The sequence below is a fragment of the Myxine glutinosa genome, chromosome 1, assembly GCF_964187855.1.
Source record: "Myxine glutinosa chromosome 1, kmMyxGlut1.1, whole genome shotgun sequence".
NCBI lineage: Eukaryota > Metazoa > Chordata > Myxini > Myxiniformes > Myxinidae > Myxine > Myxine glutinosa.
The window spans coordinates 393,132,814-393,204,902 of NC_136261.1; the positions used below are offsets into that span (position 1 = coordinate 393,132,814).

The 72,089-nt window shown below is 42.5% G+C and overlaps 1 protein-coding gene and 1 long non-coding RNA gene across 5 annotated transcripts; both read left to right on the forward strand.

Moving 5' to 3' along the window:
- Window positions 1-6,204: 6,204 nt before the first annotated feature.
- LOC137419595 (uncharacterized) lies at window positions 6,205-53,473 on the forward strand. 4 transcript variants are annotated; one of them, XM_078770317.1, is made up of 4 exons: window positions 9,310-10,947; window positions 42,228-42,727; window positions 50,215-50,405; window positions 50,538-53,473. In XM_078770317.1, the coding sequence occupies exons 3-4, from the start codon at window positions 50,348-50,350 to the stop codon at window positions 52,178-52,180; spliced, it is 1,701 nt and encodes a 566-aa protein (XP_078626443.1). In that variant the 5' UTR covers window positions 9,310-10,947; window positions 42,228-42,727; window positions 50,215-50,347; the 3' UTR covers window positions 52,181-53,473. The 4 variants fall into 4 exon arrangements, with proteins under 4 accessions (XP_078626445.1, XP_078626443.1, XP_078626442.1 ...); XM_078770319.1 differs by lacking the exons at window positions 9,310-10,947; window positions 42,228-42,727 and adding an exon at window positions 6,205-6,303 and having other exon boundaries at window positions 50,265-50,405; XM_078770316.1 differs by lacking the exon at window positions 42,228-42,727 and having other exon boundaries at window positions 50,265-50,405.
- Window positions 53,474-55,978: 2,505 nt separating this feature from the next.
- On the forward strand, window positions 55,979-56,524 carry LOC144889577 (uncharacterized). Its single transcript, XR_013621886.1, has 2 exons — window positions 55,979-56,246; window positions 56,481-56,524. It is a non-coding gene; the product is annotated as an uncharacterized LOC144889577 (long non-coding RNA).
- The last annotated feature ends 15,565 nt before the right edge of the window (window positions 56,525-72,089 follow it).

Sequence of the window (72,089 nt, forward strand, 5' to 3'; positions counted from 1 at the left end):
AACCAATTCCCATTGACCAAACTGTGGTGCTTCTCAATTTGGGGTCTCACTCCCCCGATTCATCTCCCGGTGCCCTTGCACAATTTCTGGGCTGGGGCGTGTAGCTCTCCCAGCAGGTCTACCCACCTGCACACCTCCACCACTGTAGTTGCCACCCGAGCTTACCTGCTTCTTAACCTAACCTATCTAATTGGGGAAGGCCCCTCCTGGCTCTGTCACCCCTCGGTGCCCTCTGGCACTGGGCTACCCGGGTCCGTCCTCCGGGTCCTCGGGCCCCATTCACAACAACTCTACCGGCTCCCAGAGCCCACCTGCGGCCTCACCTGGCCGACATCCTCACAGTGGTGGAGTGCCCAAACCAACTACACACACTAACAGGCTACACGCCCAGCCATTTCCACAACACTAATGCACCCATCCAAACATCATTCTTTCACCCGCACCACAGATGCCAATATCCAACCACAATTTACCTGTACCCTCTACCTAACACTTACACTACCCTCCCCGGGTATTCGTGATGGGGGTCCACTCTTCCCCCATCCACACCTTCGCACCATCAACTCCACTCCATAGTTTCCACCATACTCACTCCACGACCATCCATTCCAATACTCCATACACTCCAGACCATTTATTCCATACACCTGTTCTCCATTCACCTGTCGTTGCACACCTGTGCAATCTCACCTGGTGCCACCTGCACCCTCCTTCCTTCCTGGACCATTTGGTCAGCACAACTCATCACTATCACTCACTCAAACACTGCTCCATCCACCTGTCCAGTTGCACACCTGTGCAATCACACCACTACTCACAATCACAATCAGTTACTCATACCCTGCTCAATACACTTTCGATCCTCACACACACGGCATCATCGGAACTACCTGTTGCCCTGCTAACTTAGTGCTCCCCGTCTTCCCTTTAAACTAAGCACATACCACGTCATTATCATCCACACTAATCTACCTGCGTCCCCACTACCGGTATCATTGTCACTAACTAATCTTACCGTTACCTAAGGTCATCTTCTAGGTCCCTACACATTATCCAAACCCTCCCAGGCTAGTTTTCACTGCCATAAACCCCATAAAACTAGTGCTCCTTTGCCCCCTCTGTGAGGGATGACAGAGTTGCCATCCCACCACATCGGGCATCTCCCACTACCAATTTTGCTCACCAAATTCTAGCCAATCAAAAATTTGCCAATCACTACCAATCATCTGCCAATCATCACCCTGCCAATCCTTTGCCAATAATCAAATTTTGTTTTTCTAATTTCGGGGCCAAAACACTATCCTCGTCATCACAGTCTACTTACTAGTGCCTCTCGGTGCGCCAATTCACTTCCAAAGCTCGGCTTCGTAAAGCCGAGCAATGAATGCGGGTTGTTTGGTGCCAGCGGCTGGATTTATCCGGCATTCGGTGCAGGGAAGGACGCTTACCCGGGCCGAGATCCCACGCACCACCTCGGCACGGAGCCATCCAATGGCCCGATCTCGATCTGCCGGAACGCCTCAACAAAAGGGGGTCGCCATGATGACCCTTCCTATCGGGCTGCCCGCTCCGCCTAGTGGAGCACGGACGCGGCCGTTCAAAGCGCGGCCCGGCGTGGATCGCGTACGGTGGTTCTTTCGAAAACGCCGTGGTTCGGATCCCCGCTGGTCCTCGCGGCATGCGAAGCTGCTCGGTGCGCACCGAGGGCCCGATTCGGCTAAATGTCGTTCTAACCGCTAACCCGGTTACCGTCGATGCTTCACCTGCATGCTCACACGCATACGCTACCCCTTTCACCCTCACCGAGCTCGGTGCTCCAACGCCGTCCATACATTCCACCAACGTACTCCCTGTTACACACCACACCTCTCGCGCACACTCGCCGTTCGCACACTTCACCAACACACCTCTTCGCGCCCCCTTCTCGGTCACCTCCTCCGTGACAATCACAGGTGTGCTCTCACTCGCACACCCAACCACGTGCCTCACTACCAACTCAAGTGTGCATTCCCACACACGCTCTACCATTCCAGGTGTGCTTCCTTCCATTCCAGGTGTACATCCTCTCTCACCTGTCACAACCAACTCACGCTCCGTGTCACTCTCACTACTTTCACAACCACTCTTGACAGCGCACTCCCCCTTACTCTCGACAGCGCACTCTTTCCTCATGCACCTGTCTGTTACACACCTTTCTCGCGCACCCTCTTGCGCACACTCTCCCGTTACATCCTCTGTAACACTCACCACAGGCGTGCATTCTCCCTTACTCTTGACAGCGCACTGTTTCCCCATGCACCTGTCCGTTACACACCTTTCTCGCGCATCCTCTTGCGCACACTCTCCCGTTACTTCCTCCGTAACACTCACCACAGGTGTACACTCTCTCGTTACATCCTCTGTAACACTCACCACACCGCGCTTCCATGTGCCCCCTCGCACACGCGCTTCGACCAACTCACTCTCGACAGCACACTCACTCCTCGGCGCGCACTTTTTCCTCACACACCCCAGAGTCGGACATTCTCGCACACCTCCTCCTTCGCACACCGTACCTGTCGCACACTTCACGAACGGCCTCTCACGAACACCCGGATCCAAATCAACCCCCAAGCCGACTGAAGCTCCCCTCACATCATGTACATTTCCTCGTATATCGCCACTCACCTTGGCACCTCGTCTCCGCACCTCCTTCACCACCTGCAAATCTTTATTTGGTTAATGAGCAAACCCATTATGAGTTGAGCACCGACCTTGTACATATTCCATCACCTCCTCCTGTATTTCTCTCTTAGTTTCTGTCCGTCTCTTCTTAATTTCACTCACCCCCTCTTCCACCTCCTTTATCTTTTGCTTCACCTCTTTTATTTCCCGGTGCGTCTCCTCTATCTCGTTCTCTAAGGCTACCTTGACCGTCTCTATGTGCGTCCTCACCTCCCGGTCCTTCGTCTCCATTACTTCTGTCACCTCGTCCAACCTCGTTGTCAGTCCCTCACGTACCATTTGACATTGCCTCTGTGTCGCTATTAAGTCATTTTTAATGTCGTTTTGTGTCGCTTTTAACCCTCCTAGTACCGCAGTGTTCCTTTGAACCTGCTCCCTTAGTTCTTTTTGTCCCTCCGTCAGCTGTTCCACCTCCTCCGTCAGGTCCTCTATTCCCCCTTGTAACCTCGCCGTATTATTCCTCACCTCTTTCTCCATATGCTTTTCACCTCGCTTTACCTCCTCGCATACCCCCGAGACCTCCTCACTTACACCTCGTCGTATCTCCTCCTTCATCTCCTCCCTCTCTTTTGTAGATGCCAGCCTCATCTGTCCCAATTCATCCCTCTGAGCATCCAGTTTGGTTTCTACCCCGATTTTCACCTCCTCTATCTGCTCTCCCATTTGTTTAATTTCTCGGGTGGATTGCTCCCCTATTTCCCGCAATTTGTCTTCCATCCTATCTTCTAGCCCCCTCAACCCATTTTTCACCCCCTCTATCTGATTCTCCTGGGCAGCCATTCTATTTTCCACCCCCGTTAACCCATGTTTCACCCCTTCTATCCCATTGTCTAACCACTCAAATTTCTTGTCTAACCCCTCAAATTTCTTGTCTAACCCCTCAACGGTACCCCTCATTGCCCCCATTTGGCCCCCCATTTCTCCCATTTTTGCTTCTAGCCTCTCCCCCATTTCTCCCATTTTGCCCCCCATTTCGCCCCCCATCCTATCCATTTTTGCATTCACTTGGGTCAAGAATAATCTGATGTCAAACCCGGTTTGCCCAGCGTCCCCAGCCGCCACCGCGGGCTCGCCCTCCGCGGCGCCGCTATTTTGGGACCCTTCAACCACGTGCGCGAGCGCGCCATTTTGTGCACCTGATACCCCCTCAACCACATTGCCAATGTTCTACTCCTCTCTTTCCTCCACATACATTTCCCTGAGGTCCTGGGTCGATTCTACCCCGTCTATCTCTCCCACCGGCATCCCGTCGCCTTGACCAGCCATGGCGCGATTTCAAAATTCGGGTTTTTCTTTAAAACAAACCAAATTTCGGCCGCTCCAAATTTTGACCAAGTTTTTTTTTTAGATGTTTTAAAATTTTGGTTCGGGCCTCGTATCTCACTCCCAGACACCAATTGTTACGCCAATAGTACAATTGGTGTTCCAAAATTTGGGCTAAATAAATTTAGTCCCAAGTCCGAATCCGACATTCCTGACACCAATTGTCACGGTTCGCGGTTAAGGATGTTATGTTTGACGAGCGGAGGCACCGCGACCTAACAGTTTCCCCGATTCACCCGAACGTTGGCCGTATCGCGCCACAGATAATCAATATGGAAAACTCTAAAGCGACCGAATGTAAAGAGGAAGAAGAAGACGTACAGAAGAGTAACGGGATTTATTATTTACACACAGGAGCAAAAGGAGCAGTCACGGTTATGTACAGGGAACATTGAAAAAGCAAGTGACACAGTGAAAATTACTAGCTTATACAAACGTAATTAAATACCCAGGACAGAACAAACAGAAACGGACTCACACGGGGAATTGCAGAGTGGATTGGCTGGAAGGAGGTGTGTGGCTGGAGGGGGAGGACGGCACGGAGCTGGCTGGAGCTTGATCCCGCACGGGACATCGGGCTGGACCTCGACGGCCGCTGATGCCACCGATCCTGTCATGTGCGCGGGATCACGGGACGGAGCTGCTTGGTGGAGCCGACGCGCTGGTGGGGGGTCTGGCGTGACGGGTTCTCTCCTCTCTCTTTCTTGGTCCAACCACTCTTTCTCCACTGACAACTCAACGCAACCAACGCAACCAACGCAACCAACGCAACCACTCAACGCAACCATTGACGACCAACTCTGACCAAAACCACACAACTCAGCTCTTGTCATGGGCCTCTCAGCTCAGCTTCTTGCGCGAGCGCCTTTATAGCGCCTTCGGCGATTAAGCCGCCGGCTTTTTGGACACGCCCATCGGTGTGCTCACCTCGGCCCTGGTTGGTCGTGCGACCCTCTGGCTCCGCCCTTGATAACGACGGGCGGGCACGCCTTTCTTCCCCAACCCGAGCACATGTTCAATTTGAGCACATGCAAAGTGAACCTTTCACTCACTTACTGCAGGCAGGTAGGTGGTCTTTCTGTCTTCTACCGACTCCTCTCCGGCCTTGCACCCCAAGCTCTCTCTGTGCTCTGTCCCCCAAATATTCCTACAGGTCGCACAAGATCTGCCAGCAACCCTCTGATGATTAAACTGCTGAAATCTCGGCTCTCTGCTCACCTTCACTCTTTCATTCCTCTTTTCTCCCGCCTCTGGAACAAACTCCCTCACTCCCTTCAATCCCACCCCTCCCTCCAGGTCTTTAAAACAGCTGTTCACCACCATCTCTTATCTTCCCCCATCCAAAACCTTGATCTTTTCTACCCCCGCTAATTCACCCCAGATCCACCTTGTTTGAAATTCCAACTTCTTTCCTGGAAGTCCTGGCAGTGTCCATATGTTTTATACCTCTCCCACCGCCCCCTTCCCATGCCCCCCCCCCCAAAGCCCTCGCCCTCTCTCAGATCTCTCGATGTCTCCATGTCTCTCGGTCCCTGCTCTCAAATGTTGTGTTTGTGTCCTTCCCCCTCTCTCCCCATCTTGTCTACCGCTCCCGATGTTATATGTTTTATGTGTCGGTTTGTCTTTCTGTGTGATTAATGTTCGCTCTTTCTCGATCTTGTATACAAAAAAAAAAAAAAAAAAAAAAAAAATGGCGGCTTTGGGGCGAAAACAACCCACAGCTGTAACAAACTGGCAAACTGCCCAGTGCAGTTGGCAATGGAGACTTGGAGGGGATGGAGTTGGCAAATTGAGGCTTGGCCATGACGAAAGGGGAATGTGAAAGGTTTTTGGGAATGGGAATGAAGAATGAAGGGAAACTATCTTTTTCACTTGGTGCAATGGAGTGTCATTTTAATGGAAGACAACGCCTTAACCTGATACACAGAATAAGGAAATAAACTACTGAACAGGGATATTATAGTGTCCTTCAATGTATGCTTTATGGAATTAACTACTGGAACGCCCTTTGACCTTTACACATACTGGAGCAAGGAGGGCTCAGAATAAAGCAATAATAATAATACACACAATAAAAAAACACAATCCTCATTTCCGCAACAATATAAACATCCGTTAAATCTCGATCACGTCGATCTCGATCTCGATTGTGATCGATGTTTCTATACGTGAACGTACCAGTTTGTTTGCGAACGGGTACGTTTTTCATGGAAGTCCTTCACGAACTTGCTGTCCATGTCTGACGTGCGACTGAAGGTGCGACAGGAATGTGGAATTTATTTGTTTCATGCTTTAGTATTCACCGTATCTGCATTGCCTGTTTGCTTCTGGCCTCCCACCCGTGCGTAGCACGGGTATTTCTCCAGTTCACATAATCAATCAATCACTCACTCACTGATCCACTCACTCTTACTCACTCACCGACTCACTCTTACTCACTCACCGACTCTGACTGACTAACTCACTCACTGACTCACTCAATGACTCACTCACTGACTCACTCAATGACTCACTCACTGACTCACTCAATGACTCACTCACTGACTCACTCAATGACTGACTCACTCACGGACTCACTAACTCCCTCACACTTTGACTGACTGACTGGCTCACTGACTCACGCTCAATGACTGACCCACTGACTCACACTCACTGACCGACTCATTCTGACTGTCTGACTTGCACCCACACACTCACAGAATCACTCACATGCACACTCACTCACTGACTGACTCACTCACTCAGTCACATACACAATCCCTGACTCATTGACTGTCTCAATGACTGGCTGACTCACTCATACAATGCACTCACTATATGACTTACAGACTCACTGACTGACTGACTCACACTCACTCATTGACTCACTCACTGACACTCTCTGACTGTCTCACCTACACCCACTCACTTAATGATTCACTCAACTCACCGACACACACACACACACACACACACACACACACACACCTACACATACGGACACTGCTCGATCGATAAGTTTGCCGGACTAAAGTCCAGGTGAGCTAAAAACGAGTTTGTTACCTGGTAAAAAGTCAGACAAGTTTTAGGAATCCATTTTAGCAGAACACGAATGTAAGTACACGTGGGCAACGTGGGGAGTGACACATTTATTGTATATCAATTAATTATAAAAAATCAGGGGATATCAATTAATTGTTTTAATTTTAAAAGGGTGAAATATCAATGAATTATCTCATCATTTCCACCTCAAATCGAGTGCTTCGTCACATAATGTCGGACATGATTTTACATTGATGATTTCACAGGTATTCACTGGATTATTGGATTCGATGAAATCTGTATTATAATACAAATACAAAATGTGTTATGCAAATGTACAATACACAATGCAAGTATACTTGATGCATGTACACGCATCACGGGATGTCGTTACGGTTGTTAACCTGTTGGACCGTAACACATATACCGCCGAGTGCGTGATTATAGCGTGTATGGCAATACGGTGGGGATGTACTTCCGGAGTCACCTCCGGGCTGGACGTGGAACATGCACGACTCCGTCACTGTTTGTGGCTAGCCATGGGCGATGTGAAGGGTCATTAGCCCGCTGTGATGGACCTACATCAGCTTTCAAGATAATCAACCCTGTTGCAGACTTGATATGATGTACCGTCTGCACGAAGCCAGCAGTGAAGTACCGAAGGGCCTCCAGTGACTTATAATAAGCATATTGCTGTAAGCCATAAGTTGTTGCTGTATATAAGTTGTATAGACTATAGCTGTTGCTATAAGCTGCCCGCCCACTGCACTTGCATGGCTGGGTAAGTTTAAATATAAACTACGAGCAGAAGTGCCCGGCATTGCCGGGCGGGGGAGGGGAGAGGGAGGGGGAAGGGGAGGGGAGGGGAACGGGGGGGAGGGGAGGAGAGGGGGGGAAGGGATAAGAGGGGGCGGGAGAGGGGGGGAGTAGAGGGGGAGAGGGAAGGGGAGGGGGAAGGGGAGGGGGAGGGGGAGGGGGAAGGGGAGGGGAGGGGGAGGGGGAAGGGGAGGGGGAGGGGAGGGAAGGGGAGGGGAGGGGGAGGGGGGGAGGGGAAGGGGGAGGGGAGGGGGAAGGGGAGGGGGAGGGGGAAGGGGAGGGGGAGGGGGGAGGGGAAGGGGAGGGGGAGGGGGAGGGGGAAGGGGAGGGGGAGGGGGAGGGGGAAGGGGAGGGGGAGGGGGAGGGGAGGGGAGGGGGAGGGGAAGGGGAGGGGGAGGGGAGGGAGGGGGAGGGAGGGGAGGGGGAGGGGGAAGGGAGGGGGAGGGGGAGGGGAGGGGGAGGGGGAGGGGAAGGGGAGGGGAGGGGGAGGGGGAAGGGGAGGGGAGGGGGAGGTGGAAGGGGAGGGGGAGGGGGAAGGGAGGGGGAGGGGGGAGGGGGAGGGGGAGGGGGAGGGGGGAGGGGGAGGGGGAGGGGGAGGGGGGAGGGGGAAGGGGAGGGGGAGGGGGAAGGGGAGGGGAGAGGCAAGGGGAGGGGGGAGGGGGAGAGGGAAGGGGAGGGGGAGAGGGAAGGGGAGGGGGAGAGGGAAGGGGAGGGGGAAGGGAGGGGAGGGGGAAAGGGAGGGGAAAGGGAGGGGGAAGGGAGGGGGAGGGGGGAAATGGAGGGGTAGGGGGAAAGGGAGGGGAGAGGGTAGGGTGTAGGGGGAAGGGAGGGGAAGGGGAGGGGGGTAGGGGGAAGGGGAGGGGGGTAGGGGGAAGGGGAGGGGGGTAGGAGGGAAGGGGAGGGGGGTAGGGGGAAGGGGAGGGGGGAAGGGTAGGGGGGAAGGGGAGGGGGGTAGGGGGGAAGGGGAGGGGGGAAGGGTAGGGGGGAAGGGGAGGGGGGTAGGGGGGAAGGGGAGGGGGGAAGGGTAGGGGGGAAGGGGGGGAGGGGGGTAGGGGGAAGGGGAGGGGGGAAGGGTAGGGGGGAAGGGGGGGAGGGGGGAAGGGGGGGAGGGGGGAAGGGGGGAAGGGGGGGAGGGGGGAAGGGGAGGGGAGGGATATAGATGATTACTGGCAATTGATCACATCACAAATGATGAAATCCACACAATTTATGTACTTTACATAACGTTAATAGGAATACATGGCCGTGTCGATGGGAAATACAGTTTGTTTGAAATAAATCACAAATATCAGATGAAAGTTTTAAAATATAGAACTATTCTCACTCAGAGTGAAACATCACCGCAATATTACGCGGTTGCTTCAACGTTTTCTGTGAATTATATGTCATCATTGTGAGATTTTTTGGATTTTTTTTTTTAATGAGATTTTTATATTTAAAAAAACGGCAAAAAAGCATCAGAACGGCTGTGAAAAAGCATCAAAACAGCAGTGAAAAAGCATCAGAACAGCAGTGAATAAACATCAAACAGCAATGTAAAAGCATCAAAACAGCAGTAAAAAGCATCAAAACAGCATTCGATATATTTTCACTTTTACGTTTTGGCTAACTCGCTCACGAACCTGATGAAGATCCTGAGCGAGGATCGCTACGCTATGCTACGTTATGCTAACGCTACGTTAGCTACGCTACATTACGCTATGTTCGCTACATTATGGCTAAAAATATGGATCTAAAGATGAAAGAAAAAAAAGCCTATGTGGTGTGAATGGCAATGTTCCTCGCTGAAATGTGAAAAAACGCAATCGCTTTTCGCTCTGAATTACGTGCGAACGCGTAACTGTGAGATTATGTCGGCAAGGATGGAACATCACATGATCGCTCTGAGCGAATCAGCGCACTGCTCTGCCACCGGCTCAGATTCCGTGTCTCATATTCCTCGCTACGTTCGCTACGTTATGGCTAAAAATATGGATCTAAAGATTAAAGAAAAAAAAACCTATGTGGTGTGAATGGCAATGTTCCTCGCTGAAATGTGAAAAAACGCAATCGCTTTTCACTCTGAATTATGTGCGAACGCGTAACTGTGAGATTATGGCGGCAAGGCTGGAACATCACATGATCGTTCTGAGTGAATCAGCGCGATGCTCTGCCATCGGCTCAGATTCCGTGTATAATATTCCTCACTGAAATGCGCTGAGGTAAATATGAATAAAAAATATGGATCTCATCAAATATTTTTAGGGAGGCCATGTCCTTCCCAGGCTCAATGGCCATGTCTATGCCAAATATCAAGCACGTGAGCCTCTCCGTTTAGGAGTCTATCGGTAACATTACACACACACAAACTGTGTTATATATATATAGATTACTTTTAACTTCAGTTAGTATTTTCATTACATCACAGCTACTGAAAATATAAGTGAGTAACTGTTGTGTGTATCGCGCATGTATACACATGTACGCACGCATTGCTACGCGTGTTTGCTTTCATCGGCCGTTCGGTTGTCAGGTGTCAGAGGGTGAAAGTACCCGGATGTACTTTCGTACCTGGTGTGCTCGTGAGGTACATGTACACATCCGCGAACTGAACATCCGGCCAGGTCGTCGGGTCGTTGATCCACCCACTTGCCGGTAACCGGTACGGACAAATTGCAAGGCCAATTGCCGATAATTTGGTCTCGTATCTCTCTTTACCTTCGCTTGGAACATTGTCAAACAGTTGGAAGACATGCTGATATAAGTGGCCAGTAGTATGTGATGAAGGTCGGAAGTTAAACCGTTGCAACAACACAAAATCTAGCACTTTCCTGCGCAAGTCTGCAAACACAAAGCACACACCGTGCAAGCGCGCGGTGTGATTGTTTTCATCGCTCTAGGGCACGTGACGCCGTTACGAGGCAGAAGTGACGTCACTCCACCCCCACCCATACGGTGGGAATGTACTTCCGGAGTCATTTCCGGGCTGGACGTGGAACATGACTTGCCTGAACTAACATCGGCTCCGTGTCCTTTTCCACAGGCGTCTGAAACAGAGATCGGGTCGGATCTTCTGAGGAAAAGGTTTGTTCAGAGTTTCTCATTTTATTATCAACACTGAGAAAGATATTCTGAAAAACGATCATTTGAAGTGATTCTTTATCATATTCATAGATTATAGCATAATAATAATATAATAGGCCTTTTCTATAGTTTACCACATGCCATGGCACATCCCATATAAAGGGCCTTTTCTATTGTTTGCCACATGGCACACACCATATAAAAGGCACACCATATAAAAGGGTCTTTTCTATTGTTTGCCACATGGCACACACCATATAAAGGGGTCTTTTCTATTGTTTGCCACATGGCACATCCCATATAAAAGGGTCTTTTCTATAGTTTACCACATGCCATGGCACATCCCATATAAAGGGCCTTTTCTATTGTTTGCCACATGGCACATCCCAAAAAAGGGGTCTTTTCTATTGTTTGCCACATGACACATCCCATATAAAGGGGTCTTTTCTATTGTTTGCCACATGGCACACACCATATAAAGGGGTCTTTTCTATTGTTTGCCACATGGCACACACCATATAAAGGGGTCTTTTCTATTGTTTGCCACATGGCACACACCATATAAAGGGGCCTTTTCTATTGTTTGCCACATGGCACACACCATACATAGGGGCCTTTTCTATTGTTTACCACATTGCACGCACCATATAAAGGGGCCTTTTCTATTGTTTGCCACATGGCACACACCATATAAAGGGGTCTTTTCTATTGTTTGCCACAAATGGCCTACACCATATAAAGGGGCCTTTTCTATTGTTTGCAACATGGCACACACCATATAAAGAGGTCTTTTCTATTGTTTGCCACATGTGACACACCTTATAAAGGGGCCTTTTCTATTGTTTGCCACATGGCACACACCATATAAAGGGGTCTTTTCTATTGTTTGCCACATGGCACACACCATATAAAGGGGCCTTTTCTATTGTTTGCCACATGGCACACACCATACATAGGGGCCTTTTCTATTGTTTACCACATTGCACACACCATACAAAGGGGTATTTTCGATAGTTTGTCACATGGCCCACACCATGCAATGGGGCCTTTTGTGTAGTTTGCCACACACCATATGAAGGGGCCTTTTCTATCGTTTGACACATTGCACACACCATATAAAGGGGTCTTTTCTATACCTTGTCACATGGCCCACACCATATAAAGGGTCTTTTCTATAGTTTGCCACATGGCACACACCATATAAAGAGGTCTTTTAGATAGTTTGCCACATGGCACACACCATATAAAGGGGTCTTTTCGAATAGTTTGCCGCATGGCACACACCATATAAAGGGTTATTTTCTCTAGTTTGCCACATGGCACACACCATAAAAAGGGGCGTTTTCTATTGTATGCCCAATAGCACATACCATATAAAGGGGTCTTTTCTGTAGTTTGCCACATGGCACACACCATATAAAGGGGCCTATTCTATCGTTTGACACAGGGCACACACCATATAAAGGGGCCTTTTCTATCGTTTGCCACACACCACATGGAGGGGTCTTTTCTAAAGTTTGCCACATGGCACACACCATGTAAAGGGGCCTTTTCTGTAGTTTGCCACACACCATATAAAGGGGCCTTTTCTGTCATTTGACACATGGCGCACACCATATAAAGGGGCCTATTCTATTGTTTGCCACACTCTATATGAAGGGGCCTTTTCTATTGTTTACTACATGGCACACACCATATAAAGGGGTCTTTTCTGTCATTTGCCACATGGCACACACCATATAAAGGGGCCTATTCTATTGTTTGCCAGATGGCCCACACCATACAAAGGGGCCTTTAGTGTAGTTTGCCACAAACCATATAAAGGGGCCTTTTCTGTCATATGACACATGGCACACACCATATAAAGGGGTCTTTTCTATTGTTTGCCACATGGCACACACCATATAAAGGGGTCTTTTCGAATAGTTTGCCGCATGGCACACAGCATATAAAGGGTTATTTTCTCTAGTTTGCCACATGGCACACACCATAAAAAGGGGCGTTTTCTATTGTATGCCCAATAGCACATACCATATAAAGGGGTCTTTTCTGTAGTTTGCCACATGGCACACACCATATAAAGGGGCCTATTCTATCATTTGACACAGGGCACACACCATATAAAGGGGCCTTTTCTATCGTTTGCCACACACCACATGAAGGGGTCTTTTCTAAAGTTTGCCACATGGCACACCCCATGTAAAGGGGCCTTTTCTGTAGTTTGCCACACACCATATAAAGGGGCCTTTTCTGTCATTTGACACATGGCGCACACCATATAAAGGGGCCTATTCTATTGTTTGCCACACACTATATGAAGGGGCCTTTTCTATTGTTTACTACATGGCACACACCATATAAAGGGGTCTTTTCTGTCATTTGCCACATGGCACACACCATATAAAGGGGCCTATTCTATTGTTTGCCAGATGGCCCACACCATACAAAGGGGCCTTTTGTGTAGTTTGCCACACACCATATAAAGGGGCCTTTTCTGTCATATGACACATGGCACACACCATATAAAGGGGTCTTTTCTATTGTTTGCCACATGCGCACACCATATAAAGGGGCCTTTTCTACAGTTTGCCACATGGCACACACCATATAAAGAGGTCTTTTCTATAGTTTGCCACATGGCACACACCATATAAAGAGGTCTTTTCAATAGTTTTCCACATTGCACACACCATATAAAGGGGTCTTTTCTATAGATTGGCACAAGGCACACACCATACAAAGGGGTCTTTTCTATAGTTTGCCGCATGGCACACACCATACAAAGGGGCCTTTTCTGTAGTTTGCCAGATGGCACACACCATAGAACGGGGGCTTTTCGATAGTTTGTCACATGGACCACACCATATAAAGGGGCCTTTTCTATTGTTTGACAAATGGCACACCATATCAAGGGGTCTTTTCTATTGTTTGTCACATGGCACACACCACATAAAGGGGTCTTTTCTATACCTTGTCACATGGCCCACACCATAAAAATGGGCATTTTCTGTAGTTTGCCACATGGGACACACCATATAAAGGGGTCTTTTCTATAGTTTGCCACATGGCACACACCGTATAAAGAGGTCTTTTCGATAGTTTGCCACATGGCACACACCATATAAAGAGGTCTTTTCTATAGTTTGGCACATGGCACACACCATATAAAGGGGTCTTTTCTGTTGTTTGCCGCATGGCACACACCATATAAGGGGCCTTTTCTGGAGTTTGCTTCATGGCACACACCATATAAAGTGGTCTTTTCTATTGCTTGCTACATGGCACACACCATATAAAGGTGTCTTTTCTGGAGTTTGCTTCATGGCACACACCATATAAAGGGGTCTTTTCTATTGCTTGCTACATGGCACACACCATATAAAGGGGTCTTTTCTGTTGTTTGCCGCATGGCACACACCATATAAAGGGCCCTTTTCTATTGTATGCCAGATGGCACACACCATATAAAGAGGTCTTTTCAATAGTTTGCCACATGGCACACACCATATAAAGGGGTCTTTTCTATAGATTGGCACAAGGCACACACCATACAAAGGGGTCTTTTCTATAGTTTGCCACATGGCACACACCATACAAAGGTGTCTTTTCTGGAGTTTGCTTCATGGCACACACCATATAAAGGGGCCTTTTCTACAGTTTGCCACATGACACACACCATATAAAGAGGTCTTTTCTATAGTTTGCCACATGGCACACACCATATAAGGAGGTCTTTTCAATAGTTTGCCACATGGCACACACCATATAAAGGGGTCTTTTGTATAGATTGGCACAAGGCACACACCATACAAAGAGGTCTTTTCTATAGTTTGCCGCATGGCACACACCATACAAAGGGGTCTTTTCGCTAGTTTGCCACATGGCACACACCATATAAAGGGGCCTTTTCGACAGTTTGCCACATGGCACACACCAAAAAAGGGGGTGTTTTCTATAGTTTGCCACGTGGCCCACACCATATAAAGGGGTCTTTTCTATTGTTTGCCACATGGCACACACCATATAAAGGGGTCTTTTCTATTGTTTGCTTCATGGCACACACCATATAAAGGGGTCTTTTCTGGAGTTTGCTTCATGGCACAAACCATATAAAGGAGTCTTTTCTGTTGTTTGCCACATGGCACACACCATATAAAGGGGCCTTTTCTATTTTATGCCATATGGCACACACCATATAAAGGGGCCTTTTGTATAGTTTGCCACACACCATATAAAGGGGCCTTTTCTATAGTTTGGCTAATGGCACACACCATATCAAGGGGTCTTTTCTAATGTTTGTCACATGGCACACACCATATAAAGGGGCATTTTCTATTGTATGCCAGATGGAACACACCGTATAAAGGGGCCTATTGCATAGTTTGCCGCACACCATATAAAGGGGCCTTTTCTCTAGTTTGGCAAATGGCACACACCATATAAAGGGGCCTTTTCTGTCATTTGACACATGGCGCACACCATATAAAGGGGCCTATTCTATTGTTTGCCACACTCTATATGAAGGGGCCTTTTCTATTGTTTACTACATGGCACACACCATATAAAGGGGTCTTTTCTGTCATTTGCCACATGGCACACACCATATAAAGGGGCCTATTCTATTGTTTGCCAGATGGCCCACACCATACAAAGGGGCCTTTAGTGTAGTTTGCCACACACCATATAAAGGGGCCTTTTCTGTCATATGACACATGGCACACACCATATAAAGGGGTCTTTTCTATTGTTTGCCACATGGCACACACCATATAAAGGGGTCTTTTCGAATAGTTTGCCGCATGGCACACAGCATATAAAGGGTTATTTTCTATAGTTTGCCACATGGCACACACCAAAAAAGGGGGTGTTTTCTATAGTTTGCCACATGGTACACACCATGTAAAGAGGTCTTTTCTATAGTTTGCCACACACCACTTAAAGGGGCCTTTTTAGTCGTTAGACACATGGCACACACCATATAAAGGGGTCTTTTCTATTGTTCGCCACATGGCACACGCCATATAAAGGGGCCTTTTCTATTGTTTGCTTCATGGCACACCCCATACAAAGCGGGCTTTTCTATTGTTTGTTACATGGCACACACCATATAAAGGGGTCTTTTCTGGAGTTTGCTTCATGGTACACACCATATAAAGGGGTCTTTTCTATTGCTTGCTACATGGCACACACCATATAAAGGGGTCTTTTCTGTTGTTTGCCACATGGCACACACCATATAAAGGGGCCTTTTCTATTGTATGCCAGATGGCACACACCATATAAAGGGGCCTTTTGTATAGTTTGCCACACTCCAAAAAGGGGCCTTTTCAAGTTAGAAAAATGGCACACACCATATCAAGGGGTCTTTTCTAATGTTTGTCACATGGCACACACCATATCAAGGGGTCTTTTCTAATGTTTGTCACATGGCACACACCATATAAAGGGGCATTTTCTATTGTATGCCAGATGGCACACACCATATAAAGGGGCTTTTGTATAGTTTGCCACACCATATAAAGGGGCCTTTTCCATAGTTTGACAAATGGCACACACCATATAAAGGTGTCTTTTCTGGAGTTTGCTACATGGCACACACCATATAAAGGGGCCCTTTCTATAGTTTGCCACATGGCGCACACCATATAAAGAGGGCTTTTCTATTGTTTGCTGCATGGCACACGCCATATAAAGGGGCCTTTTCTAAAGTTTGCCACATGGCACACACCATATAAAGGGGTCTTTTCTGTACCTTGTCACATGGCACACACCATGTAAAGTGGGCTTTTCTATTGTTTGCTACATGGCGCACACCATATAAAGGGGTCTTTTCTATACCTTGTCACATGGCGCACACCATATAAAGGGGCATTTTCTCTAGTTTGCCAAATGGCACACACCATACAAGGGGGCCTTTTCTATCGTTTGACACATGGCACACACCTTATAAAGGGGTCTTTCCTCTTGTTTGCCACATGGCACACACCATATAAAGGGGCCTTTTCTATAGTTTGCCACATGGCACACATCATGTAAAGGGGTCTTTTCTATAGTTTGCCACATGGCACACACCATTTAAAGAGGTCTTTTCGATAGTTTGCCATGTGGCACACACCATATAAAGGGGCCTTTTCTATTGTTTGCCACATGGCACACAACATATAAAGGGGTCTTTTCCATAGCTTGTCACATGACACACACCATATAAAGGGCCATTTTCTATAATTTGCCACATGGCACACATCATGTAAAGGGGTCTTTTCTATAGTTTGCCACATGGCACACACCATTTAAAGAGGTCTTTTCGATAGTTTGCCATGTGGCACACACCATATAATGGGGCCTTTTCTATTGTTTGCCACGTGGCACACACATATATAAAGGGGTCTTTTCCTTTTTTTTCGACATGGTGCACACCATATAAAGGGGCCTTTTCTATTGTTTGCCACATGGCACACACCATATAAAGGGGTCTTTTCTGGAGTTTGCTACATGGCACACACCATATGAAGAGGCCTTTTCTATTGTTTGCCACATGGCACACACCATATAAAGGGGTCTTTCCTTGAGTTTGCTACATGGCAAACACCATATAAAGTGGGCTTTTCTTTTGTTTGCTGCATGGCACACACAATATAAAGGGGTCTTTTCTATTGTGTGCTGCATGGCACACACCATATAAAGGGGTCTTTTCTTTTGTTTCCTGCATGGCACTCGCCATATAAAGGGGCTTTTTCAAAAGTTTGCCACATGGCACACACCATATAAAGGGGCCTTTTCTGTAGTTTGCCCCATGGCACACACCATCGAATGGGGCCTTCTCTATTGATTGCTGCATGGCACACACCATATAAAGGGGTCTTTTCTTTTGTTTGCTGCATAGGCACACCATATAAAGGGTCCTTTACTGTCGTTTACCACATGGCACACACCATATAAAGAGGCCTATTCTATTGTTTGCCACACACCATATGAAGGGGCCTATTCTATTGTTTGCCAGATGGCCCACACCACACAAAGGGGCCTTTTGTGTAGTTTGCCACACACCATATAAAGGCACCTTTTCTCCAGTTTGCCACATGGCACACACCATATAAAGAGGTCTTTTCAATAGTTTGCCACATGGCACACACCATATGAAGGGGTGTTTTCTATAGTTTGGCACATGGCACACACCATGCAAGGGGTCTTTTCTATAGTTTGCCACATGGCACACACCATATAAAGATGTCTTTTCTATAGTTTGCCACATGGCACACACCATATAAAGGGGCCTTTTCTATAGTTTGTCACATGGCACACACCAAAAAAGGGGGTGTTTTCTATAGTTTGCCACATGGCACACCCCATATAAAGAGGTCTTTTCTATAGTTTGCCACACACCACTTAAAGGGGCCTTTTCTGTCGTTAGACACATGGCACACACCTTATAAAGGGGTCTTTTCTCTTGTTTGCCACATGGCACACACCATATAAAGGGGCCTTTTCTATTGTTTGCCTCATGGCACACACCATACAAAGCGGGCTTTTCTATTGTTTGTTACATGGCGCACACCATATAAAGGGGTCTTTTCTGGAGTTTGCTTCATGGTACACACTATATAAAGGGGTCTTTTCTATTGCTTGCTACATGGCACACACCATATAAAGGGGTATTTTCTGTTGTTTGCCACATGGCACACAACATATAAAGGGGCCTTTTATATTGTATGCCAGATGGCACACACCATATAAAGGGGCCTTTTATATAGTTTGCCACACACCATATAAAGGGGCCTTTTCCATAGTTTGACAAATGGCATACACCATATCAAGGGGTCTTTTCTAATGTTTGTCACATGGTACACACCATATAAAGGGGAATTTTCTATTGTATGCCAGATGGCACACACCATATAAAGAGGCCTTTTGTATAGTTTGCCACACACCATACAAAGGGGCCTTTTCCATAGTTTGACAAATGGCACACACCATATAAAGGGGTCTTTTCTGGAGTTTGCTACATGGCACACACCATATAAAGAGGTCTTTTCAATAGTTTGCCACATGGCACACACCATATAAAGGGGCCTTTTCTATTGTTTGCCACATGGCACACACCATATAAAGGGGTCTTTTCTATTGTTTGCCACATGGCACACACCATATGAAGGGGCCTTTTCTATTGTTTGCTTCATGGCACACCCCATACAAAGCGGGCTTTTCTATTGTTTGTTACATGGCGCACACCATATAAAGGGGTCTTTTCTGGAGTTTGCTTCATGGTACACACCATATAAAGGGGTCTTTTCTATTGCTTGCTACATGGCACACACCATATAAAGGGGTCTTTTCTGTTGTTTGCCACATGGCACACACCATATAAAGGGGCCTTTTCTATTGTATGCCAGATGGCACACACCATATAAAGGGGCCTTTTGTATAGTTTGCCACACTCCAAAAAGGGGCCTTTTCTAGTTCGAAAAATGGCACACACCATTTCAAGGGGTCTTTTCTAATGTTTGTCACATGGCACACACCATATCAAGGGGTCTTTTCTAATGTTTGTCACATGGCACACACCATATAAAGGGGCATTTTCTATAGTATGCCAGATGGCACACACCATATAAAGGGGCCTTTTGTATAGTTTGCCACACCATATAAAGGGGCCTTTTCCATAGTTTGACAAATGGCACACACCATATAAAGGGGTCTTTTCTGGAGTTTGCTACATGGCACACACCATATAAAGGGGCCCTTTCTATAGTTTGCCACATGGCGCACACCATATAAAGCGGGCTTTTCTGTTGTTTGCTGCATGGCACACACCATATAAAAGGGCCTCTTCTATTGTTTGTCACATGCCACACACCATATAAAAGGGCCTCTTCTATTGTTTGCCACATGGCACACACCATATAAAAGGGCCTTTTATATAGTTCGTCACATGGCACACACCATATAAAGAGGTCTTTTCTATAGTTTGCCACATGGCACACACCATATAAAGGGGCCTTTTCTATAGTTTGCCACATGGCACACACCAAAAAAGGGGGTGTTTTCTATAGTTTGCCACATGGCACACCCCATATAAAGAGGTCTTTTCTATAGTTTGCCACACACCACTTAAAGGGGCCTTTTCTGTCGTTAGACACATGGCACACACCATATAAAGGGGTCTTTTCTCTTGTTTGCCACATGGCACACACCATATAAAGGGGCCTTTTCCATTGTTTGCCTCATGGCACACACCATACAAAGCGGGCTTTTCTATTGTTTGTTACATGGCGCACACCATATAAAGGGGTCTTTTCTGGAGTTTGCTTCATGGTACACACCATATAAAGGGGTCTTTTCTATTGCTTGCTACATGGCACACACCATATAAATTGGTATTTTCTGTTGTATGCCACATGGCACACGACATATAAAGGGGCCTTTTATATTGTATGCCAGATGGCACACACTATACAAAGGGGCCTTTTGTATAGTTTGCCACACACCATATAAAGGGGCCTTTTCCATAGTTTGACAAATGGCATACACCATATCAATGGGTCTTTTCTAATGTTTGTCACATGGTACACACCATATAAAGGGGAATTTTCTATTGTACGCCAGATGGCACACACCATATAAAGGGGCCTTTTGTATAGTTTGCCACACACCATATAAAGGGGCCTTTTCCATAGTTTGACAAATGGCACACACCATATCAAGGGGTCTTTTATATTGTTTGTCACATGGCACACACCATATAAAGGGGTCTTTTCTGGAGTTTGCTACATGGCACACACCATATAAAGGGGCCCTTTCTATAGTTTGCCACATGGCGCACACCATATAAAGCGGGCTTTTCTGTTGTTTGCTGCATGGCACACGCCATATAAAGGGGCCTTTTCTAAAGTTTGCCACATGGCACACACCATATAAAGGGGTCTTTTCTGTACCTTGTCACATGGCACACACCATGTAAAGTGGGCTTTTCTATTGTTTGCTACATGGCGCACACCATATAAAGGGGTCTTTTTTATACCTTGTCACATGGCGCACACATATATAAAGGGGTCTTTTACTTTTTTTTCTACATGGTGCACACCATATAAAGGGGCCTTTTCTATTGTTTGCCACATGGCACACACCATATAAAGGGGTCTTTTCTGGAGTTTGCTACATGGCACACACCATATGAAGAGGCCTTTTCTATTGTTTGCCACATGGCACACACCATATAAAGGGGTCTTTTCTGGAGTTTGCTACATGGCACACACCATATAAAGGGGTCTTTTCTGGAGTTTGCTACATGGCACACACCATATAAAGTGGGCTTTTCTTTTGTTTGCTGCATGGCACACACAATATAAAGGGGTCTTTTCTATTGTGTGCTGCATGGCACACACCATATAAAGGGGTCTTTTCTTTTGTTTCCTGCATGGCACTCGCCATATAAAGGGGCTTTTTCAAAAGTTTGCCACATGGCACACACCATATAAAGGGGCCTTTCCTGTAGTTTGCCACATGGCACACACCATATAAAGGGGCCTTTTCTGTAGTTTGCCCCATGGCACACACCATCGAATGGGGCCTTCTCTATTGATTGCTGCATGGCACACACCATATAAAGGGGTCTTTTCTTTTGTTTGCTGCATAGGCACACCATATAAGGGGTCCTTTACTGTCGTTTACGACATGGCACACACCATATAAAGAGGCCTATTCTATTGTTTGCCACACACCATATGAAGGGGCCTATTCTATTGTTTGCCAGATGGCCCACACCACACAAAGGGGCCTTTTGTGTAGTTTTCCACACACCATATAAAGGCACCTTTTCTCCAGTTTGCCACATGGCACACACCATATAAAGAGGTCTTTTCAATAGTTTGCCACATGGCACACACCATATGAAGGGGTGTTTTCTATAGTTTGGCACATGGCACACACCATGCAAAGGGGTCTTTTCTATAGTTTGCCACATGGCACACACCATATAAAGATGTCTTTTCTATAGTTTGCCACATGGCACACACCATATAAAGGGGCCTTTTCTATAGTTTGCCACATGGCACACACCAAAAAAGGGGGTGTTTTCTATAGTTTGCCACATGGCACACCCCATATAAAGAGGTCTTTTCTATAGTTTGCCACACACCACTTAAAGGGGCCTTTTCTGTCGTTAGACACATGGCACACACCATATAAAGGGGTCTTTTCTGGAGTTTGCTTCATGGTACACACTATATAAAGGGGTCTTTTCTATTGCTTGCTACATGGCACACACCATATAAAGGGGTATTTTCTGTTGTTTGCCACATGGCACACAACATATAAAGGGGCCTTTTATATTGTATGCCAGATGTCACACACCATATAAAGGGGCCTTTTGTATAGTTTGCCACACACCATATAAAGGGGCCTTTTCCATAGTTTGACAAATGGCATACACCATATCAAGGGGTCTTTTCTAATGTTTGTCACATGGTACACACCATATAAAGGGGAATTTTCTATTGTATGCCAGATGGCACACACCATATAAAGGGGCCTTTTGTATAGTTTGCCACACACCATACAAAGGGGCCTTTTCCATAGTTTGACAAATGGCACACACCATATCAAGGGGTCTTTTATATTGTTTGTCACATGGCACACACCATATAAAGGGGTCTTTTCTGGAGTTTGCTACATGGCACACACCATATAAAGAGGTCTTTTCAATAGTTTGCCACATGGCACACACCATATAAAGGGGCCTTTTCTATTGTTTGCCACATGGCACACACCATATAAAGGGGTCTTTTCTATTGTTTGCCACATGGCACACACCATATGAAGGGGCCTTTTCTATTGTTTGCTTCATGGCACACCCCACACAAAGCGGGCTTTTCTATTGTTTGTTACATGGCGCACACCATATAAAGGGGTCTTTTCTGGAGTTTGCTTCATGGTACACACCATATAAAGGGGTCTTTTCTATTGCTTGCTACATGGCACACACCATATAAAGGGGTCTTTTCTGTTGTTTGCCACATGGCACACACCATATAAAGGGGCCTTTTCTATTGTATGCCAGATGGCACACACCATATAAAGGGGTCTTTTCCTTTTTTTTCTACATGGTGCACACCATATAAAGGGACCTTTTCTATTGTTTGCCACATGGCACACACCATATAAAGGGGTCTTTTCTGGAGTTTGCTACATGGCACACACCATATAAAGGGTCCTTTACTATCGTTTACCACATGGCGCACACCATATAAAGAGGCCGATTCTATTGTTTGCCACACACCATATGAAGGGGCCTATTCTATTGTTTGCCAGATGGCCCACACCACACAAAGGGGCCTTTTGTGTAGTTTGCCACACACCATATAAAGGCACCTTTTCTCCAGTTTGCCACATGGCACACACCATATAAAGAGGTCTTTTCAATAGTTTGCCACATGGCACACACCATATGAAGGGGTGTTTTCTATAGTTTGGCACATGGCACACACCATGCAAAGGGGTCTTTTCTATAGTTTGCCACATGGCACACACCATATAAAGAGGTCTTTTCTATAGTTTGCCACATGGCACACACCATATAAAGGGGCCTTTTCTATAGTTTGCCACATGGCACACACCAAAAAAGGGGGTGTTTTCTATAGTTTGCCACATGGCACACCCCATATAAAGAGGTCTTTTCTATAGTTTGCCACACACCACTTAAAGGGGCCTTTTCTGTCGTTAGACACATGGCACACACCATATAAAGGGGTCTTTTCTCTTGTTTGCCACATGGCACACACCATATAAAGGGGCCTTTTCCATTGTTTGCCTCATGGCACACACCATACAAAGCGGGCTTTTCTATTGTTTGTTACATGGCGCACACCATATAAAGGGGTCTTTTCTGGAGTTTGCTTCATGGTACACACCATATAAAGGGGTCTTTTCTATTGCTTGCTACATGGCACACACCATATAAAGGGGTATTTTCTGTTGTATGCCACATGGCACACGACATATAAAGGGGCCTTTTATATTGTATGCCAGATGGCACACACTATACAAAGGGGCCTTTTGTATAGTTTGCCACACACCATATAAAGGGGCCTTTTCCATAGTTTGACAAATGGCATACACCATATCAAGGGGTCTTTTCTAATGTTTGTCACATGGTACACACCATATAAAGGGGAATTTTCTATTGTACGCCAGATGGCACACACCATATAAAGGGGCCTTTTGTATAGTTTGCCACACACCATATAAAGGGGCCTTTTCCATAGTTTGACAAATGGCACACACCATATCAAGGGGTCTTTTATATTGTTTGTCACATGGCACACACCATATAAAGGGGTCTTTTCTGGAGTTTGCTACATGGCACACACCATATAAAGGGGCCCTTTCTATAGTTTGCCACATGGCGCACACCATATAAAGCGGGCTTTTCTGTTGTTTGCTGCATGGCACACGCCATATAAAGGGGCCTTTTCTAAAGTTTGCCACATGGCACACACCATATAAAGGGGTCTTTTCTGTACCTTGTCACATGGCACACACCATGTAAAGTGGGCTTTTCTATTGTTTGCTACATGGCGCACACCATATAAAGGGGTCTTTTTTATACCTTGTCACATGGCGCACACCATATAAAGGGCCATTTTCTATTGTTTGCCACGTGGCACACACATATATAAAGGGGTCTTTTACTTTTTTTTCTACATGGTGCACACCATATAAAGGGGCCTTTTCTATTGTTTGCCACATGGCACACACCATATAAAGGGGTCTTTTCTGGAGTTTGCTACATGGCACACACCATATGAAGAGGCCTTTTCTATTGTTTGCCACATGGCACACACCATATAAAGGGGTCTTTTCTGGAGTTTGCTACATGGCACACACCATATAAAGGGGTCTTTTCTGTAGTTTGCTACATGGCACACACCATATAAAGTGGGCTTTTCTTTTGTTTGCTGCATGGCACACACAATATAAAGGGGTCTTTTCTATTGTGTGCTGCATGGCACACACCATATAAAGGGGTCTTTTCTTTTGTTTCCTGCATGGCACTCGCCATATAAAGGGGCTTTTTCAAAAGTTTGCCACATGGCACACACCATATAAAGGGGCCTTTCCTGTAGTTTGCCACATGGCACACACCATATAAAGGGGCCTTTTCTGTAGTTTGCCCCATGGCACACACCATCGAATGGGGCCTTCTCTATTGATTGCTGCATGGCACACACCATATAAAGGGGTCTTTTCTTTTGTTTGCTGCATAGGCACACCATATAAGGGGTCCTTTACTGTCGTTTACCACATGGCACACACCATATAAAGAGGCCTATTCTATTGTTTGCCACACACCATATGAAGGGGCCTATTCTATTGTTTGCCAGATGGCCCACACCACACAAAGGGGCCTTTTGTGTAGTTTTCCACACACCATATAAAGGCACCTTTTCTCCAGTTTGCCACATGGCACACACCATATAAAGAGGTCTTTTCAATAGTTTGCCACATGGCACACACCATATGAAGGGGTGTTTTCTATAGTTTGGCACATGGCACACACCATGCAAAGGGGTCTTTTCTATAGTTTGCCACATGGCACACACCATATAAAGATGTCTTTTCTATAGTTTGCCACATGGCACACACCATATAAAGGGGCCTTTTCTATAGTTTGCCACATGGCACACACCAAAAAAGGGGGTGTTTTCTATAGTTTGCCACATGGCACACCCCATATAAAGAGGTCTTTTCTATAGTTTGCCACACACCACTTAAAGGGGCCTTTTCTGTCGTTAGACACATGGCACACACCATATAAAGGGGTCTTTTCTGGAGTTTGCTTCATGGTACACACTATATAAAGGGGTCTTTTCTATTGCTTGCTACATGGCACACACCATATAAAGGGGTATTTTCTGTTGTTTGCCACATGGCACACAACATATAAAGGGGCCTTTTATATTGTATGCCAGATGTCACACACCATATAAAGGGGCCTTTTGTATAGTTTGCCACACACCATATAAAGGGGCCTTTTCCATAGTTTGACAAATGGCATACACCATATCAAGGGGTCTTTTCTAATGTTTGTCACATGGTACACACCATATAAAGGGGAATTTTCTATTGTATGCCAGATGGCACACACCATATAAAGGGGCCTTTTGTATAGTTTGCCACACACCATACAAAGGGGCCTTTTCCATAGTTTGACAAATGGCACACACCATATCAAGGGGTCTTTTATATTGTTTGTCACATGGCACACACCATATAAATGGGTCTTTTCTGGAGTTTGCTACATGGCACACACCATAAAAAGAGGTCTTTTCAATAGTTTGCCACATGGCACACACCATATAAAGGGGCCTTTTCTATTGTTTGCCACATGGCACACACCATATAAAGGGGTCTTTTCTATTGTTTGCCACATGGCACACACCATATGAAGGGGCCTTTTCTATTGTTTGCTTCATGGCACACCCCACACAAAGCGGGCTTTTCTATTGTTTGTTACATGGCGCACACCATATAAAGGGGTCTTTTCTGGAGTTTGCTTCATGGTACACACCATATAAAGGGGTCTTTTCTATTGCTTGCTACATGGCACACACCATATAAAGGGGTCTTTTCTGTTGTTTGCCACATGGCACACACCATATAAAGGGGCCTTTTCTATTGTATGCCAGATGGCACACACCATATAAAGGGGCCTTTTGTATAGTTTGCCACACTCCAAAAAGGGGCCTTTTCTAGTTCGAAAAATGGCACACACCATTTCAAGGGGTCTTTTCTAATGTTTGTCACATGGCACACACCATATCAAGGGGTCTTTTCTAATGTTTGTCACATGGCACACACCATATAAAGGGGCATTTTCTATTGTATGCCAGATGGCACACACCATATAAAGGGGCCTTTTGTATAGTTTGCCACACCATATAAAGGGGCCTTTTCCATAGTTTGACAAATGGCACACACCATATAAAGGGGTCTTTTCTGGAGTTTGCTACATGGCACACACCATATAAAGGGGCCCTTTCTATAGTTTGCCACATGGCGCACACCATATAAAGCGGGCTTTTCTGTTGTTTGCTGCATGGCACACGCCATATAAAGGGGCCTTTTCTAAAGTTTGCCACATGGCACACACCATATAAAGGGGTCTTTTCTGTACCTTGTCACATGGCACACACCATGTAAAGTGGGCTTTTCTCTTGTTTGCTACATGGCGCACACCATATAAAGGGGTCTTTTTATACCTTGTCACATGGCGCACACCATATAAAGGGGCATTTTCTCTAGTTTGCCAAATGGCACATACCATACAAGGGGGCCTTTTCTATCGTTTGACACATGGCACACACCTTATAAAGGGGTCTTTCCTATTGTTTGCCACATGGCACACACCATATAAAGCGGCCTTTTCTATAGTTTGCCACATGGCACACATCATGCATAGGGGTCTTTTCTATAGTTTGCCACATGGCACACACCATATAAAGAGGTCTTTTCGATAGTTTGCCATGTGGCACACACCATATAAAGGGGCCTTTTGTATTGTTTGCCACATGGCACACAACATATAAAGGGGTCTTTTCTTTTGTTTGCTACATGGCGCACACCATATAAAGGGGCCTTTTCTATAGCTTGTCACATGGCACACACCATATAAAGGGCCATTTTCTATTGTTTGCCACGTGGCACACACCATATAAAGGGGTCTTTTCCTTTTTTTTCTACATGGCGCACACCATATAAAGGGACCTTTTCTATTGTTTGCCACATGGCACACACCATATAAAGGGGTCTTTTCTGGAGTTTGCTACATGGCACACACCATATAAAGGGTCCTTTACTATCGTTTACCACATGGCGCACACCATATAAAGAGGCCGATTCTATTGTTTGCCACACACCATATGAAGGGGCCTATTCTATTGTTTGCCAGATGGCCCACACCACACAAAGGGGCCTTTTGTGTAGTTTGCCACACACCATATAAAGGCACCTTTTCTCCAGTTTGCCACATGGCACACACCATATAAAGAGGTCTTTTCAATAGTTTGCCACATGGCACACACCATATGAAGGGGTGTTTTCTATAGTTTGGCACATGGCACACACCATGCAAAGGGGTCTTTTCTATAGTTTGCCACATGGCACACACCATATAAAGAGGTCTTTTCTATAGTTTGCCACATGGCACACACCATATAAAGGGGCCTTTTCTATAGTTTGCCACATGGCACACACCAAAAAAGGGTGTGTTTTCTATAGTTTGCCACATGGCACACCCCATATAAAGAGGTCTTTTCTGTAGTTTGCCACACACCACTTAAAGGGGCCTTTTCTGTCGTTAGACACATGGCACACACCATATAAAGGGGTCTTTTCTCTTGTTTGCCACATGGCACACACCATATAAAGGGGCCTTTTCTATTGTTTGCCTCATGGCACACACCATACAAAGCGGGCTTTTCTATTGTTTGTTACATGGCGCACACCATATAAAGGGGTCTTTTCTGGAGATTGCTTCATGGTACACACCATATAAAGGGGTCTTTTCTATTGCTTGCTACATGGCACACACCATATAAAGGGGTATTTTCTGTTGTATGTCACACGACATATAAAGGGGCCTTTTATATTGTATGCCAGATGGCACACACCATACAAAGGGGCCTTTTGTATAGTTTGCCACACACCATATAAAGGGGCCTTTTCCATAGTTTGACAACTGGCATACACCATATCATCGGATCTTTTCTAATGTTTGTCACATGGTACACACCATATAAAGGGGAATTTTCTATTGTACGCCAGATGGCACACACCATATAAAGGGGCCTTTTGTATAGTTTGCCACACACCATATAAAGGGGCCTTTTCCATAGTTTGACAAATGGCACACACCATATCAAGGGGTCTTTTATATTGTTTGTCACATGGCACACACCATATAAAGGGGTCTTTTCTGGAGTTTGCTACATGGCACACACCATATAAAGGGGCCCTTTCTATAGTTTGCCACATGGCGCACACCATATAAAGCGGGCTTTTCTGTTGTTTGCTGCATGGCACACGCCATATAAAGGGGCCTTTTCTAAAGTTTGCCACATGGCACACACCATATAAAGGGGTCTTTTCTGTACCTTGTCACATGGCACACACCATGTAAAGTGGGCTTTTCTATTGTTTGCTACATGGCGCACACCATATAAAGGGGTCTTTTTTATACCTTGTAACATGGCGCACACCATATAAAGGGGCATTTTCTCTAGTTTGCCAAATGGCACATACCATACAAGGGGGCCTTTTCTATCGTTTGACACATGGCACACACCTTATAAAGGGGTCTTTCCTATTGTTTGCCACATGGCACACACCATATAAAGGGGCCTTTTCTATAGTTTGCCACATGGCACACATCATGCAAAGGGGTCTTTTCTATAGTTTGCCACATGGCACACACCATATAAAGAGGTCTTTTCGATAGTTTGCCATGTGGCACACACCATATAAAGGGGCCTTTTCTATTGTTTGCCACATGGCACACAACATATAAAGGGGTCTTTTCTTTTGTTTGCTACATGGCGCACACCATATAAAGGGGCCTTTTCTATAGCTTGTCACATGGCACACACCATATAAAGGGCCATTTTCTATTGTTTGCCACGTGGCACACACCATATAAAGGGGTCTTTTCCTTTTTTTTCTACATGGCGCACACCATATAAAGGGACCTTTTCTATTGTTTGCCACATGGCACACACCATATAAAGGGGTCTTTTCTGGAGTTTGCTACATGGCACACACCATATGAAGGGGCCTTTTCTTTTGTTTGCCACATGGCACACACCATATAAAGGGTCTTTTCTGGAGTTTGCTACATGGCAAACACCATATAAAGTGGGCTTTTCTTTTGTTTGCTGCATGGCACATACAATATAAAGGGGTCTTTTCTATTGTGTGCTGCATGGCACACACCATATAAAGGTGTCTTTTCTTTTGTTTCCTGCATGGCACTCACCATATAAAGGGGCTTTTTCAAAAGTTTGCCACATGGCACACACCATATAAAGGGGCCTTTTCTGTCGTTTGCCACATGGCACACACCATATAAAGGGGCCTTTTCTGTAGTTTGCCCCATGGCACACACCATCGAATGGGGCCTTCTCTATTGATTGCTGCATGGCACACACCATATAAAGGGGTCTTTTCTTTGTTTGCTGCATAGGCACACCATATAAAGGGTCCTTTACTGTCGTTTACCACATGGCGCACACCATATAAAGAGACCGATTCTATTGTTTGCCACACACCATATGAAGGGGCCTATTCTATTGTTTGCCAGATGGCCCACACCACACAAAGGGGCCTTTTGTGTAGTTTGCCACACACCATATAAAGGCACCTTTTCTCCAGTTTGCCACATGGCACACACCATATAAAGAGGTCTTTTCAATAGTTTGCCACATGGCACACACCATATGAAGGGGTGTTTTCTATAGTTTGGCACATGGCACACACCATGCAAAGGGGTCTTTTCTATAGTTTGCCACATGGCACACACCATATAAAGAGGTCTTTTCTATAGTTTGCCACATGGCACACACCATATAAAGGGGCCTTTTCTATAGTTTGCCACATGGCACACACCAAAAAAGGGGGTGTTTTCTATAGTTTGCCACATGGCACACCCCATATAAAGAGGTCTTTTCTATAGTTTGCCACACACCACTTAAAGGGGCCTTTTCTGTCGTTAGACACATGGCACACACCATATAAAGGGGTCTTTTCTCTTGTTTGCCACATGGCACACACCATATAAAGGGGCCTTTTCTATTGTTTGCCTCATGGCACACACCATACAAAGCGGGCTTTTCTATTGTTTGTTACATGGCGCACACCATATAAAGGGGTCTTTTCTGGAGTTTGCTTCATGGTACACACCATATAAAGGGGTCTTTTCTATTGCTTGCTACATGGCACACACCATATAAAGGGGTATTTTCTGTTGTATGCCACATGGCACACGACATATAAAAGGGCCTTTTATATTGTATGCCAGATGGCACACACCATACAAAGGGGCCTTTTGTATAGTTTGCCACACACCATATAAAGGGGCCTTTTCCATAGTTTGACAAATGGCATACACCATATCAAGGGGTCTTTTCTAATGTTTGTCACATGGTACACACCATATAAAGGGGAATTTTCTATTGTACGCCATTTGGCACACACCATATAAAGGGGCCTTTTGTATAGTTTGCCACACACCATATAAAGGGGCCTTTTCCATAGTTTGACAAATGGCACACACCATATCAAGGGGTCTTTTATATTGTTTGTCACATGGCACACACCATATAAAGGGGTCTTTTCTGGAGTTTGCCACATGGCACACACCATATAAAGGGGCCTTTTCTATTGTTTGCCACATGGCACACACCATATAAAGGGGTCTTTTCTGGAGTTTGGTACATGGCACACACCAAAAAAAGGGGCCTTTTCTATTGTTTGCTATGTGGCACACACCATACAAAGGGGTATTTTCTTTTGTTTGCTACATGGTGCACACCATATAAAGGGGCCTTTTCTATTGTTTGCCACATGGCACACACCATATAAAGGGGTCTTTTCTGGAGTTTGCTACATGGCACACACCACATAAAGGGGCCTTTTCTATTGTTTGCCACATGGCACACACCATATAAAGGGGTCTTTTCTTTTGTTTGCTACATGGCACACACCATATAAAGGGGCCTTTTCTATTGTTTGCCACATGGCACACACCATATAAAGGGGTCTTTTCTGGAGTTTGCTACATGGCACACACCATATAAAGGGGCCTTTTCTATTGTTTCCCACATGGCACACACCATAAAAGGGGTCTTTTCTGGAGTTTGCTACATGGCACACACCATATAAAGGGGTCTTTTCTATTGTTTGCTGTATGGCACATACCATATAAAGTGGGCTTTTATTTTGTTTGCTGCATGGCACACACCATGTAAAGGGGTCTTTTCTCTTGTTTCCTGCGTGGCACTCGCCATATAATGGGGCCTTTTCTAAAGTTTGCCACATGGCACACACCATATAAAGCGACCTTTTCTGTAGTTTGCCCCATGGCACACACCATCGAATGGGGCCTTTTCTATTGTTTGCTGCATGGCACACACCATATAAAGGGGTCTTTTCTTTTCTTTGCTGCATGGGGCACACCATATAAAGAGGCCTATTCTATTGTTTGCCACACACCATATGAAGGGGCCTATTCTATTGTTTGCCAGATGGCCCACACCATGCAAAGGGGCCTTTTGTGTAGTTTGCCACACACCATATAAAGGGGCCTTTTCTGTCATTTGCCACATGGCACACACCATATAAAGGGGTCTTTTCTATTGTTTGCCTCATGCACACACCATATAAAGGCGCCTTTTCTACAGTTTGCCACATGGCACACACCATATAAAGGGGTCTTTTCTATAGTTTGGCACATGGCACACACCATACAAAGCGGTCTTTTCTATAGTTTGCCACATGGCACACACCATATAAAGAGGTCTTTTCTATAGTTTGCCACATGGCACACACCATATAAAGGGGCCTTTTCTATAGTTTGCCACATGGCACACACCAAAAAAGGGGGTGTTTTCCATAGTTTGCCACATGGCACACACCATATAAAGAGGTCTTTTCTATAGTTTGCCACACACCACTTAAAGGGGCCTTTTCTGTCGTTAGACACATGGCACACACCATATAAAGGGGTCTTTTCAATTGTTTGCCACATGGCACACACCATACAAAGCGGGCTTTTCTATTGTTTGTTACATGGCGCACACCATATAAAGGGGTCTTTTCTGGAATTTGGTTCATGGTACACACCATATATATCGGTCTTTTCTATTGCTTCCTACATGGCACACACCATATAAAGGGGTCTTTTCTGTTGTTTGCCACATGGCACACACCATATAAAGGGGCCTTTTCTATTGTATGCCAGATGGCACACACCATATAAAGGGGCCTTTGTATAGTTTGCCACACTCCATATAAAGGGGCCTTTTCTAGTTTGAAAAATGGCACACACCATATCAAGGGGTCTTTTCTATTGTTTGTCACATGGCACACACCATATAAAGGGGTCTTTTCTGGAGTTTGCTACATGGCACACACCATATAAAGAGGTCTTTTCAATAGTTTGCCACATGGCACACACCATATAATGGGGCCTTTTCTATTGTTTGCCACATGGCACACACCATATAAAGGGGTCTTTTCTGGAGTTTGCTACATGGCACACACCAAAAAAGGGGCCTTTTCTATTGTTTGCTACGTGGCACACACCATACAAAGGGGTCTTTTCTTTTGTTTGCTACATGGCGCACACCATATAAAGGGGCCTTTTCTATTGTTTGCCACATGGCACACACCATATAAAGGGGTCTTTTCTGGAGTTTGCTACATGGCACACACCACATAAAGAGGCCTTTTCTATTGTTTGCCACATGGCACACACCATATAAAGGGGTCTTTTCTTTTGTTTGCTACATGGCACACACCATATAAAGGGGCCTTTTCTATTGTTTGCCACATGGCACACACCATATAAAGGGGTCTTTTCTGGAGTTTGCTACATGGCACACACCATATAAAGGGGCCTTTTCTATTGTTTGCCACATGGCACACACCATATAAAGGGGTCTTTTCTGGAGTTTGCTACATGGCACACACCATATAAAGGGATCTTTTCAATTGTTTGCTGCATGGCACATACCATATAAAGTGGGCTTTTCTTTTGTTTGCTGCATTGCACACACCATGTAAAGGGGTCTTTTCTCTTGTTTCCTGCGTGGCACTCGCCATATAATGGGGCCTTTTCTAAAGTTTGCCACATGGCACACACCATGTAAAGGGGCCTTTTCTGTAGTTTGCCACATGGCACACACCATATAAAGGGACCTTTTCTGTAGTTTGCCCCATGGCACACACCATCGAATGGGGCCTTTTCTATTGTTTGCTGCATGGCACACACCATATAAAGGGGTCTTTTCTTTTCTTTGCTGCATGGGGCACACCATATAAAGAGGCCTATTCTATTGTTTGCCACACACCATATGAAGGGGCCTATTCTATTGTTTGCCAGATGGCCCACACCATGCAAAGGGGCCTTTTGTGTAGTTTGCCACATACCATATAAAGGGGCCTTTTCTGTCATTTGCCACATGGCACACACCATATAAAGGGGTCTTTTCTATAGTTTGGCACATGGCACACACCATACAAAGGGGTCTTTTCTATAGTTTGCCACATGGCACACACCATATAAAGAGGTCTTTTCTATAGTTTGCCACATGGCACACACCATATAAAGGGGCCTTTTCTATAGTTTGCCACATGGCACACACCAAAAAAGGGGGTGTTTTCCATAGTTTGCCACATGGCACACACCATATAAAGAGGTCTTTTCTATAGTTTACCACACACCACTTAAAGGGGCCTTTTCTGTCGTTAGACACATGGCACACACCATATAAAGGGGTCTTTTCAATTGTTTGCCACATGGCACACACCATACAAAGCGGGCTTTTCTATTGTTTGTTACATGGCGCACACCATATAAAGGGGTCTTTTCTGTAATTTGGTTCATGGTACACACCATATATATCGGTCTTTTCTATTGCTTCCTACATGGCACACACCATATAAAGGGGTCTTTTCTGTTGTTTGCCACATGGCACACACCATATAAAGGGGCCTTTTCTATTGTATGCCAGATGGCACACACCATATAAAGGGGCCTTTGTATAGTTTGCCACACTCCATATAAAGGGGCCTTTTCTAGTTTTAAAAATGGCACACACCATATCAAGGGGTCTTTTCTAATGTTTGTCACATGGCACACACCATATCAAGGGGTCTTTTATAATGTTTGTCACATGGCACACACCATATAAAGGGGCATTTTCTATTGTATGCCAGATGGCACACACCATATAAAGGGGCCTTTTGCATAGTTTGCCACACACCATATGAAGGGGCCTTTTCCATAGTTTGACAAATGGCACACACCATATCAAGGGGTCTTTTCTATTGTTTGTCACATGGCACACACCATATAAAGGGGCCTTTTCTGGAGTTTGCTACGTGGCACACACCATATAAAGGGGCCCTTTCTATAGTTTGCCACATGGGGCACACCATATAAAGCGGGCTTTTCTATTGTTTGCTGCATGGCACACACCATATAAAGGGGCCTTTTCTAATGTTTGCCACATGGCACACACCATATAAAGGGGTCTTTTCTATACCTTGTCACATGGCACACACCATACAAGGGGGCATTTTTCTATCGTTTGACACACGGCACACACCTTATAAAGGGGTCTTTTCTATTGTTTGCCACATGGCACACACCATATAAAGGGGTCTTTTCTATAGTTTGCCATATGGCACACACCACATAAAGAGGTCTTTTCGATAGTTTGCTACATGGCACACACAATATAAACGTGTCTTTTCTATAGTTTGCCACATCGGAGAGGAGTGTGAGGGATCGGTGAGGAGTGTGAGGGATCGGAGAGGTGTGTGAGGGATCAGAGAGGAGTGTGAGGGATCGGAGAGGAGTGAGGGATCGGAGAGGAGTGTGAGGGATCAGAGAGGAGTGTGAGGATTCGGAGAGGAGTGTGAGGGATCGGAGATTTGTGTGAGGGATCGGAGAGGTGTGTGAGGGATCAGAGAGGTGTGTGAGGGATCGGAGAGGAGTGTGAGGGATCGGAAAGGAGTGGGAGGGATCGGAGAGGAGTGTGAGGGATCGCAGAGGAGTGTGAGGGATGGCAGAGGAGTGTGAGGGATCAGAGAGGCATGTGAGGAAGTATTGGAGAGGAGTGTGAGGAAGTATTGGAGAGGAGTGTGAGGAAGTATTGGAGAGCAGTGTGAGGAGGTATTGGAGGGGAGTGTGAGGAGGTATTGGAGGGGAGTGTGAGGAGGTATTGGAGGGCAGTGTGAGGAGGTATTGGAGAGGAGTGTGAGGAAGTATTGGAGCGGAGTGTGAGGAGGTATTGGAGGGGAGTGTGAGGAGGTATTGGAGGGGAGTGTGAGGAAGTATTGGAGAGGAGTGTGAGGAGGTATTGGAGGGGAGTGTGAGGAGGTATTGGAGGGGAGTGTGAGGAGGTATTGGAGGGCAGTGTGAGGAGGTATTGGAGTGGAGTGTGAGGAGGTATTGGAGGGGAGTGTGAAGAGGTATTGGAGGGGAGTGTGAGGAGGTGTTGAAGGGGAGTGTGAGGAGGAGTGGGATTGGAGAAGCGTGAGGGTGGACATAGCAGAGTGTCAGGTGGAGAAGCGTGAGGGTCACATATTATGTGAAATAAATAAATTGTGTTCATTACATCATTTCTGGATCTGATGAATTGCCAGTAACCATTTTGTAAAATTTAATGTGCAGTCTCGAAATCAAGATGTCGAAATGTCACACACGTCCATGCCTGTGGGATTCCCACAGGTGACCCCCACTACTAGACTGTAGCAAGAAAAAGAACGAGACGGGAGAACGAGACCCTCGACGAACGTGATCACAGGCTCGCACAGGATGCTCCTGCAACAACGATGAGGAGGGTTGGAGTGGAGTTCTGGGTTGGAGAGTGAGGAGCTAGTGGTTGGAGAGTGAGGAGCTAGGGGTTTGGGAGTAAGGAGCTAGGGGTTGGAGAGTGAGGGGCTAGGGGTTGGAGAGGAGTGAGGGGTTGCAGAGTGAGGAGCGAGGGGTTGGAGGGCGAGGAGTTGGAGAGTGAGGAGCTCGGGGTTGGAGAGTGAGGAGCTCGGGGTTGGAGAGTGAGGAGCTCGGGGTTGGAGAGTGAGGAGCTCGGGGTTGGAGAGTGAGGAGCTCAGGGTTGGAGAGTGAGGAGCTCGGGATTGGAGAGTGAGGAGCTAGGGGTTGGGGCGTGAGGAGCTATGGGTTGGAGAGTGAGGAGCTCGGGGTTGGAGAGTGGGGAGTTGGAGAGTGAGGAGCTCGGGGTTGGAGAGTGAGGTGTTGGAGAGTGAGGAGCGAGGGGTTGGAGAGTGAGGAGCAAGGGGTTGGAGAGCGAGGAGCTAGGGATTGGAGAGCGAGTTGCTAGGGGTTGGAGAGTGAGGGGCTAGGGGTTGGAGAGCGAGGGGTTGGAGAGTGAGGAGTGAGGTGTTCGAGAGTGAGAGTGAGGGGTTGGAGAGCGAGGAGCGAGGGGTTGGAGAGTGAGGAGCGAGGGGTTGGAGAGGAATGTGAGGGATTGGGGAGGAGTGTGAGCTATTGGAGAGGAGTGTGAGCGATTGGAGAGGAGTGTGAGCGATTGGAGAGGAGTGTGAGTGATTGGAGAGGAGTGTGGGGATGTATTGGAGCAGAGAGTGAGGAGCGATTGGAGCGGAGAGTGAGGAGCGATTGGAGAGGAGAGTGGGGAGCGATTGGAGAGGAGAGTGAGGAGTGATTGGAGAGGAGAGTGAGGAGCGATTGGAGAGGAGAGTGAGGAGCGATTGGAGAGGAGAGTGGGGAGCGATTGGAGAGGAGAGTGAGGAGCGATTGGAGAGGAGAGTGAGGAGTGATTGGATGGGAGTGTGAGGAGCGATTGGATGGGAGTGTGAGGGATTGGAGAGGAGTGTGAGGGATTGGAGAGGAGTGTGAGGGATTGGAGAGGAGTGTGAGGAAGTATTGGAGAGGAGCGTGAGGAAGTATTGGAGAGGAGTGTGAGGAAGTATTGGAAAGGAATGTGAGGAAGTATTGGAGAGGAGTGTGAGGAGGTATTGTAGGGGAGTGTGAGGAGGAGTGGGATTGGAGAGGCATGAGGGTGGAGAGAGGATGTCAGGTGGAGAGGAGTGAGGGGTCACATATTATGTGAAATAAATAAATTGTGTTCATTACACCATTTCTGGATCTGATGAATTGCCAGTAACCATTTAGTAAAATTTAATGTGCAGCATCTAAATCAAGATGTCCAAATGTCACACACGTCCATGCCCGTGGGATTCCCACGGGTGACCCCACTAGTCTATATTATAATAGGCTACGGTGATTCTGTCTGTCTGTCTGTCTGTCTGTCTGTCCGGGGTGTGGCTCACTCCGTTTGCAGAGTAGCTCCACCCATTCTTGGAGAGGCTTCATGTAAACAAATATATCCACCATTTTATTAACTCGAATAGCTTTGAGGCCTGTTTAGTTAGGCCCGTGCTGTCTTTCTCTCTCACACAGGTTTATTTAAACTCTAATTCCATATATCATTTCATTTTTAACAGTCGCTAACATAGTTTTAGACTCGGTTGAAAAAAACGGGAAGAAAATCCCGTGAAAGTTTCCGTTTATAGAACGAAATGATTTCTCAAAGGCCTGTAAAATAAAGCCCATTCATTGAGACACCATCACGATTTTATCTCGAATTCACCATCTGATTAAATTTTTATCTTTGGTTTTAGACTCGGTGTCAGAAACAATTGAGAACATTCACGCACACACGGGAAAATGTAGAGATATATATTTAAAACTCGCGCCACGATGATACACGAAAATACATCGCCTAAAATATCAGTCGGGGAAAATGTCGACAGATATTAAAAATTCGATTTTTCTTTTCCGTCAAGATATATTACTTATACTTTTTATGACAGTCGTCACAAAAACGACATATATTTCTTCATTTCTATTTCATTCAACATTATTATCCGGAAGTAAAATATGTTTCAGGAAATTACCGAGAGATATTTCTTCGTTTTTTTTTTATTAGTTATGTGTGCATACACTTTAAATAGGTTTATTTGAAATCATTAATTTTCACAATGTAATTTACTTGCCATTTGTCATTTGATGATTACAAGACATTTCCTCTTGAGGATCGTGACAATTCATACGTTGCATGGAAACTTCCATTTCCAAAATGAATGAGACGGTCGATGAAGAACGCAGACTTGAACAGGATGCAGCAAGAAAAATAACTAGACGGGAGAAAAACGAGAGAAACGAGACGGGAAAAAGCCGATTGGAGAGGAGAGTGAGGAGCAATTGGAAAGGCAAGTGAGGAGCGATTGGAGAGGAGAGTGAGCGATTGGAGAGGTGAGTGAGGAGCGATTGGAGAGGAGAGTGAGGTGCGATTGTAAAGGGGAGTGAGGCTCGATTGGAGTGAGGAGGTATTGGAGAGGATTGTGAGGAGGTATTGGAGAGGAGTGTGAGGAGGTATTGGAGAGGAGTTTGAGGAGGAATTGGAGAGGAGTGTGAGGAAGTATTGGAGAGGAGTGTGAGGAGGTATTGGAGAGGAGCGAGGGGTTGGAGAGTGAGGGCCATTTGGAGAGGAGAGTGAGGCACGATTGGAGAGGCGAGTGAGCATGATTGGAGAGGAGTGTGAGGGATTGGAGAGGAGCTTGGGGTTGGAGAGGAGCGAGGGGTTGGTGAGGAGCGAGGGGTTGGTGAGGAGCGAGGAGTTGGAGAGGAGCTTGGGTTTGGAGAGGAGCGAGGGGTTGGAGAGGAGCGAGGGGTTGGAGAGGAGCGGGGGTTGGAGAGGAGCGAGGGATTGGAGAGGAGCGAGGGGTTGGAGAGGAGCGAGGGGTTGGAGAGGAGCGGTGGTTGGAGAGGAGGGGAGGTTGGAAAGGAGCGGGGGGTTGGAGAGGAGCGGGGGGTTGGAGAGGAGCGGGGGTTGGAGAGGAGCGAGGGGTTGGAGAGTGAGGAGCGAGGGGTTGGAGAGGCGAGTGAGGAGCGATTGGAGAGGCGAGTGAGGAGCGATTGGAGAGGCAAGTGAGGAGCAATTGGGGAGGAAAGTGAGGAGCGATTGGAGAGTGGAGTGAGGCACGATTGGAGAGTCGAGTGAGACACGATTGGAGAGGAGTGTGAGGAGGTATTGGAGAGGAGTGTGAGGGGTTGCAGAGGAGTGAGCGGTTGGAGAGGAGCGAAGGGTTGGAGAGGGGCTAGGGGTTGGAGAGGAGCGAGGAGTTGGAGAGTGAGGACCAATTGGAGAGGAGAGTGAGGTGCGATTGGAGAGGTGAGTGAGGCATGATTGGAGGGGAGTGTGAGGGATTGGAGAGGAGTGTGAGGGATTGGAGAGGAGTGTGAGGGATTGGAGAGGAGTGTGAGGGATTTGAGAGGAGTGTTAGGGGTTGGAGAGGAGTGTTAGGGGTTGGAGAGGAGTGTGAGGGGTTGGAGAGGAGTGTGAGGGGTTGGAGAGGAGTGTGAGGGATTGGAGAGGAGTGTGAGGGATTGGAGAGGAGTGTGAGGGATTGGAGAGGAGTGTGAGGGATTGGAGAGGAGTGTGAGGGATTGGAGAGGAGTGTGAGGGATTGGAGAGGAGTGTGGGGGATTGGAGAGGGATTGGAGAGGAGTGTGAGGAGGTAGTGGAGAGGAGGGTGAGGAGGGATTTGAGAGGAGTGTGAGGAGGTATTGGAGAGGAGTGTGAGGAGGAGTGGGATTGGAGAGGCGTGAGGGTGGAGAGAGGAGAGTGTCGGGTGGAGAGGAGTGAGGGGTCACATATGTGAAATAAATAAATTGTGTTCATCACACCATTTCTGGATCTGATGAATTGCCAGTAACTATTTTGTAAAAATGAATGTGCAGCATCTAACTCAATATGTCGAAATGTCATACACATCCATGCCCGTGGGATTCCCACGGGTGACCCCACTAGTACTTGAATATTGTGTAACACAAATCACCTTCATTATACTTTCAAGAACCATGATATATACATATATGTACACATATATGAATATTGCTTTTTTTCTCGTTTTTAAATTCAAATAATTAAAAGAAAGGTATTTCTCCATTTGTATTTGATGCACTTGGGATATCCCTGGTCGTGCCACATCGTCTCATTCACATTCATCTGCTTATTCCCCCAATTAATTTTTTTTTTTTTTTTTGGATACTGAATCGAGGCTCGTGAAAGCTGACATTTCTTTCACAAACAAATCAACCAGACAAACAAAATATATAAAAAAGAGGGAGCGGAAGACAAGAGAAGGGGAAGCACAAAAACACTTGAGGGCACACAACATTTAAGAGCAGGGAGATGTGTGGGAGGGAGAGGGCTTGGGGGGAGGAGGGTGGCAGAAGTATCAAACACAAGGACACCAAGGACTTCCAGGACAGAAGTTGGTATTTCAAAAAAGTGGAATTGGGGTGAAATTAGCGGGGATAGAAAAGATCAATGTTTTGGATGGGGGAAGATAAGAGATGGTGGTGAACAGCTGTTTTAAAGACCTGGAGGGTGGAGTGGGATTGAAGAGAGTGAGGGAGTTTGTTCCAGATGCGGGAGAAAAGAGGAATGAAGGAGTGAAGGTGAGCAGAGAGTCTTGATTTTGGCAGTTTAACCATAAGAGGGTTGCAGGCAGATCTTGTACGACCTGTAGGAATATTTGCTGGACAGAGCCCAGAGAGAGCTGGGGGGGGGGGGGGCAAGGCCAGAGAGGAGTCGGTAGAAGACGGAAAGACCACCAACCTGCCTGCGGTGAGTGAGTGAGAGGCCCTTGGAGTTAGCTTCATCGTGGGAGATTCCAATGATTCTGAATGCTTTGGTTTCAACGGTGTGAAGACGAGCTAGGTGTGAGGCAGGTGCACCAGCCCAGAGCGGAGAGCAGTATTCCATTGAGCTGCGGATGAAAGCCTTGTATATGGTGAGGAGCTCAGGTGTGCCAAGGAAGGACTTCGCACGACGGAGGATGCCCAGTCGGCGACTGGCTTTGGAGGCCAGATTTGAAATGTGGTTTTCCCAGGAATTGCATCGTGTTTGCAGATAAAATTGGTCTGGTGTTTATGTGGCACAGCATAATGGGCCGAATGGTCTCCTCTAGTTTACCCTCCCCCAAACCCCGAAAGAAACACACAAAATATTGCTTTTTTCTTTTTTTTAAATTAAAATAATTAAAATAAAGGTATTTCGCCCTTTGTTTTGATGCGCTTGGGATATGCTGGTCATGCCACATCGTCTCATCCACATTCCTCCCCTCATTCCCCCAATGAAATTGCATCGTTTTGGAGGATAGGATTTGTCTGATGTTGATGTGGCGCAGCATAATGGGCCGAATGGTCTCCTTGTTTGCTCTGGGATTATTTTTGACTCTGTATATAAAAACTCACATTTGTTAGATGCTGATTGATAAGAAAACTTACAAAATGGGGCACAGCGGGTGAACAAACTGGATGCACAAGCCCGCATTTACTGGATAATAATTGATTGGATTGTCAATGGAAATAACTCACAAAAATTCCAAACCGAGTCAGGAAAATAACATGTATAACTTTTCTGTGATTAACACAGGTATTTTATCCCTGACAGGTCATCGGTGAAATGGAGAGCTTCTTTGAATGGCTCCAGTCTCAAGGCCTGAGAGCAGAAACAGCCCAAGCAGTGATCAATATGCTTGGAATTGAGAATCAGAAGGTTATTCGAGCTTGTACTGAGTCAGATCCATTGCGGACCGAGCTCCTCTCTCTCGCCAAAGAGAAATTTCAATTTGCGATGTATGCTGACATCTGTAAATTTATGAATTATTTTTCGAAGCCGCAAGATGTCCAGATTGCAGGTTCTTCGCTTTTGGGAAGTATTTTCATCAACTTGTAGAATGTCATTCGGGAACTTTCCAGTTTCTGTGAAAAGATATTCGGATTCCAAAATGTGCAGCTGGACAACGTTTCTGGTTTCTCTGGAATCGGGTTCAGTGATGTCTGCAGCCTCAGCTCTCAGGATGATGGTTTAAGATCCACGTCTGGTGTGTGATTTTAAATATATATATATACACATCGCATGTCAACAAATATCTTGATCTTCTGCCATTGGTTTTTTTTCGTATTTTTGAAACTTGTATAATCTCTTTTGGTGCAGCTTTGTATTGTCTAATATGAATGGTTTTTTTGATGTGGGTTTAAGGTAAATTTTAGCTCACCTGGAACATATTTCCCGGGAGGTTATGGGTTGTTGCGTGGTCAGTCCGTCCATAAACACTTGCAACGTTTTCTCTGAAACTGCTGATGGGATTGTGACCAAACTTGGCTAAGATTATATTTTGTGTGTTGGAACTCGAGTTTTCTCATGGCATGCAAAAAAAATCGAGGTCTCAGAGGGTCTACCAGGGTCAAAGTGGGTTCAGGTTTGACCCACCCCAACAACCCACATTAGAACTACACAAACAATTTCGATGAAACTTGACCACAACCTTCATCACCCGTGATGTACCAAAGTTTGCTCGCAGCATTTGAAAAATTGGGGTGCATTGCCTCTTTTTTTTTTCCTTTTTTGGGAATTGCGTTAAACACAAATAAATAAATAAATTAAAGTAGTTCTAGTTCATAAATTGCGAATTGCGTTAATTGCGTTTTGGGGAATTGCAATTGAATTCCATGTTAAACGGTGCATCTAAGTTTTTTGCATGCAGGAAGTAGTTTGTTACCTCTCTTTAGCCATGGATGGCTTATGCTTGTTATACCACGCTTTTTGAAAAATATGAAGACACTTCATCGAAGTCATATTGTAATCGGCTCTGTCTGTCCGTCCATCTGTCAATCATGCTGTCTCCTTCTGAACAGTTGTGTAAAAATTCACAAACTTGGTTGTTATGATCACCAAGTGGAAAAAAGGTGCAAGATCAGTATCATTTTGACCCCGGCCGATGGGTACATTACCAACAAGAAAGAGCAATCGGAGATTGCAAACCCTTGCCAGGATGTATTTTCAGTGGTTTTTAAGGCTTTTGTGTTAAAACGAATATGGCGGCCGAACCCCATGACCAATGACGTCATCATTATTTTTTTTCTCCCCTAATTTATTCCTATTTTAAGCTCAAGACATTTCATCTTGATCGGTTTTGTACTTGTCAAATTATGACGTCATAATAGAGGCACCTATGACATCATTAACAGGTGTTATTCCACATGGAGAGTTCTTTACAATGAGCCATGTCTCAATTTTTTCGATTCAGCACTTTCAGAGATGGAGGTGCAAATGTTTTTGGTTTTTCCAAGATGGCGGCCGAACCACCTGACTGGTGACGTCATCATTATTTTTTCTCCACCAATTTATGCCTACACAATGCTCAAAAAATTTCAACTCAATAGGATGAAGTTTTGTACTTGTCGAATTATGATGTCATGATGGAGGCACCTATGATATCATCATTAACATATTTTATTCCACATGGAGAGTTCTGTACAAAGAGCCATGTCTCAATTTTTTTGATTGAGCGCTTTCTTTCATTAAATTAATTATTTCCTGTCATTAAATTTCCTGTCATTATTTCCTTACATTAAATTAATTAACAAGTACAAAAAGTTTTAATTAAAACAAAAGCCGCGTCGATGTTACACAATGCCCAGATGCAGCTGTGCCTATAACGTCGATGTTATAGGCATAGGACATTCCTGTTGATTCGATTACTTGATGTTATTTTTGTGCAAAGTGAAAATATATCTCGGCAATTTCCCGTGTGTGGCGACGAATTTTAAATATATCTCGGCATTTTCCCGTCTGTTATTTCAGGCGGTGTATGACTGACCATGCCGCGATTTAAAAAATATATATCTCGGTAATTTCCCGTGTGTGGCGACACGTGAACGAAGCTATGCTCCTCTCTCCACATTATTGTGACGACGTATAAATTAAATATTTCATGGTGACGATTGTCATCAAATGGACGAATTTTTAATATATCTCGGCATTTTCCCGTCTGTTATTTTGGGCGGTGTATGACTGACCATGCCGCGATTTAAACAAAATATATATATCTCGGCATTTTCCCGTCTGTTATTTCGGGCAGTGTATGACTGACCATGCCGCGATTTAAACAAAATATATCTCGATGGACTTGAAGTTACAGGCCTTTGAGAATTCATTTCGTTCTATAAAGGGCAACTTTCATCGGATTTTCTTCCCGTTTTTTTTCAACCGAGTCTAAAACTATGTTAGCGACTGTGAAAAATGAAATGATATATCGAATTTGATTTGAAAGAAAACTGTGTGAGAGAGCAAGACATCACGGGCCTACAAAACAGGCCTCAAAGCTACGCGAGTTAATAAAATGGTGGATATTTGTTTATATGAAGCCTCTCCCACAATGGGTGGAGCTATGGTTCCCAGAATGGGTGGAGCTTTGAGGTTTTGTCTTCTCTGCCAGAACAAGAACAAGAAGAAGAAGAAGAACAAGAACAACAGCAGAGGGCACTCTATGAGCAGCGTCTGCGACGCGGCTAAAAATTTCCTGTCAATTGGACCAATGGTTGCAGACAAAATCGTATTGATTCTGTGCGGACAAACAAAAAACAGGCTCAAATGCAATACCCTCTCCTCATGCGAGGGTAAAAATAGTATACCAAAAGGTAGAATAGCAAAAAATGTAATTTGAGGTGCATTTAAAAACATTTTTTAATGTAACCTTGTTTTTATGCAATCAGCATTGGGGAGATATTAAATATTGTTATGAATTTTGGGTAGGGCATATATAGATTTAGGTAGATCTGCATAGGTAGGTGCTCTGATGTCACGAAGAAGAAGAACCATCGCGATGTAAGTAAGTCAGGGACCTGTCTAGCCCGGTTTGGCGGAGTAAGCTGTGTATCTGTGTCCCCGCCACGAGGGGGCAGGGCATGTTATGTAGTTCTCGGGTTTATGCTATTTCCCCGGTGTTTCGTCCCCTCTGTTGTCATTCCAGTGTCCCTAATGGCAACACATCACATACATTCGTTAGCCCCGTTAGCGCACCACATTAAATTAATTCCTCCCCTCATAATGACTGACCGGAAAGACAAACAGGAAGCGACCACGTACTACGGCGGCATGGCAGGCAAACATCGTCCAGGAAGGCTCGTGACTGGCAGGGGAGGGGCAAGTAACAACCAGGGCACTGATTGGAGAGGAAGGAAGATGAAGGACATGCGACACTGATTGGCTACCGACGGATGACACTCACACCAAAGGCGCGAGACGCTCAGCCAATCAGTGCGGAGGGCGCAAAACATTACCAACAAGCGAAGCGTTCATTGGAGGAGAAGCGCCGGTGATGTCGGAAGGCGTGAAAGGCCACAAAGAAGCGACGCACTGATTTGCTGAGAAAGAGAGAGAGCGGATGTCAGACGACGAGCGACAAAATGACTCGAGAGCCAGCATTTCTCTCTCTCGTTGTTGGATTCCCTCCTTCCCGGAACTCTTTGCCTTTCCCTCCTGTTTGGACCTTTTCCCTTGCGATCCGAAGATTGCATTGCTCGTTGGCCGACGATGAACGTTGGAAAGATGGAGCACTGACGATTATCTTCCCGGTTATTCACATGCGGCGAGCATATGAGCTGCAGCACACTGTGACTGTGCCAAAGCCGGGAGAACATTGCACGCTGACTCGCTTGGCATGAGAGGACTGGTGAACGGGGGCGTGGTGAGGCCTGCTTTGCGCCAACCAGAGTGCGGTCGGACGACGGCGCTTGCAGCTGCACGCGACCCATTTGAGTCACACGGAGGGCCGGTGGAAGGCCCACAGATGGGACCGAGCGGTACGTGCCGACCAGAGCCGCGTCGGACGGAGCCTGACCGACCTGACTACAGACAGAGCTAAGCCAGCACAAACACGCACACAACTGTTTCTTTAATTACCCTTCCATTGTCTTGTGTTCGAAGTCTGTGTGTCAGAGCGCTCACTAATGGGTTTAGTTTGTATCTTCGCGTTTCCTTCTCCTGATATTTATTTAATATCCTTTCATTATTTACCCTTTGATTCTAAAACCTGTTCGTGTGAGTTAATTTCCACAGGGTGAAGACGCTGGCTCGCGCGGACCGTGAAGTAAATCTTGCCGCTTCTTCTTCTTTCCTTCTTCCTCACACGCGTGTATAGGAAATCCGCCATTGATCGTCGCCTCATTAAGCTCGTTTCCATCCGTGATTTCTCGGTCTTCACCGAGGGGAATCACGCGACAATATGTAGCCTTTTTCGATGACTCCCAGTTCATGCCCCAGGATTTAGCGTCACAGGTCAAAATGGAAAGGAAACCCTCAAAATTTGATGTTGGGTCATTCCTGGTGGAACTTGTTGCCATCTTTCAGCTTTGCTTTGGGTGTGAGGCGTGGGGATTTGCGGTGGCGTGCCATGTTTTGCTCTTGTTGTTTTAGTTCTCTTGAGCAGGCCCGCTGCAGGGAGACAGCTGATCAATCTCTTATCCTTGTTTGAAATGTGAAATTCATCATATAATTTTTTATATCTTTAAAATATTTGGTTGAACAATGTGAACTCTTATCCAGCACCTCTTATCTTCTCTTGTCCACCACCTCTTATCTTCTCTTATCCACCAAGTCTTATCTTCTCTTATCCACCACCTCTTATCTTCTCTTATCCACCATCTCTGCTCTTCTCTTGTCCACCATCTCTTCTCTTCTCTAATCCACCATCTCTTCTCTTCTCTTCTCTTATCCACCATCTCTTATCCACCATCTCTTGTCTTCTCTTCTCTTGTCCACCATCACTTATCTTCTCTTCTCTTATCCACTATCTCTTCTCTTCTCTCCTCCACCATCTCTTATCTGCTCTTCTCTCCTCCACCATCTCTTCTCTCCTCCACCATCTCTTCTCTCCTCCGCCATCTCTTCTCTCCACCACCATCTCTTATCTTCTCTTATCCACCATCTGTTATCTTCTCTTATCCACCATCTCTTACCTTCTCTTATCCACCATCTCTTATCTTCTCTTATCCACCATCTCTTATCTTCTCTTATCCACCATCTCTTATCTTCTCTTATCCACCATCTCTTATCAAATTCCGTTTTTCTTTCCTGGAAGTCCTCGTATTGTGCACATGTTAAATACAGTTTCCCACTCCCCCACCACACCCTTTCCCTTCTGCAGATCTACCACTGTCGCTGTTCTCTACTGTTGTGTTTACCTCTCTCTCCCCCTCTTGCCTCCCACTCCCTTTATTATATGTTTTATGTGTTTTCTGTTTGTCTTTGTGTTTTATGTGTTGCTCTTGTGTGATTCTCGACTTTGCATCCAAAAAAAAAAAGTTGACTGTGTGCAGGTGAAGCTGATCTGGAAGAGGGAACGACTTTCAAATAGATATTCCTCAAAATCTTTCGAACTCATATATTCCGATTAAAGAGAAAAATGATGCATCCAAACTATAATCCAGCATTACTTCCCTGCATAACGCCCACCAACTAATGGCAGCAGATGAGACACCAGTTTAATGAACATCCAAGGGACGGCATACACATAGATGGATTGCCCTCTTTAATTTCACCACCCCAAAACCTCTTTCCTCCCTCTTCCAATCCCCCAATCACCTTCCCATTTTCCCATTCCTACATATGCATATTTCATCTTTTACATTTTCCTCTGAGTGTCCCGAACTAATCAAGATGGTAATTTGTACTGGCAGGCAGGCAGAGATTCAGAAGCGAAGTTCGGCTCGGTAGTTTGAATATGTGAAATGATGCAGTTGGGGGGGAGGGGTGTGAGAGGGGTTGAGGTGGTGGCGATGATGCACAGAAGGATATTGGAAGTGTTGTGTGTGCAGAACACCAGATGGGGGACAGGGATAGGAGGTTCATTGGAGGATACATGCTGTTGCACCCGAGTGAGGATGAATTGAGTAATGGCGTAGGAATAAAAGTTTCAGGAGACATCAGCAAGCAGGTGGTCAGAGTGGGACGATGGGAGGGATGGATAGTTATGGCATGGGTGGTGGTTTCGAGGCAAATGGTGTGTTTTGTTGGTATGTGGGCCATAACCGAAGAGTACAAGGAGAGGGTGAGGGCCAGGTATGAGCAATGTAGTCAGGAAAGGGTGCATTGTCGAGAGACAGAAACCAGGTATGGTGGACAGAGGAAGTAGCGAAGGCAGTTTGTTTTTGTTCCCTGTCGCACCGCGGAGCGAAAGGGGGACTATAGTTTTCCCCTCCATGCGTGCGTAAGCGAAGGACCGAATTCTAATTTGGTGTGTGGGTGCAACCCACGTCAAAATCCAAGATGGCCGCCGCCATGTATGTCTGAACCTTGTGAGCGGAATATCTTGAAAAATAAGCGAAGTACCAACTTCTAATCTGGTGTGTGGGTGTATCTACGCATAAGGAAGAAAGCTATTGAAAATTGGGTCGCCACGTCAAAATACAAGATGGCCGCCGCCATGTACGTCTGAACATTGTGAGCGGAATATCCTGAAAAATAAGCGAAGTACCAACTTCTAATCTGGTGGGTGGGTGTATCTACGCATAAGGAAGAACAGTATTCAAAATTGGCTCGCCACGTCAAAATACAAGATGGCCGCCACCATATATATGTCTGAACCTTGTGAGCGAAATATCATGAAAAATAAACGAACTACAAACTTCTAATCTAGTGTGTGGGTGTATCCATGCATAAGGGAGAACGCTATTGAAAATTGGGTCACCATGTCAAAATCCAAGATGGCCGCTTTGCGTCTTCCACTTTGTCAAATCGCATCAATTCACCGACGGGGGACCTAGGCGTAACGCTTTTTGTTTTTACTATGTTTGCTTCAATTATTTTGTTACTATATTCGTGTATAATGAGGTCCACCGACCGATCATCTCTCCATGTACTTTTGTGTGCATGATATTTCAAAAACCATTGAACATTTTGCTTTCATATTGCAGATATCTATCCCTCATGTCATTGTCTCAACCTGATTAGATAACGGCTGTGATTAACTAAATTTTGGTGACATGGAGATGGCACACTGCCCAGCCAGAATTTTGCCAAGAAACTGCTTCAGCAGCACCGACACTATATTACAGAGTATGCCACATCAAATAGGGTATTTTTTAAAAAGGCATTGGAAAAGTAGCTTCCTCATACATTTTGGAGCCAGCTGTCTAATTAGCAGTCTTATTTTGAGACCTGTACTGGGAGGAGGTTTTAGTGAAGACATGGGCCAAATGTCCTGCAACGGTGTTGTGATTCTGTGATATTTAGATGATTTAGAGAACAAATAACTAATGTATTGTGTTTGATAGAGTGATGTAATAGAGACGGTACAATGCCAGTAAATTCCAGACAAAAAAAAAAGAGGAAGAATTTTACAATCTTTATTTCATTGAAATTGAATTAAATGCTTAAACACTGTTGAACACAAATCGCCTTCTTGTTACTTCCACTAACTGGCGGTTTCGCAGTACTTGGACATGTCAAATAGGGGGGCGTATTTCGGTGATGGAGAAGACTGCTTCAATCGCGCTTTACATGCGGAATTTTCTTTGAAACAATCTTTGACGTCATTATAATATTTAAATTTAAGTCCACATTCCATGACATAACTTTTCTATGAACTCTCAAGATGGTTCTCAATCATTTCCCTGCAATAGACTGACGCTGTTGTGTACACAGGTGGTGTCTTTTCTGTAAATGTGGAACGCAGACAACACAACAACGATTCATCTGTCACAGGAGATTCAAAATGTGCTTCTGCAATGGAAGGTTCAGATGATATTCACATGACAAACGGAAGTGCTTCCTGTTTTGCAACTGGTGAGTGGAAACGTAAAAAATTCAAACAATCTTTGACGTTGAGAAAATGTAAATTTTTTGGAAAATTGTTAAATATTTTGCATTTTGATTTTGACAAAAAAAGAAAATGTTGTGTTCTTTTTTTTTCTGTAGAACAATCCAGAAGTAATACGGGACAACTAAGGTCCAGTTGCAGTTTGACAGTGATGAAGAAGCCTTTTTTGAAGAAACAATCACGAAATCAAGATTCACTTCCTTTTAAATCCAAGTGCTTGTCAGGGCCTCGCAACACCAAGATTAATATAAAATTAAACAAACACAAAAAGGTTCCAGAAAGGCAAATACGTTATAAGTGTAATGTGTGCAAAATGGATTTTGCTTCAACGAGTGACTTGAAAATACACAGGAGGATCCACACTGGAAAACACCTCCACAAGTGCTCTGTCTGTGATGAAGGTTTATTGACAAAAAGCAATTTGAATAAACACATGATGATCCATACAGGAGAGCAACCTCACAAATGCTCGATATGTGATAACGGTTTCTCTCAAAGAAGCATTTTGAAATTACATATGCAGATGCATACAGGAGAGCGACCACACAAATGCTCGATATGTGATAAAGGTTTCTCTCATAGCGGCAGTTTGAAATTGCATATGAGGATCCACACAGGAGAGCGACCTTACAAATGCGCGATATGTGATAAAGGTTTCTCTCAAAAAGGCCAATTGAAATTACACATGAGGATCCATACAGGAGAGCGTCCTCACAAATGCTCGATATGTGATGAAGGTTTCTCTCAAAAAGGCTATTTTAAATTACATATGAGGATCCATACAGGAGAGCAACCTCACAAATGCTCGATATGTGATAAAGGTTTCTCTCGTAGCGACAGTTTGAAATTACATATGAGGATCCATACAGGAGAGCAACCACACGAATGCTCGATATGTGATAAAGGTTTCTCTAATAAATACCATTTGAAATTACATATGAGGATCCATACAGGAGAGCGTCCTCACAAATGCTCGATATGTGAAAAAGGTTTCTCTCAAAAAGGCGAATTGAAATTACATATAATGATCCATACAGGAGAGCGACCTCACAAATGCTCGATATGTGATAAAGGTTTCTCTCAAAAAGGCGAATTGAAATTACATATGAGGATCCATACAGGAGAGCGACCGCACAAATGCTCGATATGTGATAAAGGTTTCTCTCTTAAACACCATTTGAAATTACATATGAGGATCCATACAGGAGAGCGACCTCACAAATGCTCGATATGTGAGAAAGATTTTTCTCATCAAGGCAGTTTGAAATTACATCTGAGGAGCCATACAGGAGAGCGACCTCACAAATGCTCGATATGTGATAAAGGTTTCTCTCATCAAGGCAGTTTGAAATTACATCTGAGGATCCATACAGGAGAGCGCCCTCACAAATGCTCGATATGTGATGAAGGTTTCTCTCAAAACTGCAATTTGAAAAGGCATATGAAGATCCATACAGGAGAGCGGCCGCATAAATGCTCGATATGTGAAAAAGGTTTCTCTGAAAATGGCAATTTGAAATTACATATGATGATCCATGCAGGAAAGCGACCGCACAAATGCTCGATATGTGATAAAGGTTTCTCTCAAAGCATCAGTTTGAAATTACATATGAGGATCCATACAGGAGAACGACCTCTCAAATGCTCGATATGTGATAAAGGCTTCTCTCGCAAAAGCAGTTTGAATAAACATATGAAGATCCATACAGGAGAGCTCAATTCTGAAATACCAGGATATTAAAAATGATGTGATATGGATTTGGAAATTGAAGAAATCTGAAATTGTACCAGTGATAGTTGAAGCCACAGGGAATCCGGATGAAAAAGAAATCCATAACTGAATACTTAAAAAGCATTCCTGAGAATATTACGAGAAACAAACCTTTGGTGGAATCTGTCAGACATTCCGAAAGGATTCTAAAACAAGGCCTTGGAAAAAGCTATGAGAATGAAGTTTCACAAACTAGTTCATGAATATGAATTCTTTACCGAAAAAGGAGGTGGATATATTGAGTCCTCGGAGAACTACCCCCTACCTCCTCAACCTCCCGTATGGAGATAATAACCAACGAGAGCATCATTACAAATGTTTTATTTGTGACAAGGATTTTATTACAAATTGGAGCTTGAACTTCCATCGTGAAACCCATGCTGGAGTGCTCACATGAAAAGTGCTTTGACTGTAGGAAAAGTTTTGCTGATAAACGTTTGTTAAATTCATATAGCATTACCCATTCTGGGTTGGACGTGCCCCCCTTGTAAGTGATCTTCAGCAGTAGGCAAGGTATTCAGTGAACCAGCAAGGAGAAAGTTATCGTGAAAATGTACAGACCTTTGGGCATATACCTTATCAGCACAACGTCTCAGAGTACCATCTGTAACTCCTGACAACCAGCCAGCACCCCACTCCCCTCGATAAAAACCATACGGCTGGCTGTCACTAGAATGTCCACAACGACTGCAAATTGCTACCAAAAGACAACAATGTTAACCTCTAAATGCTAACCCCATCTGATCAAGTTTAAAGAAAATTACAACTTTTATACAAAACTTAAAATTTATTAATTAGGTTCTTCATATTCTCACACAAGAGAATTGTTGAAAATTTGATGCCAAAAACACAAATGATAACAACTTAATCTCTCAATCTGATCTTGGATCTCATCCTGCTTCTTTCAGGGTCTTCTTGAGGTTTACAGTTTGTAATTATTTTCTCTGTCCTTGCCATGTATACAGCCAAGTTCCCTTTGAGATTTTTTTATTGTGACCATTGTTTAGGATTTTTGTTTTCTATTTGATTTAGTTGTTTTTCTTGTCCCTTTTTGGTTATGCTAAGATGACATCTTTCCATGGCAGTTTGAACATCAATTTTTAATCAATCTTTGCTGTCGTCCATGTTTCATTGCCATGTGTGATGTGGGGAGAACACCCTTGTTGTAAAGTTGTTTATCAGAAGAAGACTCCTGCCTATGTTTTTCATGGAACTTGAATTTGTGAAGGGTTTCACAATAAAGAGAGGCCCTCAAAGCACAAATGCACTGTTTGTGTTATTACCCTCGCCAGAGGAGAGGTTTTTGCATTTGAGTCTGTTTGTCTTTGTTTGTCCACACAGAATGAATATGATTTTCTCTGCTACCGTTGGTCCGATTGACAGGAAATTTTCTCAATGGGTGCCAATCCATCTGCAGAATTTTTTAATTATAATTTTTACCTCATAGGTCACGTGGTACGGGCGCCATCTTGGAAAAACCGAAAATTTTTGCACCTCTATATCTCCGAAAGCTCTGCATATAATTTTTTTTAGACATGGCTCATTGTAAAAAAAACTCTCCAGGGGGAATAAAATATGCTCATGATGATGTCATACTGTCATAGGTGCCTCCATTATGACGTCATAATTCGACAATTACAAAAATTCATCCACTTAAGATGAAATTTCTTGAGCATCTTCAGGATAAATTGGTGGAGAAAAAAAAATATCGATGACGTCATTGGTCCCATGGATCGGCCACCATATTTGTTTTAACACAAAAGCCTTAAAAATCACTAAAAATACATCCTGGCGAGGGTTTGCAATCTCTGATTGCTCTTTCTTGTTGTGAATATGTAATGGCACATTATGATCAATGATCAGTCATTAAAGAGTTTGGAGTTGTCCATATCCCCAAAAGAAATCCTGATCAAACCAAGAGTTGTTTGCCAAAACCAGTTGAAAGCCTTGCATAGTATTTACCGTCATGACGACTGCACTTCATGCCATCACTGATTGCTGTGAAGTTTAAATTACAGGTTTAAGTTGTCTGTAAACAATTTCAATGCATGGTTTCACAGAGTTGTGGAAGTCCTGGAAAATAGGATTAAGTTTTCTCGTCGTCGGGTCTTGCTTTCACTAGGTCGGTCTAAACCAGTGTAGGACAAGGCGAGTGTTCGTAAAGATATTCAGGATCTGCATGTTAGATACGTTACAGCTCCAGCGGATAAGGCTGCGAATGATTTTGTGGAGGTTTTATGAAGAGAGTTAGGCTTCGATACGGTTGCCTTCACGAGCATAGGAAATAGCACGAATGTTCCTTGTCATGAGTCGCTCCAGGATATTATCTCTGAGCATCAGGAAGTTTTAGTTAATAATTTCAGTATTAAATGTAAAGAGGTGAATCTTTGTATTCCTCGGATTTTCTGGATGCCAAAGCTTCATAAGAACCCGCACAAGTTTAGGTTTATAGCTGGTTCCAAGCAATGTACCATCAAACAGTTACAGGTTATAGTTAACTCAGGATTACAAGTTGTTCGGGAACAGTTCAGGAAATATTTTTTGGCAATTGAAAAGAATTCTGGTGTTAACACTTTCTGGAGCATTAATTATACTTTGAAGTTCTTCGATGGGATTAGATGCCTCAATATCAAGTCAGTTGAGAGTAGTGTATATAACTATATATGTTGCTTCTGGGACACTCTCATTTTCCCATTGACTTACATGTTAATTTTCCTCTTAACCTCATTGCCCATTAACACCTCTATTTCTCCCACCCTCATCTTTATGAACCTTTTGTCTATAGTACCTATCCTTAATGTTGTTTATTAGACCACTCAAACACTACAAATATTTGTTTTCCCTTATAGACCTATAATCCTTCTTCTACATATCATCTGGCAGATTATCTTTGACCCACTCAAACATCGACCCATTCACTTACATGTTAATTTTCCTCTCACCTCTTTAAGAACCTTTTAGCCTTTTGACACCTATCCTTAAGACCACTCAAACAATGATTCCCCCTTGGTCTTATGGTACTCTTACTATCAATGATCCCGAGTAGACCACTGAAACATCGAACCTACAAATATTTGTTTATGAACCTAACAATGATCCTAACAACTCAAAAATATTTCCATCTTTTTTACCCAACTCACCAGTATTTAAATTAATTCTCTTATTTGTTTTGTGAACTTTTTTACCAGTTGCCTTTTCAATAAGTCTTATTTGATATTTTTCACATTCATTAAGGATGCCATACTTAAACCTCGAACCTTTTTTTAATTAATGAAAGAAATGACATGTTGCTTAACTTTACAAGAAATGACGCGTTGGGAATTTCTCATTGTCTTATTTCCTGTTTCCTCGAAATGTTAAAGCTGAGTTCTGTTCCCGAAAATACATTTTGGACATTATATAAGTCGTGTTGCCGTGCTGTTTTCATCATCACGAACCGAAGAAGATGAGCATCAACATGTCTTATTTCAGTCTCTACTCTGATGAAGAATACTCACCAGGACTTTGGTAAGTTTCATTCAGAATTAAACTGGTGATGTGAGCCTTGTATGTGATTAATTTAAATTTATATGACTCATGATATATTTTTTTATTACAGCAATTCAGGTTTTCAAAATGACCTGGTCTTGGCAGAGTTTCAAGTTGTTCCACAAGAGGTTTACAACAAATTGAACACGGGTTGGAGTGACCTGCCTCACAGATTGAATGAATTTGATGTTTCACCGTTCTTAGAAGATAATCACCATCGGAGTTTGTCTCAGGTAATTAATTATTCATTTCTCTGATTGGCACCATTAAATGGGAGCTGTCATTTATTTATTCATTGTCAATACAATGTATCTTTTAGGAGAAATTATTAACGTTTTTTCTTTCTTTTTTGAAACAGAATATAACACCATCAACAGATGACCACAACCACAACCACGGCTTTGAGTGGGATGCTTTTGATTTTCCAAAGAGTGGTTATTTCCCGTCAACATGTGGTACCCTAAATTTTCAACTCGATCACTTGAACACAAAGCTCGATTTTTTAGAGGTATGTATCCCAATATCCTCATATCCTTGTGTATGTGTGTATGTGTGTGTGTGTGTGTGTGTATGTGTATGTGTGTATGTGTGTGTGTATGTGTGTGTGTGTGTGTGTATGTGTATGTGTGTATGTGTGTGTGTGTATGTGTGTGTGTGTATGTGTGTGTGTGTATGTGTGTGTGTGTGTGTGTGTGTGTGTGTGTGTAATATTTTCTCTCCCCTCTTTTCCTCTTGTCTTCAGGAAGAGATTCAAAAACTCAACACATCTGCTGTCTTTGACTTGTGCTGGGAAGAAATTGATGACTTGTGCTGGGAAGAAGTTGAATGTATAATACCTCAAGGAAAATGTTTTAGTAATATGAAGATTTTAATGTTTTCACTATTATTTATATATATTTGTTTTGTTTACAATTATTTAATTATTAATTACAAAAAGAGAATAAAGGAGGAGGGAAAGGGGAGGTGCACCCCTGCCAAAGACCCTTCACCCCCCTCATCCCACCCCTCCCCTCCCCTTGTGTGTGTGGGGAAGGTGGGGGTGGGATGAGGGGGGTGAAGGGTCAAGGGTGGGGGTGCACGGAGGGTGGGGGATGATGGGTGTGGTCTGTGTGGGCGGGGTCGGTGTGGGCGTGGTCTGTGTGGGCGTGGCTTATGATATTTTTATTTTTTATTTTTTTTATTACCACTAATTAAATTAGCTAATCTGGGTGGGGTGAATAGAAATGTTGTTTAATGAATTATCAGCTTTGTTTTTTGTAATTCATGTGAATAAAATGCCCATAATATTTCTTCCCCATTCATATCATATAATTTATAGGTCCAAGGGACTGTATCCATTACATCAATGATTTTAAATAATTCACGAGTCCATTTTTGTGTATAACCTTTTTCAAAATGGCTTTTCCATTTGTATATTCTTACAATATCACCAACTTTGAACTTGGGCTTTCTCAAATTAATCTGCTTTTCATATTCTAATTTTGTAAATGTTTCTGATGGTTTTGATTTTGTTGATGAATGAACTGTATTATTGTAATTATCGACAATATTCTGGATTAAATACACCCATTGTTGAGAACTGAGCTGTGTGAATTTTTTATATAATTTCTCTTTTAAAGTGCGATTAAAACGCTCAATAACAACTGCTTTTCCTTCATTAAAGGTGCTGTATAATTTAATACCCTCCCCCTTTCGAAATTTCATAAATATTTTGTTATAGAACACTGTTCCCTCGTCAGTCCATAACTTCTTTGGTTTTCTTTTACTTTTACTAAATATTCCACTGAAAGCTAACATTAAAGTATCACCTCTCTTGTTTTTCAAAGGAACAACCCAGGCAAATATACTCCTCAAATCAATAACGGTTAAATAATACCTGTATCCCTTATCATTATTTAGTTCGATTAAATCAGCAGACCATATGTGGTCAGTGTCTTTGGAATAAACCTTCCTTGTTTTAAACTTGGTGATTATAGGTTTGTGTAATTATTTAGCCAAAAGCTCCTCAGTCTTGATGACATCATTAGAGCCTAATAGTTTTTTGAGGAATAACCAAGACCAAGTTTCAATTTAGCACTTATCATTTTTTTTACAATAAACCTATCAACTTTCTCTCTCAATGTAGGATTTTGTATCAAAGACAAATTATACAACATTTCTCTGTCTGCTTCATGTTTTTCATCCAATGTAGTGGTATTTCCATAAGCAATATCATGTTTCATACACACTTCATCAACCCTATTTATAGGTTTAGACCAAGGTTTAGGATTGTCAGCCTCATCTAATCTTTTATCCAAGTTTGTTCCTGGACCACAGAAAGAATATCCAGGTAGATGTAGTTCCCCAGGAATTCCAGTTGTTGTAAATTTACTTCCTGACAGAAACTTTTGTATGTCTCCTCCACTTTTAGGAGAGATGAATTGGCACTTTTTAGAGCCACACACTTGACATATTCCTTTCTGATAAACTCTATTATTTTTAGCTTTAACATAAGAGATATTTTTAGATTTAGTTTTCTTTTTACATTTGAGACAATAACTCATATTTATTTATCAGAAAAATTCCGACAGAGTATCAAAACCTTTTTGGTTTTCAACATATACATTTCTATCTTAATTTTAAAACATAAAGAATCCTTAGGAATGCCTTCACTCTCTCCTCCATTTATTTACAAATAAAAACTAACTAAAGTCAATGGCATCATCAACCACATAATCTTTGTCTTCTTAATGTAAATCTCCTTGCTGAACTCATCTCAACCATTTTTAAAATCATTATCTTAGTAAGAGTCGTTAATTCTTTATTTTCCTCTTTGGTGCGTTGAGATTGATTTATTTGCTGTAATACACTCAATCTTTTACGAATCTCACTGATTTCCATCTTTTTATATTTTTCCTCCCTCTCTATTTGCTCCCTTTCCTTCCTCTCCTCCTTCTCCTTTTTCTCCCTTTCCTCCTTCTCCCTTTTCTCCCTTTCCTCCTTCACCCTTTTCTCCCTTTCCTCCCTCTCCTTTTTCTCCCTTGTCTCCTTCTCCTTTTTCTCTCTTTCCTCCTTCTCCTTTTTCTCCCTTTCCTCCTTCTCCCTTTTCTCCCTTTCCTCCTTCTCCCTTTTCTCCCTTTCCTCCCTCTCCCTCTCCTCCCTCTCCTTTTTCTCCCTTTTCTCCTTCTCCTTTTTCTCCCTTTCCTCCTTCTCCTTTTTCTCCCTTTCCTCCTTCTCCTTTTTCTCCCTTTCCTCCTTCTCCCTTTTCTCCCTTTCCTCCTTCTCCCTTTCCTCCTTCTCCCTTTTCTCCCTTTCGTCACTCTCCTTTTTCTCCCTTTCATCCTTCTCCTCCTTCTCCTTTTTCTCCCTTTCCTCCTTATCCTTCTCTCTTTTCTCCTTCTCTTCTTCAACTCCTTCCTCATCCCTTGCTACCCTTGAGCTTGAGCCCCAAAGAATATTATACATATACTCATCTGGATTTTGAGATATTCTTGTATCTATAATTATTTTTCTCATAATAGGATACCAATAAGATTTGTTGACGATTTCTAAAAGAGTTTTATATTTCATAACTTTGAGAAGTTCATTTTTATTTAATATTTTAAACAAGTCTCTATTTGTGGGTTTAGCAATATCAGTATAAGGCCAGTTTTTTATGACAAAATTCCCATGTATATGCTCCAAATCATAAGGTATGTAATACCGAGCACCCTTTTCTTGTAGGTATCCTTGAATACAAAAATTATAATTCTCTTGTAGTCTTCTTCCTGTCATTTATGTATCAGAAATATTTGTGAGATTGATATTATGACAGGTAATACCACCCCATCTTCCCACTACCAAATCGGTTTGTATTCCTTGGCTTTCTATCCTTATCTCATTACCTTCCTTCTTTGTCATGCTAACCATCGCTATACTATCATATATTTTTATTTTCTTAAAATCATGTATTTGTTGTTTACTAATTGTACTTCCACATAAATCCTTATCCTCGCCAAGCGGATAATATTCTTCTTTACGAGACCGATTCAAATCATGTAGGTCTTCTAAGTTTATTGAAAAATACCAATTATACCCTAAATCAGGCATATCATACCCCCATTTATTAATTCGCATATTAACTATATGTCCTTCTTTATAAAATTCAATTGTAAGCAGGTAGTTAAATTCAATGAGGAAAGGTGTATGGTCAGTATAACCAGGTGTTGTGGTTGTAAATTTTACTTGTTTAACAAAACGTGCTGTTTTATTTAAATATATATATATTGTGATAAATCACTGAATCTAATTAAGTCATTCGCATCTGTAGGGTTTGGATAATTGATTAATTTATAAGTATTCTTCATATTAATATTTTTTACTTATACTATATTTTTGTCGTTCAGCCTGTGCCTTTGTATAATAATTTGATAAATCAATATCCTGAGAGGATTCTCCAAAGATAGAACCATCTTTTCCAACATGTCATTTATATTAGATTAAAAATGATATCATAAACATTTTCATTCTTGTTGAGTTGAAATAATACATATAAACATAATTGGCCACAACATTTAGAATTAATTTCTTGAACTTGAAATGTTTGATAAACACCATTCTGTAAGAATTGTATTACTTCAAAAGGTGGTGGCATACCATAACTATCAAAATAATATTTATCCTGACTATTATGAATACAAACCCAATGAGAACCATTATGTGTGTCTAAATTCATAATAATATTCTTTGTATTCTTATTTATATGTATTAATTCATCTCTCATACAAATAACCACATTATCAATTTTTACTGTTTTGCAATACTTAGCTAGTTCTATATTTGATGTTGTATTCTTTCCAAATTGTTTAAACCATTTATCCATTTATTTATGAGAAAGATACAATCCATTACCCCATTTAGTTAGTTTAACACCCGCTTGAGCGATAGAGGAAAGCATATCTCCAACAAACAATCTAGCTTTATCAGGTAGACTTTCAAGTTTTTGAGCAAAATCTACAATTACACCACTTCCACTAATTTGTTTCTCCAACTCCTTGTTATGTCTTTCCAATTCTTTTTGAGCTTTTAGTTGTGCCTTCCTTTCGTTAGCAGTTTTTACCGCTGCTGAAATACCACCAGTCAATGCTCCCGCCGCACTTAAACCAGCAAATAAAGGAATTAGAAACGGGAGAAATCCTCCTCTTGACTCGTCTATTGAATATTTCTTTAACATAGGTTTTGTCATTTTAATTTTAAGTGATCCAGCATCATTTAGTGTTTTCACCTGCTCTCTTGTGAGAAAAACATCAATTCTTCCAGCTCCTTTTCTTTGAATTGTATTAACATTAATAATACAAGGCTTTTGATTTTGAATACAAGATGTTAATTTATTAAGATTGATTTGATTAACATATACCCCTACCATTTATTTATGAGAAAAAACCTATGTGATATTAATCATAACTCCATTATCTGTATTAATCTGTAATTCTGTTTCTTCCAAAAGCAAACAATATGTATTAACTTCTTCATTCTCTCCTCTTTCAATGTATAGAGAAGTATCCACTCTATTAGACTTTATAGTTTCCTTTTGAGAATTCAGGTCAATTGCGTAGATTGTATAAAGTTTTTGAAACGCAACCATAGCCAAAATAGGATCATTATTACCGTTGCTTTCACACACCTTTTGGTAAGACTTGTAGGCTTCCGCATAAGCATTTTTTTCCCAATCAATTTCCAATCTATCTCGCGGATAAAATGTACCATCAAGAGAAACCCGAAGTTGTTTCACCTTAGCAATATCACACAGCGCATTATTCTTATTAGTACCGTCCTCTCCATCTGGTTTTTAAAAAATGAGCCAGAGGTATCGTGGCTTTCCTTGAAGAACACCTAAATTCCACGTGTAGGTAGTGTGTTCCAGTTTAACGTGTTGACATCTTCTTTTAAGGTATGATACATTTAGCGGGGTGTTTGAGTTAAGTCTTCTATTTAACATCTCTTCCGTTTTAAGATTAGGAGTATATTAACTAATATACCAACACAAATCATTAATAACAAATTTATTATTGTCACCAAAAGCATTTTCAGCCCCAAAAAGCAACCTGTTTACATTATCATTCCTTTGTAGTTGAAATCTAATTTTAAGACCATACAAAACTTTATCATAATCAGAAAATCCAAATATACCTTTCAGAGGTACCGCTACGGTAAAACTATTCTCTACTTTTGTTTCATCATGAAACATTGACTTCCTTTGACTATAACCAGGGTCAGCATTTGTTCCTGTTGACATATCAGGAATAAAACCTTCAACAGCTCCCTTACCCATTCTATCACTAAACGAATATAGTGTAAATTTCATCATTTCAGATGTAGCAGAGACATATCAACCGCTTCAACCTCTTGTGTTCCAATATACAGGCGGACACTATCAAACATTTTCCAGAAGAAATCATTTCTGAGTGTAGCATTAGTATTATTCGCAGCCTTTGTGAATTTAAATTTACACAGCAAGAAACTATCAGCTAGATTCAAGTAAGTTTGTTGATTATTTATTTCAAATCTTTTTGTTCCATTTGAATTCCAGTCTGTTCCTGTTATAGCATTTACCTTAAAATAGTCTTCCTTTTTCGTGGAGTTTGAAATGATAATTGTATCATCCAAATCATAGATACTATCAATCGCTTCCATACTTGTATTTATATAGTATTAAAATTGTTGAAACCCTGACCCAAGTATTTTAATGATTTTTTGTCGTTCTTGTGAAGATAGTTGAGTTTTACCTTTTTTTATTTCTTTGATTGCTTGTAATTTATGAGACTCCTTTTGAGCATCTTTTATACTCTTTATAGCTCCTGCAACATTTCCCACGGCAGAAGCAGTTGAACCAATTAGGTCTTTATGTTTAAGAATGGTTGAACCAATACCCATAAGAGTATCAATTATCCCATCTCCTTTTTTTCTAAATTGATGTCCCACACCCCGTTGTCTCTTTGGTTTATAGTATCCTCTACCAAGAAACATACCTTCACCCTTATAGTATGGTGAAAGGAACATCGCATCCCCTGTAATTATTTTATATTTTCCCAACTCGTGTTTTCTCACAATAACCATTATTTATTTATCAAAAAAAACTTCACAAAGTTGAATTCTGATGGATATAATTTCTTCATTAAAGGAGATCATACGATTATCTTGATCGGTTATCCTAAAATTTACTCTGTATATGGTTTTTCCTGACACAGGTAAATAGACAAGATTTTTTGGTTCCATATTGAATTTATAACCAATCGGGGTTGAGTATGCGCTGAATGAAAATATTGTATTTGTTCTTATTCCATCGTTATAAGCACCATCGATCAAATCACAATGAATTAATACCGAATTTATACCGGAGGATATTTGAATGACATTATCACTGTAAAACGTCCCGTTATTTTCAATTTTTTTGAAGAGAAACCCAATAGCTCTCTGAACGAATTTTCAATCATGAAATCAACTTTATAATTATTTTTAAGTTTAATAGTTGATTTTGAAGTGTGTTTTTGAATATCTATTACAATATTTTTTGGTTCATCACCTTTTTCTTTCATAAGGCGAGAGACTTCTGAAGATATTTGAGAAATCTCGTAAGCTCCTGGTGAAATGGTTATAGTTTTATATCCACTTCCTGGATTATAACTAAACTTGTTGTTTTTCTCTGTGATATTAAAAAGGGTATTGTAAGTCTCCATTGACAACAAAGAAGCCTCATATGAGGTAAGGGGGTCAAGTTGTAGTGGGTAAGGGAATGATGCTGTGTAATCACTCGTTGTGAAATTAAAACTAAGAATTGTGCTTCTCATCTTATTTAATATCTAATAAAATATCTTTGTATTGACATTTATTAATTATTTTCATATTCATCAACTGATCTAAAATGGCGGATGCTTCATTAAAACAATTGTTGTTTCCAGCCTTCTTACTACCTAACAACAATAATAACCTTTTAACTAATTGTGATGGGTCATTTTGAAGAAAACTAACACCCGAACCAAGCTTACTTAAAGCATCAATAATATGTTTCTCCTTCTCATTCTTCTTCCTTTTACCAGCAACAGAAACTCCATAATCAAGTGCATTTAGCAACTCAATATACTCTCTATCTTCCTCTCTTTCCATATCAAGTGGTTCATCAAAATATTTTAAACCGCTGAATCCGGAGTTTGTTAGAAGAAACATTAATCTTGGAGTTAATTAAACATTTGGTTGAGCAGAACTTAAGAACATCAATTTATCATTAAATATCAATAACTTTTCTTTCACAAGATGGAACTGTGCTGGTTCTTCTGTTGGAATGAGACCTGCTCTGATTTTTGAACCCACCGAATATTCATTGTATTGAAGAGCTTCCACAACATAATTAGGGGGTTGATTTACCTCCTCCAGTTTCTGAAATAATCCTTCATCATCATATTCTAATTCTCCAAGTTCTTGCTCTGTCATTTGACTAAAATCTTTGAGCATTTGAAGTTTTTTCGGAGTAAATTCTACCGTGGGAACTGTAGGTGAAATCGTTTGTTGAGTTTTTAAAAGTGGTTAAAAAAATTTCACTTGTTTTCTTTCAAAGCCTTCTTCACGAGTTAGTTTCTGTCTCTGTTTCTTCTTTATCTCTCCCTGTTGCTTTACAACTTTTGAAACCAACTCTTGATGTTCTTTAAACTTTCTCGCTCTTTCTTTGACATTCATCTTCTGTATTTATTTATTGAAAAATATCATTTAATGAATTGTAAAGGTCAATGGGAAAATTTTCCTTTTCTTTGTCATTATAGTAAATGTGTTGAAATAAATCCTTTTCTTTAAATATTTCATCAAATTCTTTATTGGTATTAATACGAGTTGTTATTTCTTCTTCACTAATACTTGTATCTCTGCTTTTCATATGTTTGCGTTGAGTCTCCTCATTGATATCAAAACCGAATGATAAAATCTTAACTCCATCACCACACAAATGTTTAATAATTTGTCTCATTCCTTCAGGATTCGTTTCTAAAATCCCAACACCATTAGATTTTACTTTATTTAACTCACTCTTACAATGTGAATATTTTGTAGAACCAAGAGAGACCTCCTCAAATATTTGACCTTCGTTCCTCAATCGCATGTTTCTCCATTGACATGTAGTAATAATCTTTCCCTTATACTTCTCCTGGTCGCATTGCTCTGGTTGTAGTACTTACAAAACGAATCATAGGGTGTTTTTAAAAAAAACTTACAATCTTTTCATTTTTACTATTCAAGAGTTTAGATTTATGAAAGTTCTTTCCTGAAGCAGATTTACCCACAAGATTAATAATAATAGTTGTCATTTATGTGTGTAAAATATCAGTTAGTATCTCATCTTGTTTCACAACAATATATTTATATTTTCCAATCGTGTGTTTCATATAATTTTCAAATTCTTTTTTACTACATAACGTAGAGCAATTATCTCTCCAAAAATTATTTACATCTATTGAATTTAACTGAAATAAAATAAAAGTATTGGCATTGTTTCTTATTGAGTGCCGAGGGAGTTGAAAATATGACTGACTAAGATAAATACAATTACAAGAAGAATGTCTCCCTCTTGTATAGTAGCTATCCATTACTGTTTGGTTTCTCTCATTAACACAATCATCAAAGATAACGAGGTTCTTTTTTGATTTATCTAAATCTTGAGGTGAAGGTATATCATCCGTATTATCACTGAGAATACAAGTTATGGGTTTTGATTTTGATTTCTGTGTATCACAAAATAATTGTATTATATCTTCAATATTATAATCATTTAGTTTGTTTTGAAGTTTAAATAAACTGATAATGTCTTCCTTTTTAAGACCCGCATTAAAACCCTGTGAGAGTAGTTGATACTCGGGTGGAAAACTTGACTTTGTAAAAATTATTAAATTATCATAATCTAAAAAATTAGGACCAAGGAGCATCTTTAAAAGTAAACAGGTTTTTCCACATCCGCTTGAACCAACTATTAGACATCTCAATGAATTTGGAATGTTTTTATGGTTGTTAAATTTTATCTTATTTTCCCAAACGGGTAAAAAATCATTCATTTATATATTTGGAAAACAAGTCATCTAACTTTTTTTGAGCTATTTTAGAAACTCTATATTTTATCCTGAGTTTGGGTTTAATTTCAAAATAATTCATTCTTTTATTTATATAGTATCTTGTATTAACATTCCCATTAAAATTATTTTGAATAATAAATATCATTAAACCCTTATACATTTCCTCAATACAAATAGTCTCTTCCCTTGAAAGAAATGGTGTATTATCATCACAATACTTAACATTCATCTCTCTTATTAATCTTGTAAAGTAATTCATTTTTGGTTCTAATGTAAAAGAGTTATATTTATTTTTATATTTTTTATTATCATTAATTAAAATTAAATCACAGAAAATACATTGTTTATATGAACCCTCATTATTAAGCCCTATTCTATCACAAGCCAGACAATTCTCTAATTTATCATATGGAGAGTCTGGAAATTCTAAATATCCTTCAGAACTTATCATATTTATAGAGTAAATTTTTACTTAAACTAAACGCAAGTTTATTCATTAATAAATACAATGTTTCAAAGCACAAAAGACAAATTTCAATCAATCTCTACTTCGGTGGAAGATATAGAAAAATATGTCAAAGATGTTAAATTGAACAAAGATAAATATGGAAATTTTTGGGTAAAACCAGTTATGGAAAATAACATGAGCCCCTCTATTTCATTTAAAGGAAGAGCTCTAACTATACCTGGAAAGACATCCATTAAAGTAAATCTAACAAAAGTTTATCCTCTACTCATGGCAATTTATTCAAAGCTTGAAAAAGTGATCGATCGCGATACTTTGAAAAAGAATGATAAGACCATCAACAATACTCGTGGAGAAATTTGTATTTACTTTAATAATCCAAAGGGTGTAGATCTAAGTAAAATGAATGATGTTAATATTTCTGGTGAAATGTCATTTCGTTCTATGATAGTTAGAGATTATTTAAAGATAACTTTTGATATTAAAAATGTAGAGATTGAATCTGTTAATGAAAGTAAGTATATAGATATTGATGGGAATATTTTTCCTGCTAATTAAATATGAGTCATTGCAGCAGTGAAGATTTTACTATTTTATTGAACTCGGACGATAGTGATGATAGTATTTCATTGAACTCGGACGATGGTGATGATAGTATTTCATTGAACTCAGATGATAGTTATGATGCTAATAGTTTGTGCTCAAATGATAGTTATGAGAGTAGCTTTATTGATGACTCTGAGTAAGATTCTGAGTATTCATGTGACAGTTATGACTCAGATGATTCTGAGTGAAAAAGTGTTTTAGTTTAAGTATAGTTTCATATATAAAAAGCCTGTAAAAAGGCACTTTCTTCTATAAGTGTTTTACTTTAAGCACAGTTTCATCTTTTTAAAAACCTCTAAAAAGGTGTTTTACTTTAATTATAATTTTGCTATATAAATATGATCAAAGCAACGTATTGCGACGTTTGTGAACAAGAATATAAACAATACAAAAGACACCTTAAAACTAACAAACACACATTTAATCTACTTCACCTACTATCTCCTATTCAGAAGGAAACAAAACACTGTTCTGCCTGTAATAAAAATATCCTCAAGAAAGGCTTCGAAATACATCTTAAAACAAACCAACATTTATCAAATTTTATCACAACTAAAAACTCTGATGGTGCATTCAAAGGACATATTAAAATAAGAGTCTTTAACTTCAAACCTCCTGAACCAGAGTCTATAGTTGATGCTCTAGAAATAGTTGAACCTGCTGTTCAAACGTTGATTGAAAAAACACTAAAAGAAATGAAACCACTTAAATTTTATATGGGAGTAAAATTAGAAATGACAAAGGACGAAGGAGTTATAGATACACCATACATGAGAACTGAGCCACACTTTATATCTTCATATCAAGATTTTAAAACATCAGGAGTCTATGATGAACTTATTAAACAAGAGCAAGATGTGGATAATTCAATCGTAGGAAGTGGATTCAATATAGGAAAAATTATTTGCATAGACATTCATATTCGTAAATCAGATCCTCTAAAAGCTTCTTCCTACATTGATTTACCCAGTGTTATCAAAAATAGAAAAGCAGTGTTATCAATATCAAAAATAAAGACAATAAATGTTTTCTCTGGTCTATTCTAGCACACGTACATCCTCCACATTTTCATGATGAAAGAGTATCTCATTATAAAAAACATGAGAATACATTAAATACGAAAGATCGAAAGTTTCCGATGACTTTAAATGATATTCCTAAATTTGAAAAGTTGAATAATTTATCAGTTAATGTTTATGGTCTAACAGAAACAAACAACATTCAGGTTTTAAAGCTTTCTGACAATTGTAAACAAACTCATATTAATCTTCTATATTTTAATTCAGAGGAAAATTCACATTATACATACATCAAAGATATTGCTAAATTAATAAAACCACAAGTATGTAAAAGAACAAATAAAATATATATTTGTATGCGTTGTCTTAACTTCTTCCATACACAAGAAAGATTAGATAAACATTCAAATTATTGTGGTGAACATAAATCAACGGTAATCAACATGCCTAAAAAAGGCTCAAAGATCACATTCAAAGATGAAAAGAAAACAATAAAACATCCATTTGTTATATATGCTGATTTTGAAAGTATTTTAGAAAAAATTGATACTGCTTCTCCAGATCCAAAAGAATCATACACAAATAAATATCAAAAACATACTCCTTGTGGTTTTTGTTATTATATCAAATCATCCGTTGGTGATGAATATACAAGTTAGAGGTGTATAGAGGCTCAAATACCCCAGAGGAGTTTATGAAACGACTAGAAAAAGACTGTGTCTGATTAACCAAGATAATGAGAGAAACCAATAAACCAATGTCCTTAACAAGTAAAGAAAAAAGAGAATTTAGACAGCCAAAGGTTGCCTGTCATATTTGTGAGAAGAAAATTGGTAAAGGTCTAAAGGTTAGAGACCATTGTCATCTCACTGGTAAATATAGAGGTCCGGCTCATCAAAGTTGTAATATTAATTATCAACTCTCCTCTTTCATTCCTGTTTTTCTTCATAACAACGCTCATTATGATACACATCTCTTTATCAAGGAACTCTCAAAGACTTCTGGAAGTATCTCAGCAATTCCAAACACGGATCAGAAATACATTTCATTCACAAAAACAATTCACACATCTCCTATTACTCATATCAGATTTCTTGATACATTTAAATTCATGGCAAGTCCATTGGCTAACTTGGTTCAAAATCTAAAAGAGTTTCCATGTCTTTCAGAGTATTTTTTAGATAAAGATTTTCTAACACAAAAGGGAATTTACCCCTATGACTATATGGACTCATTTGAGAGATTCAATGAAACACAACTTCCTTCAAAAGAAAATTTCTATAACAAATTAAACAACAGTCATATATCTGATAAAGATTATGTACATGCACAAAATGTTTGGGAAAAATAAAACATCAAGAATCTTGGCAAGTATCATGATTTGTATCTCAAAACTGATGTGCTTTTATTGGCCGATGTATTTGAAGCCTTTAGATCTGTTTGTCGCACTGGATAGTGGATATGGATTGGATCCTGCTCACTACTACACAGCACCTGGATTGGCCTGGAGTGCGATGTTGAAAATGACAAAACAAGCTTTGGATTTGATAACCGATGTTGATATGCTTTTGATGATTGAAAAGGCAAAAAGAGGTGGAATTTCACAAGTCTGCTCGAGTAGATACGCAAAAGCAAATAACAAATATCTTCCAAATTATGATTCAACGAAAGAGAGTTCTTACTTGATGTACTATGACGCGAACAACCTGTATGGCTGGGCAATGTCTCAGGCTCTTCCTTATGGAAAACTTAGATGGGTAAAGGAAAAAGACTACAAAAAGGTTTTACAAGATGTATGTATCTCTACACAAAAAAAATTGGATAAAGAAAAAGTTGGTTCTTATTTTGAAGTTGATTTGAAATATCCAGAGGAACTTCATAACCTACACAAAGATCTCCCATTTGCTTGTGAAAAGGAAAGTCCAAAGAAGGAGTGGTTAAGTGATTATCAACAATCATTTAATATAGGTGAATCAACAGAAAAATTACTTACTACATTATGTAACAAGAAAAATTATGTTCTACACCAAAGAAATTTGCGATAATATTTATCAAAAGGTCTAAGAGTAGAGAAGATCCATAGGGTTCTAAAGTTCAATCAAAGTCATTGGTTAAAGGGGTACATCTATCTATAATTCCAGCAATCTCTGTGTGTCTGTGTGTCTGTGTGTCTGTGTGTCTGTGTGTCTGTGTGTCTGTGTGTCTGTGTGTCTGTGTGTCTGTGACCGCTGTTTCTCGACAACCACGGGTCCGATATACTTGAAACTTGCCAGGTATATTGCTGGGGACCCGAGGATGTGCCTTTTCAAGGTTTGAAATTAATCGGACAAGTACTTACCGAGCTATGTCCAAAAAACGCTTCAACCAATCAGAGAGCAGCGAACTATCACGTGTGCCGAACCGTTAATGCAATGCAAGCGTTAATGCGTTAATGCAAGGCTTTTCTTTTTTTCCCTCTTCTCTTTCTACTTTTCCTTGCGATTAAATTGCAAACAGCCAAAATACGTTGGCGCTAATTGAATAATTGGCCATTAACACTAAAATAATCGTAACTGCGATATGCCAACTTCCGGACAGTGAAGCCTTCCCTGTTGTTGTTGTTTGCAGCAGCTGTTTGCAGCAAGGCAAGGCTTTTCTTTTTTTCCCTCTTCTCTTTCTACTTTGCCTTGCGATTAAATTGCAAACAGCCAAAATACGTTGGCGCTAATTGAATAATTGGGCATTAACACTAAAATAATCGTAACTGCGCTTTGCCAACTTCCGGACAGTGAAGCCTTCCCTGTTGTTGTTGTTTGCAGCAGCTGTTTGCAGCAAGGCAAGGCTTTTCTTTTTTTCCCTCTTCTCTTTCTACTTTTCCTTGCGATTAAATTGCAAAAAGCCAAAATACGTTGGCGATAATTGAATAAATGGGCATTAATAGATAGATAGATAGATATGCGATATGCGAACTTCCGGACAGTGTAGACTTCACTTCCGGCCTTACGAAAGTGCTCTATACTTACCGGCTATATCCTTATTACTTACTGTCTATCTTATAGATAGATTGTAGATAAAGACAATGCCCCAATCGAGTCGTCGTTTACGAGAACGAAGGAACGAAGCTGCACGTAGTGCACGCGCAATGGAATCTGACGAGGAACGAGCTGCTCGCCTGGCACGCGACGTTACGCGCGTGACACGGCGTCGTGCAGCTGAAAGGGATGAAGAACGGACTGCTCGCTTGGCAGACAACACTGGACGCATGTCAAGGCGTCGTACAGAAGAAACTGCTGAAGAACGCGCTGCTCGCTTGACACGCGACGTTACGCGCGTGACTAGGCGTCGTGCAGAAGAACCGGATGAAGAACGGACTGCTCGCTTGGCAGACAACACTGGACGCATGTCAAGGCGTCGTACAGAAGAAACTGCTGAAGAACGCGCTGCTCGCTTGACACGCGACGTTACGCGCGTGACTAGGCGTCGTGCAGAAGAACCGGATGAAGAACGGTCTGCTCGCTTGGCAGACAACACTGGACGCATGTCAAGGCGTCGTACAGAAGAAACTGCTGAAGAACGCGCTGCTCGCTTGACACGCGACGTTACGCGCGTGACTAGGCGTCGTGCAGAAGAACCGGATGAAGAACGGACTGCTCGCTTGGCAGACAACACTGGACGCATGTCAAGGCGTCGTACAGAAGAAACTGCTGAAGAACGCGCTGCTCGCTTGACACGCGACGTTACGCGCGTGACTAGGCGTCGTGCAGAAGAACCGGATGAAGAACGGACTGCTCGCTTGGCAGACAACACTGGACGCATGTCAAGGCGTCGTACAGAAGAAACTGCTGAAGAACGCGCTGCTCGCTTGACACGCGACGTTACGCGCGTGACTAGGCGTCGTGCAGAAGAACCGGATGAAGAACGGACTGCTCGCTTGGCAGACAACACTGGACGCATGTCAAGGCGTCGTACAGAAGAAACTGCTGAAGAACGCGCTGCTCGCTTGACACGCGACGTTACGCGCGTGACTAGGCGTCGTGCAGAAGAACCGGATGAAGAACGGACTGCTCGCTTGGCAGACAACACTGGCCGCATGTCAAGGCGTCGTACAGAAGAAACTGCTGAAGAACGCGCTGCTCGCTTGACACGCGACGTTACGCGCGTGACAAGGCGTCGTGCAACTGAAACGGATGAAGAACAGACTGCTCGCTTGGCAG

What these genes read in the sequence shown, in the direction of transcription:
- LOC137419595 (XM_078770319.1), top strand. Translation starts at nt 50,348, where the DNA reads ATGGAAGGTTCAGATGATATTCACATGACAAACGGAAGTGCTTCCTGT. An exon ending in TGCTTCCTGTTTTGCAACTG is followed by an intron (nt 50,406 to 50,537) that starts GTGAGTGGAAAC and finishes TTTTTTCTGTAG; the next exon opens with AACAATCCAGAAGTAATACG.